This window comes from Arachis hypogaea, chromosome 12, assembly GCF_003086295.3.
Source record: "Arachis hypogaea cultivar Tifrunner chromosome 12, arahy.Tifrunner.gnm2.J5K5, whole genome shotgun sequence".
In the NCBI taxonomy this organism is placed as follows: domain Eukaryota; kingdom Viridiplantae; phylum Streptophyta; class Magnoliopsida; order Fabales; family Fabaceae; genus Arachis; species Arachis hypogaea.
In genome coordinates this window covers 15,351,545-15,423,633 of record NC_092047.1, presented here as the reverse complement: position 1 = coordinate 15,423,633, position 72,089 = coordinate 15,351,545, and the positions used below count along the sequence as shown (strand labels likewise).

General features: G+C 31.3%; 2 protein-coding genes across 2 annotated transcripts; both read right to left on the bottom strand.

Annotated features, from left to right (window-relative positions):
- Positions 1–26,965: 26,965 nt before the first annotated feature.
- Positions 26,966–29,085, bottom strand: LOC112726986 (cytochrome P450 94A2). The gene has a single exon (XM_025776566.3). It carries the CDS (start codon positions 28,840–28,842, stop codon positions 27,301–27,303), a length of 1,542 nt encoding a protein of 513 aa, XP_025632351.1. The 5' UTR covers positions 28,843–29,085; the 3' UTR covers positions 26,966–27,300.
- A 27,115-nt stretch (positions 29,086–56,200) lies between these two features.
- Positions 56,201–60,481, bottom strand: LOC112726985 (probable myosin-binding protein 4). The gene is made up of 4 exons (XM_025776565.3): positions 60,197–60,481; positions 58,324–59,600; positions 56,948–58,247; positions 56,201–56,619 (listed from the first exon to the last, which is right to left on the bottom strand). Coding segments are annotated over exons 2-4 (2,400 nt in total). The 5' UTR covers positions 59,423–59,600; positions 60,197–60,481; the 3' UTR covers positions 56,201–56,618.
- Between the last annotated feature and the right edge of the window lie 11,608 nt (positions 60,482–72,089).

The window sequence follows — 72,089 nt, the reverse complement described above, 5'->3', positions numbered from 1 at the left end:
AACCTCAATCATAGAATCCAACAAAGATTATCTAAAAACATTCTTGCTAAAATAGCATTTAGGCAATAAGGGATATAGCAATGTATAGTAAACAAAGTCAATACTCCAACACTTATGATGAAAAGAGAGAAAATAAAATGAAAACTAAACTAAAACTAACTAATCAACTAACTAACTAACTAATTAACTAACTAACTAACTAACAACCAACTAAAATAAATGGTTATCGATGGTGTTTGGAAGTGTTGGATGAGGGGTAGTAGGAGGAAAGAAGAAAGGAGAAGGAAAGAAATAGAAAAAGGAGAAGAAAAGAAGTGGATGGGAGAAAGGGTATCCACGCGAATGCGCACATGGCGCGGGCGCGCGGGTGGTGGAATAGAGAGAGAGGCGCGGACGCGTACTCTGCGCTCACGCGTAGATGGGGATGTGGGCATGGGCGCGGACACGTACCTTGCGCGTCTGCGTGGATGGCTAGCCAGGTCGGCGGCCTAATGTTGGCCCAGAGTTGGCACAACTCTCTGGTAAAAGTACCAAGAGTGCAGGTGGCCTAATCGACGCGCGCGCGGCATGTGCGCTTGCGCGTGTATTGCGAATTCAGCATGATGGGCGCGTACGCGCCAGGTGCGCGGACGCACGGATGGTGTTGGGCCGGGGGCTCAACATTCGCACAGTGAAGGCCTAACTCTCGGGTTTGCTAGCTGGGAGTGGAACTTCTGCATCTACGTGCGCGCGCCATGTACGCGGACGCGTAAATGGTCGAAAATGCTTGAAGTGCGCGTACGCGCCATGTACGCGTACGCGTGAATGGTGCTCTGTTTTTCAAAAAAAAAAATTTAATGTTTTTGCACCAATCTCAGCATTCTAAACCTCCAAGCATCTACCAAAACACCCTAAAACCTTATTTAACATACTAAACTACCAATTAAACTCAACTATCTAAACAAAACATGAAATTAAACTAATTCTATCAATATGTACAAAAGAGAAAATGAAAGGATTTTACCATGGTGGGTTGTCTCCCACCTAGCACTTTTGTTTATTGTCCTTAAGTTGGACTTATGGGGAGCTCCTCATCAAGGTGGCTTGTGCTTGTATTCATCTTGGAACTCCCACCAATGCTTGGTTCTCCATTGTGCCCCAAGATTCTTCATGGATTGAGCCAAGTCTTGATGGAGTTCTTCACAAGCTTGGGGCTCCCAAAGTTGATCCTCTTCTTGTAATCCGGGATCCCACACTTTATTTTCACACCCGTCTTGAAGTTGATCATCATTATTAATCCATCCGGGTGGTGAACAAGATGAATTCTCTATGAAATGCCCAACAATCCTCCTAGACCCATCTATTTGAGCACTATTCCCACCTTTGTATTCAACTCTTGAAGTATCAACCAAAATGAGCCTTGATTTGCAACGCCAACCACGAAACATCTTTCGCTTACGCTTCATCCCACAAAGGATCCTAAGTTGACCATCCGTTTCAAGCAAGCCATACTCAAGTGGGACAATAAAGCTAATAGAAATGAATTTTACCCACTCAAGTGAAGGAGTAGATGGCCACCTAGGCAAAGATGCTTCCAAAGATCTTGACAAAGCATAACCAACCCCCGTTCTTCTATTTCTAGGGACTTCCACCTCTTCACAAGATTTCTCTAATTCAATCCTTTGTTCATTAATAATCAAACTATCTAAGCCTTTTCCCTTAATCAAACTATAATTGGGAGGGTGAAAGGAGTTTACCTCCACAACCTTTTCAAATGCACCGGGAGAAGGTTCTTCAAGTTCAAAGGATTCTCCACTACTAGGACTTGATGCTTGCTCTTTATTGCCATGGGAACTCAGTTCTTGCTCTATCCCATCCAAGTCTTCATATGGAATATGCCTTGGAAGGTGTGCACTTTCCTCCCTAGCATCAATTTCAATCATCTTGGAGGGGTTTTCTTCAACTCTATGTTCCCATGGAAGCTCCGCATCTCCTAAGTCTTCTACCACTTCTTCCTTGTCTTCAACAATTAAAGCTTCCTCCAATTGTTCCAATACAAAGCAACTTCCTTCATTTTCCACCGGAGTTTCCAATCTCTCCTTCATGCTATGTTCTTCATTTGATTCTCCACATGTAGCCATGGGAGTTCCTTGAGTGTTCAAGCATTGGGAGGCTAATTTATTTGTTACCGCATCCAAGGTGGCCATGAAATTTTGCACATCCCTTTTCATCTCTTCTTGCCCTTGAACAAGAACACCAAGGGTTTCATCCATTAGAGATTGGGGTGGGTGGAAGGGTTCATTAAATTGGGGGGAGGGTTCATAGTAGGAAGGTGGTCCTTCTTGGTAGAGTTGTGGTGGTTCTATGTTTTCCACTCTTTCCACTTGTTGCACAACACACTCCATGGTTGCTTGAAATTGATCCAATGCTTCCTTGAGACGATCCCTTGACTCTTGTTCCTCTTGGATAATATGATTAGGATCATGTGGCTCTTGGATCAATGGATATGAGTATTCTTCCATGGGAGGTTGTGGTGGAAAGTAGTATTCATCTTGTGGTTGAAAATTTTCATATATTGGAGGTGGTTCATCTTGGTAATAATGTGGAGGAGGTGGCTCTTGAAAATGTTGATGTTGGCGTGGTGGTGGCTCTATGTGTGGTTCATATTGCTCATATGGTTGTTGATAGGATGGATATGGATTAGGGTCATATGAAGATGGTTGGTAAGAAGGGGCTTGTGAGTATGGTTGGGAGTTATGTTGAGGGTATGGATTATAGGCATATGGTAGTGGTTCTTGAAAATCACAAGGTGAGTCACCATAGCCATTGGATTGGTATGCATCATAGAATGGCTCTTCTTCATAGTGCATTGGTGGAGGTTGTTGCCATGAAGATTGATCATATGCATATGGCTCCTCCCACCTTTGGTCATCCCATTCTTGATACACATCTTCATTATAGTCCTCATTTCCTACAACATGTTGATAACCAAACTCATAGCCAAGATGAGAATTCATGATAGCAAGAAGAAAATGAAAACAAAATCAAATAAGAAGCAAGAAAATTAAATCCTAAAACTAGCAAGAGCTAACAAAAGCAAACATATTCACACTATTCACATATATACAATAACCAATAACATAACACCATTGCAATTCCCCGGCAACGGCGCCATTTTGATGAACGGATTTTTTGATGGTATAGAATTTCACAAATGAATTCTCGTTGCAAGTATAGTTTCTAAACCAACAATAATCCTTTCATACAAAAGATTGTTTGTCATAAGTAACAAACCCCTAAAATTAATAACCGAAGTATTCAAACCTCGGGTCGTTCTCCCTAGAAATTACAATAAAGTGTCTTGTTATTGGTTATGAGTTATTTTGGGATTTTGGATAAGCAGCATGAAAAGTAAATGGCAATGAAAATAAACTAACAACTATAAAAGGCTCTTGGCAAGGTATGAAAATTAGAAGTCATATCTTAGTTATCCTTCTTAATTGTGATGAGAATTGTTCGTTGCTACCACTTAGTTAACCCTTACTAAATAAAGGAAAGTCAAGTGGATGAATTGACTTGAGCCACAAGTTCTAGCCAACTCCCAAGGAAAGACTAGCTTTAGTGCACTCCAAACTAATTAGTAATCTCTCCAATTATCAATCAACAAGGGAATTAGATAACTCAAGTATCACTAATTACTCTACCTAGGCCAAGAGGAACAAAATCTACACTAAAACTAAAAGAGACATTTCAACAAACACATAAAGTGCAATAGAAGTAAACATTATTAAATGCAAGAATTAAAGGAATCTACAACTACAAAAACAAGAGATCAACAATAGAAAAGCAAAGAAGACACATTTATTATGAATTACCTCTTATTGAATTGGAAGAATGTAGAAGGAACAATACTAGATCTACAACAAAATATAAGAACAACATAAAGGAAATTACAACAAAAGAATAGAAGAAGATTGAATGTAGCAACAAAGAATTGAGAGATAGAAGTGGAAGAAAGCAAAGATTAAAACTTAGATCTAAGAACTAAACCTAATCCTAATCCTAATTCTAGAGAGAAGTGAGAGCTTCTCTCTCTAGAAACTAACTCTCACTACTAAACTAAGCTAAAACTAAACTAATGGTAACTAACTTCTAAAGTATGAAAAGTATCTTCATTCCCCCTTCAATCCTTGACTTAAATAGCATCAGAAATGAGTTGGATTGGGCCCACAAGGCTTTAGAATTCGCTGGCCACGTTTTGCTTTAAGTGAACCAGGTGGCAGCAACGGCGCGTGCGCGTACTATGCACGTACGCGTCACCATGCGCGGTTCAACCATAGCAAATCTTATATCGTTTCGAAGCCCCGGATGTTAGCTTTCCAACCCAACTGGAACCGCATCATTTGGATCTCTGTAGCTCAAGTTATGGCCGATTAAGTGCGAAGAGGTCGGGTTGACAGCTTTTGCGTTTCCTTTATTTCTCCATGAGTTCTCCATTTCTACATGCTTTTCCTACATTCCCTTGGTCCAATCCTCGCCTCCTAAATCTAAATCACTTAGCAAACATATCAAGGCATCTAATGGAATCAAGGAGAATTATATTTAGCTATTTTAAGTCCTAAAAAACATGTTTTCACTCTTAAGCACAATTAAAGGAGAAGTTATAAAACCATGCTATTTCAATGGATAAATGTGGGTAAAAGGGTATAAAATCCCCTAAATCAAGCACAAGATAAACCCTACAAATAGGGTTTATCATTCTTCTCTCATGGCTCTTTGATCTTCTGTTATTTCATGGAGGATTGTGGAGTGCTCTTGGTGTCCCATCCTCAACTGATTCATGTTGGAGCTCAATTCTCCTAGAGAAGTATGTAATTGGTCTGAATAGCCTTAAGAAGGAAAATGTATCCCTTAAGGCATCTCAGGAATTTCTTGTTGAGGCGACTCCACATGCCCGTGCTGTGGTGCATGTGTAGGCTCTCTAACATGCTCCATCTTTCTTTTAATGATGGACTTGTCCTCTTCAATGAGAATGTCTCATTCTATCACAATTCTAGCTGAATTATATAAGTGACAGATAAGGTAGAAAAAAGCCAACCTTGCTAAAGTGGAAGGCTTCTCAGCTATCTTGTACAATTCTTGAGGTATTACCTCATGTACCTCCACCTCATTCCTAAGAATGATGCAATGAATCATGATGGCTCTGTCAATGGTCACTTATGACCGATTACTAGTAAGGATGATAGAGCGTTGGATGAATTCCAACTATCCTCTAGCTACAGGCTTAAGGTCAAGCCTTCTTAGCTGGACAGGCTTACCTTGAGCATCCCTCTTCCACTGAGCTCCTTCCACATAAATATCTGAAAGGACTTGATCCAGCCTCTGATCAAAATTGACTCTTCTAGTGTAGGGATGTGGGATCCACTGGTCTTGAGAGACTAGGGAATTCAAATTCCCTGCCCCCTTGTGGGTGTTGAACGCCTAGCCTCTGCTCCTAGTTGGCGTTCAACGCCATCTTCATGCTCCTCACAGGGCGTTAGATGACGCCCATAGGGGACCTCCTTCCTAGCGTTCAACGCCAGACCTCTGCCTCCTTTGGGGTGTTAAACGCCCAGCCTCTGCCCCTTGGCTAGCGTTCAACGCCAGCAATGCTGCTCTTCTTGGACGTTGAACGCCTAGTTGGGACTCCTTTCTTGGCGTTCAACGCTAACTTTCTTGTCCATTTGGGGTGTTGAACGTCCTTCTTTCCTCCTTGTCTGGCGTTCAATGCCAGCAAGGGGCCTACTCCCGGGTGTTCTATTTTCAGTTTTGACTGTCTCTGTTTTTGTTCTAACTACTACACATGATCACAACTTATAGCAACAAATATGAAAATTAAACTGATATAACTTAAATAAACTAAACAAAAGAAATACTTTAATTATTGATGGGTTGCCTCCCAACAAGCGCTTCTTTAACGTCACTAGCTTAACGGTTAGCTCCTTATGAAGATGAATAGGGGCTCAGAATTTCGTCCCTTACAGTGAACTTCTTGCCTGTGCTCTCATGTATGAGCTCCATGTGCTCTAGAGACAGGATCTTGTTCACAGTATGTGGAATGACCAGGTTGTCAGTGAAGACAACTCTCATGCCAGGTGAGAAGCCTTCGGTGCGAATTTCCTTGTCCCTCCATCCTTTAGGTACCTTCTTCTTAGTACCTTTATTCTCAGTGCTTGATGATGGCTGCACAACACCAAACTTAGAATTGGTGTTTGGGGTCTCTGTATAGCTTTGCACTGAGAGAGAGGGTTGGAACACTAAGTGTTGCACCATTGTCTCTCTTTTGTCAGAGGGAGAGTTAGGGTTAGGTATCTTGAATAAGATACAGTCCTCATGCAATTACAGGACTAGCTCTCCCCTTGCTACATCAATGATGGCATTGGCAGTGGCTAGAAAGGGTCTTCCAAGGATGATGGATTCATCCTTTTCTTCCCCAGTATCCAAGATTATAAAATCCGCAGGGATGTAAAGGTTTTCAACCTTTATTAGAACATCTTCCATTAAACCATATGCCTTTTTCATTGACTTGTCTATCATTTCTAGTGAGATTCTTGCAGCTTGCACCTCAAAGATTTTTAGTCTCTCCATTACAGAGAGTTGCATGAGGTTTATGCTTGACCCTAGGTCACACAGAGCCTTCTCGAAGGTAATCGTGCCTATGGTGCAAGGAATTAGGAAGCGTCTGGGATCCAGCAGCTTCTGAGGTAGTTTCTTCTAAACCAAGGCATCGAGTTCCTTGGTGAGCACTGAAGGTTCTTCCTCCAATGTCTCTGTTCCAAATAACTTGGCATTTAGCTTCATGAGGACTCCTAGGCAATGAACAACTTGCTCTTTCCTAGTTTCCTCTTCCTCATCAAAGGAGGAGTGATCTTCATAATCCATAATTTGTAACAAGGCATTCAATGGAACTTCTATGGTCTCCTCATGAGTCTTAGTTGCCTTCAGTTCTTCAATAGTAAAGTTTTTAGTGGGTGTTGAACACCCAGCTGCCCCATTACTGGCGTTCAATGCCAGATTTTGTGCCACTTTGGGCGTTGAACGCCCAGTAAAGACTCCCTTACTGGCGTTCACTACCAGTAATGACTCTTCTTTGGGCGTTGAACACCCAGTAGGGACTCCCTCACTAGCATTCAACGCCATAGTATCCCCTTCAGATTCGGCCTCAACTTCTACAGTGATGGACTTGCACTCTTCCCTTGGGTTAACTTCAGTGTTACTTGGGAGAGTGTTATGAGGGGTCTCAGGAAAGTTCTGTGAGGTTTTCTCCGGAGTGTTGTGCTTTAACTTATTGTAAATGCCTCCTTAGAATCCTCTCAGGTTCAGGATGAGGGTCAAAGAGAGGTTCTTTATCTATGTTCCTGCTCATAAACAAGAAAAAAAAAAACAAGAAAGAAAGAGAATGGGAGTTTCTATGTCAGAGTATAGAAGGAAACAGATCCTCTCAATTTTTTTAACAATTGAGGGAGTAAAGTGTGATCTCCCACCATTAATTTTATAAGTGGAAACAAAAATAAATATGAAAGAGAGAGCAATGGAGGGTTAGAGATAACACTTTACATTCTCAATTTTTTTTTAACAATTGAAAGGATCCATTTCTGAGTATAGAGAATTCCCTGTAAGATATGAAGAAGGAAAGAAGAATGAAGATAGAGGAATGAGAAGAAGAATTTGAATAGAGAGGATAGAAGAATTCAAATTTTAAGAGATAAAAAAGGGAATTAGAAAAAATATTTTTGTTTTTTATTTTATTTATTCATTGAATTTGAAAAACAAGCAGGAAATTAAAAGCTAATTAACTAAAAAGATTTGAAAATTAGAAGGTGATTTTCGAAAAAGAAGAAAGAAGGATTTGAAATTGAAAAAGTTTTAAATTTAAAAAGAAAGTAAGTTAGGTAAGTTTCAAAATTAAAAGAGAAAGATAAGATGAAGATTTGAAAAGAAAGTGATCTCTTTTAACTTCTTTTCAAAAGATAGAATTTAAATTAAAAAGATTTGAAAATCAAAATTGAAAATATTTAAAAGATTTGAGATTTTAAAAATTAAAAGAAAGATAAGATAGAAAAGAAAGATATGAAAAGATTTGAAAAAATAGTAAAGATTTAAACAGATTTGAAATTAAAATTTAAAAGAAGATAAGATAGAAAAGTTTTAAATTAAAAAGATATGACAAGATTTGAAAAAGATTTAAAAAAGATAAGATTTAAAATTTAAAATTTAACTTTACTAACAAGAAAATATCAAACTTAGAAATTTTTAAATCAAGATAAGAAAGGAAACAAGATTTTCGAAAATTAAAGAAAGATTAAAGGAAGATTTTTTTTCTTTTTTTTTTTTTGAATTAATGAAGAAAGAGAAAAACAACCAAAAGATACTTAACTTAAAATTTTTAGATCAAAGACACTAGTTTTTCGAAAATTAGAAAGAAAAATACCAAAAGACACCAAACTTAAAAATTTTAAGATCAAACAAAGAAAGGAAACAAGAACAACTTGAATACCAAGAAGAACGCTCAAGAACAAATTCAAAAATTTAAAGAAAATAAAGAACACACAAGGGATACCAAACTTAGAAATTGACACGAGACCTAAACAAAAGACAAAGAAAAGATGGATTTTGAAAAGTTTTTGAAAAAGAAAATAAAAGACACGATTAAAGAGAAACTAAACCTTAAAGTACCTAATCTAAGCAACAAGATAGTCCGGTAGTTTGTCAAACTAGAACAATCTCCGGCAACGGCGCCAAAAACTTGGTGCATGAAATTGACTTCGCAAGTTTCGCACAGATAGACCGGCAAGTGCACCGGGTAGTCCAAGTAATACCTCAGGTGAGTTAGGGTCGATCCCACGGAGATTGTCGGATTGAACAAGCAATGGCTATCTTGTAGATCTTAGTCAGGCGGATAGAAAATGTACTTGCTGTGAAAAACGCATAAAAACGGAATAAATAAAGTGTTACTGGATTGGTGTGAAATCAATGATAAAAGAACGGTTGAGGCTTCGGAGATGCTTCCTCCTTCTGGATCAACTTTTCTCACTGTCTACTTCAACTTTTGATGATTCCTTCCATGGTAGGCTGTAAGTGACTAACGCCAGGTCAGTGGTCATTAATCTCCTCTGCTTCAGATCAAATGCCAAGTTAGTGGTCATCCAACCTGAACGGGGGTGAAGCTCTAACAGTCCATTCCCTTGGTGATCCTACTCAAAACGCCACAGACAAGGTCGGATCTTTCGGATCAGAGAATGCTGCTTCACGATTTTAGCCTATACCACAAAGGCCCTAAGCGCCCCGTACCTAGGCTGAACTGATGTCTCCAAGTCTCCAACGAAGTCGTGGATTAGCCGTCTAAGAGATGTATAATCAAGCTTGTAGTTCAGTACTATCCCGTCAAGGACTCGCAAGAACCTGTGTAGAATAGGGATGACAGTCAAGTTACACTCCAAATTTATTAGGATGAAGAACGAAGATACATCTTGGAATGGAATCAAGCATAGATTGAAATAGAATAGTGATATTATTAATCCATGAGAATCAGTAGAGCTCCTAACCTTAACCTAGGAGGTTAGTGGCTCATACTGTACAATAATGTTCGAAAGTAAAAGTGGGGGAAGAAGATCCTAAACAAGGTGATCTTCTCCTATATATACTAACCTAGTAACTAAGAAATATAGAAGTATGATAGAATAGACTAGAGGTGCGAAAATCCACTCTTGGGTCCACTTAGGTTGAGTGCTTGGGCTGAGCTTGGGGTGAAGCCACGAGTTGGTACTCCCTATGGGGCGTTGGACGCCAGCATTGGACTCTTTTTTGGGCGTTGGGCGCCAGCTGCTCCCTTTTGGGCGTCCAATGCCAGGAATGGGGTTGGTAGCTGGCGTTGAATGCCAACTATGGGCCTTCATTTCCAAAGCAAAGTATAGACTATTATATATTGCTGAAGAGCCCTGGATGTTAGATTTCTGTAGCCATTGAGAGCGTGTCATTTGAACTTCTGTAGCTACAAAAATGCCCCTTCGAGTGCATGGAGGCAGAATCTGACAGTATCTGTAGTCCTTTCCCTGTCTCTGAATCAGACTTTTCCAAAGCTCCTCAATTTCAGCCAAAATTTACCTGAAATCATCATAAAACACAACAACTTAAATTAGAATCCAAAAATGTGAATTTTGCTCTAAAACATATGAAAATATAATAAAACTTAAATAAAACATAATAAAAACTATATGAAAATGATACCAAAAAGCGTATAAAATATCTGCTCATCAATTATATATATATATAACTCTTTAGTTTTTTGTATCGAGCTTTTTAATCTTAATATCTCGAGTGTGGCACCATTACTATTTTGTTTTTGCTATCCTTTATTTCAAGGCTTCTAGTTAAACTATCTTTCAAATATATATATACGTATGTACTTTTCGTTTAAAGATTGTAATACCTCACTACCTCTGATTTACAACTATAGCGTAAAGTTTTGTATAGTAGGATGTTATACGTCTTGTCAAACTGCATCTCTTCCTAAGCTCGTTCATCATTGTCTTCTCCAGTTGCACGCTCGTTGTCTCCTCCATTGACGCAGTGGTTATCAAATCCATAGGCGCGGTGGTCGTCTCCTCCATCAACGGCTCAACGCGTTTGTCGTCTCCTCCAGCAGCGCGGTTGTCTCCTCCAGTGGCAATGTTGTCTCCTCCAGCATCACGGTCGTCTCTTCCATCGGCGGCGGTTGTCTCCTCCGGCGGCTCCGTCAGACCACGCACATCCTTCATATCATCTTCAATTCATTAGGTAATTTAACTTTAACTTTTAAATAATAAAGTATCAAAATAAATTAAATATTATTTGTACACAAATACTTATAAATTAAATCATTAAAATACCATAATCATGTTATTGTGTAATAAATTAAGTGAAATGTGTGAAAGATCACCCTAAAAAATTATCTAAATTAAAAGTAGGGGTGGCAACACTACCCGAACCCGCGGGTACCCACCCCGCTCCTATCCGCTCGGGGTGGGTAATTACCCGCCCCCGCACCAAGGCGGGTTTTAACGGGGCGGGTTCTTGGGCGGGGCGGGGCGGAGTCGGGTTTAGGTTAAACCCGCCCCTACCCGCCCCAGTATATATAATATATATGTAAATATATATATTTTTAATATATAATATATGTAACATATATAAAATAATTAGTAAAATAATTAATAATATTATATCATATATACATTTTTACTTTAATTTATATTATGTATGTAAATAGTGGTTATATAATTTTTAAAATTTAATTTTATTTGTTGGATTTAATAATTATAGGGGCGGGTAGGGGCGGGGCGAGTACCCGCAGGGGCGAGTTAGGGTTTAACATTTTACAACCCGCGGGTAGGGTAGGGCGGGTTTGATGCGGGTTTTTTGTAGGGTGGGGCGGGGTCGGGTAGAGCAAAAACCCGCCCCTACCTGCCCCGTTGTCACCCCTAATTAAAAGATAGAATTTATATTGGTCGAGTGGCACTAAAGGTTTGCAACCATTGCATCAATATTATTAATGAACTCAATGAATCTTTGCAGTGATATGGTTTATTTAATTGTAGGAGTGTTCATTTGTTTATTTAATCTGTGGCATTTGAGTCAGTTTTTAGCATAAGTTGTGTTCTTGACCCTTATCACAGTTGTTTGAGTCTCACCACTATAGAGGCTTAAATTTGCACTCAAAATTAGTTGAAACCTACTAAGATTTTGATTGAGCTTGATGAAGGAGATCGCACTATTGATTCAGGTATAATGAATTGGTTTATTTGTCTTTTATTATTCGTTTTTTGTCTTTCATGTTAAACCATTAACATACCATGACATATTTTGTTATTATTGAATTGAATAGAATTTTCTGGAGTTATTAGTGTTGGAGATCTTGAAGTTTAAAGTAGAATGCAACTTTTCAACCATCTTAGATATTCACTAGTACTTGTATTGGTATATAATAATTTACATTGCTTCTTTTAAATTATTTTAACATGTTTTATTATTTTTTCTCATTTGTTATTTTTTAATAGGAATGAATGGTTGCTGATATAGTGTCAATTGAAAAAGACATGTCAATTGGAACTTGCTGTTATAGTATGCTGAATTGCTAATTTAGTGTGTTGTTTCACCAAATGTTGTTTTTATGAATTTTAGTGTGTTATTTTATGAACTTTATGATATATTATTTTTAATTTTTTATGTTGTACTTCAATTTAGAATAATTAAACTTAGATCTTGTGGTTTTTTTTTTTTGTTATTCAAAAAAATTTTTATTGATAATATTTTAGGAGAAATAGGCTTTAAAAGGCGAAAAATAAATTTTCTAGACATTTTTTTATAAAAATAGGGCCTTAAAATAGCTTTCTAAATTATGCGGATATACCTAATATCCGATCCAATCCACAAATATGAGGATCGGATCGGATCCGACCTGAAAAATTGTGAATTTCATATCCGATCCGATTCGTGTGCAGTCTTACAGTCTCCCACAAGTAAAGGAGAATGGTGTCCAGTGGTGCACGAGTGTGGCTCATTCACCAAAGGAGTAGTAGGCGAGGCCGCTGTTAAAAAATAAAACCTTTCGATAACAAATCTATTCAAAATAAAAAATTTATATTTCGAAATAAAAAGATAAAAATTATAATAAACAATTATTTCACATTTTAGAATAATTAACTTTAAAAATTAAACATTTAAAAAATTTATCCAACATCATTGCAACAAATAATATCCAATAAAATAAGTTATCTAGCATATTCAAAATTAAAAATATAAAATTCAATTTAAAAAAATAAAAAAAACATAATAAATATTTAATAAATTAATTAAATTAATTAATTAAAATTTACTAAAAATATATTTCACCACCTAACAAATGCTAATAACATGTCAACTAACCTATTTTATATTACCAAAGCATAATATATTCTACTCATGTATAGCAACACTAAATCTATAAAAGTACCTTAACTATAATTATATGCTTATTTATTTAAAGGAGGAAAACAACAACACTAACCTAAAAGTTGATCGCTCGCTCCCGCGATGTGTCAAGTTACATTCAGGCAGTTGATGTCATCGTCTCGTACATCTGCGCCCACCATAATGTCCAAGTATCTCAAGAATATCAAAAAAAAAGTCTGATAAATGGAGAAATGAAGATTAAAGGGCAATGAGAGTGACATTTGAGGCGTTGTAAACGAGTTCATTATATAAGCGTGTCTAAGCATTATCCCGTTTAAAGTGTAAACAAAATAAAATTGCTTATATCTTGTTTATACTATAAACGAGATAAGTTACATGTCATGATACATGTGCAAACGTTATACGTGAACTACATGATATGTCTTATTTCATTTACAATGTAAATGAAATATAAGTAATCTTATTTCGTTTATACTGTAAATGAGATATGTAAAAAAATGAAAATCGATAAATATGCTACAAATTATTTATATTCGTAAATAAAATATTTAATTTATTTATTTTAAAAGAATTCCTTTACACGTAATAAAATCATAAATCAAGTAAAAACTAGTTTAGAGTTGGGCTTGGTACAAAGATTAGATGTATTATCTTTTATGATCTACCTCTTTTGCTACGTTCTTATTAGTTCATATATACAGCAAAATAATATGTTACACTCCTATCAAAATTTGATAACTAATAAATATTACCTTTCAAAAAAATAAATTTGATAACTAATAAATATTACCTTTCAAAAAAATAATAATAACGGAAATTTTTAAAATTAATTAAAATAATTCTTTATTATTTAAAACAAATAAAAACATCTTTAATTACACAAATTCGCTTTTTTTTTGTTGAGACGACGCAAGTCGCCTAATTACACAAATAATCTACTCACATACTAATTGTTGTAATTTAGTGTAGTATAATACAATTTAAAAAATTTTATTTATTATAATTTAATTTTATATTTAGATTATTTTAAATTATACTTCAATTAGTATAATTTTAGTTTAAGTAATATTATTATGAATACAAAATTAAATTAAAATATTTAAATTACATTGAAATATTTAAATATGGTGTAAAAGAGAGAAATACAGATAAATATAATGTTAAAAAAAGTTAAAAAATTATTTTTTTTTGTTCGAAGACCATGCTTGGCATGCAAATTGCCTACACCACGATCTGCGTTGCAGGCAAAAAACAAAAATGTGTCTAATTAAAGATGTTTTTATTTATTTTTAAAATAAATAATTATTTTAATTCATTTAAAAAATCATATTATCCGTGATTATTTTGAAATGAAAAATGTTAGAATTCAGCACTTTTTATTAATATTAGCTAATACTTTGAGTCAATATCTTATTTTAATAGAATTAGAATTTAAAATTTAGAGTATAAAATTTAAAATTTAATTTTTAGTGTCTAAAATTAGCTAAATAATGATAAAAAAAATTTATTTGGTCATATAACTTACTCTTTTAAAATATAAAACCTCTAAAATTTGGCATCTATTCATTTTAAGTAAACTTATTACGTATAGAGTTTACCAAACCATCTGATTTTTTATGTACTTAAATTTACAAAGAAAAAACTTTTTTTTACATCTTGTTTTTAAAAATAATAAATAAAATAGGAGAGAAAAAGAGAAGATAATTTGGGGAGGATTAATGATGATGGTGAGTATGGTAGGAGATAGTGATAGAGAGACAGAAGATAATGTGAAGGTGGGAGTAGTAATTTAATGCCATATCATCAATTCTGTTAGTCATATAATCATTTTTTGTTAATAGAAACGTGATCGATTATTATTTGGATACTTTTGTCAATTTTTTAAAATTTTTGGAGATTATTTTATTATTTACGAATATTTTTGTCAATGTAAAAAACTTTTAGAACTAATTTAGTGATTAACTCGTGATTCTAACTATACTTGCCAAAGTTTCCAAATTTTAATTATTAATTTATTAATTCTAAAAGTACTTTTTATTTGGAACATAATAATTTTGCAAACACAATATATAATTTTTGTACAATCCAAAACTCTAAATTAGAGTAAACTACTAAAATGATATTCAGAAGTTTAAATTGCTGACAAAAATAACCTTAAAAGATGCTAAACAAATAAATTTTCGAAAGATTTAAAACATGACAGAAGAACTAGATATTAAATACATATTCTAAAAAAAGACTTTAGAGATTATATTTTGATGCAAATTTTTGTAATCATTATTAAAAAAATAACATATTTTCATTCTTAAAATTTGATAATTTTATGCAAGCGATTTTTTTTTTTAAATTATTATGTGAATGACCACTTTTTTTTTTTTTGAAAAATTGAAAGAAAATTTAGAGATCAAATTTTGCTCTAAATTATTTTGTACATCTTCTAAATATTTATTCAAATATTATCACAAAAATTTGAATCAAATGAATAAGTCGTTTGCTAAATACAAAATCTTTGTCACTTACAAAAAAAATATTTATTGCTTATTTTTGTCACATTTTCAAATCATTCAGGGACTGTTTTGCCAATAACATCTTTTATTGATCTTTTTATTAGTAGTTGAATCCTTCGGATACCGAGCTGGTAGTTAATTCTTAGGAATTCTGCTAGGGAGACAATGGGGGTATCTATATAATGTCTACAATGGACTATTTATTTGGCCCATTATGAGTTAAAAATAAAAATCAACCTACATTTTACCCTAATTTCAATAACTATCTAATCCCTAATTAAAATTTTCCTTAATCCCTTTGTTGTTCCCTGACGCCAACCCTTTTCACCCAACCCTCACGGCCCCTAACCATTCCACCGTAGCATCTCCATCAACCCCGACCAAACCCCCGCGACCCACCCTCCAACAGCGCCGACCAAACCCCCCCGGCTCACCCTCCATCCGTGCCGGACCAGACCACCACAGCTCATCCTCCATCAGCCCCGACCAGACCCCGCGTGTCACCCTCCAGCGCGTTCCTCTTCTGTCGCCGGCAACACTCAGGTTGGTCGTCCCTTGTTTCCGTCACGGGTGTCGCTTGGCCTTCACCGGAGTGCCTCTTCGTCGACGGAGTTCCACACCGCAGGAGCCTGGTCGCGGCTTGCGTCAGCGCCAGCACCAAGACCGCTGTTCATGACCGCTGCGTCCTGCATCATCCGTCCTGTGTCGGCCCTTTGAAGCCGTGACAGTTCAACGAGTCGACGTGGTCGTTGTTACGGCCCCCAAACGCCTAACATCGTCAACGAACAACCGAAGGTTAGTGGGTTGATTTTTTTTATGTGATTATAACTTTTTCTGTTGCTACTAGTTTTACATGAAATGAATCTTGTTGAGGTGTTTGATTGTTTATAGTGAAGAAATCAATTTTTGCAATTTCACTGTATTGGAACGTGTATAACAAGTTGTAGATGCATGGTTGATATTGATTTAATCTTAGCGAGGAAAATTTTGCAAAAGTTTAGTTTAAATAGCGTAGTAATTTTCGCTCGCTGTGTGGATCTTTGCATGTAATAACACGTAGATTAGGTGACCATTGTCGTTCTTTAGTTGATAATATTTGAATGGTTATTTTAGCATGTTTTCAGATGGTTGGTTTCTATTCTAGGGATTGGGATTTGCTTTTAAAAAGTTTTTAACTTATTTGAATCATGTGCTTTTTGACGCGTTGTTTGTTTTTAAGCAACTAAGTTTGGTATCTTAATCCTTTGAAGGATATGTTGAAGTAATGTAAATGTATATATGGTCCTCAAGTCGAACTACGTACTCAATCAGTCAATCAATCAAATATAAGATTGCATTTGTCTTTTGTGATACTTCAATATTTTCAAGTTTCTATAATGTTAGATGTATGGTTGATTTTATCGTTGCTCATAATTGATGTTAAACGTGATGTGATACCGTACAAATCGGATGTTGATTTTTATTAGCTTATGGATGGTTGGTTTTCGTATAGTAGATCCTTTGTAGATTTTATTTTATAGATGGCTTATTTGAATCATCATGTGTGAGGGGTGTCTGTTTTTTTTAAGAATGCAAATGTATACATGGCGCCTATAGTGGGATCCGTACTCGAATATCCATTTCTGAATTGACATGAAACGGATGGTTAGTTTAATATCTACCTGGATGGTTAATTTTAACTATAGATACTGTTGTTTGGGTGTGCTAGGTTGTTACGTTGCTTGAATCTAATTTATGTTGCTGCTTGTCTTGTTTCCAATTGGTTTATCAGGTGCATTCATTATTAGAGGACAAAACTGAACCTGTACGGCGCAAGCAACCACGGAACAAGAAAAAGAAAGTGAGATCACCATTCACAGTACCTAGCACGAGGACGTTGATACAACGTGCCGAAGGATTACCAAATGGGTGAAAAATCAAAGGGAGGAAGAAGTAGCGTACTCAAGTTTAAGTACACCATTAGAGTTGCATATTTAGCTTATTTACTGGTTAGAGTCTTGAGAATTTATTTATGATACATTTGGAGGACTTATTTCTGATGGATCCTATTTTTTTCGAAACTTCTGTGAATCTGTTGGTGTACAGTTGTTCAAGCATGACGCACCTACGAGTGACTCAAAATGACCATCTATTTTGTTTATGAAAATAACCATCCAGATACATATTGAACCTAACTTCCGATATATTATGTCTTAGTATAGGGATATCTCTTTCATATTTCAAAGGGAAATGACTTGAATCTGTTAAGTGTTGACATCATGATCACTGTTCTTATCCCAAGATCCAGTCATTCCTTTAGAATGCATGCTACAGTTAACACGAGTTGAATCCCCCAAACCCAACCATCCACATATAGAATAAAAATGACCATCCAATCTCATAGAAATGAACATCCAACATATTTGAGTAAAGATAATCATGTAATTACTATCTAAAACGACTAGCTGTCATATGGAAATTTGTAACAAATTTAATAACCATACTTGTAAGATAAAGAATAACCATCAAGCATTATATACAAATCTGAATTAATCCACATTAAACTGGTTCATTGAAATTAATCAGGTTTAGATTCTTGCAACAACTACAAACAAACCTGAAAACTATATCTTTAGAAAATAAACACACCCCTTTCGTACAACAATAGCATCACACATAACATTTGCGTGTGGAAAAAATACCCTCTTCATATGCACTTGCTAACAAATGAATAACCATCGAAATCCTATATACATGGAGATAAAAATAAACGTACTCAAACCCATGTCCAATAGATTCTAACTATTGCCGAAGGAGCTTAACAAAGACATGAACCTACCAACTTATTGGGGCTGATTTCGGCCAACAGGAGAACCAAAGTTTATATCTTGAGAGGCCTCCGGACAAACCACCTACTAAACAACACAAAAAATGACAACATTTAACTACTTGCATAGTAATATACCAAATAATCGTGTAAGGTCAAATTTTTTAATAAAGATTTTCAGAAGTAGTCTTAAAAATAATAAAACCATTAGCTGAATTTTTTATTCAATATACTACACTAATAACGTTCCAGTGGGGTTATGAAAATCATGCACAGGAACATGGCTAATTGCTCATTGATGAGCAAGGTCTCCAATGACACCAACTCTTATGCTAATACATGCAAGGTGATTCTTTGCTTAAATAAATACATACATTCATATAGGATAGTACAAAATGCAACTAGTTTCAACCAGCATCAAATATATATGACATAATTTATTATCACACACAAATTATTCATACATATAATCATAACAAGAATATAACACAAGCTTAAAATTGGTTGCATCAGAAGTGATTATGTTGCATCTACTTAAGCAGTTAACATAAAATAGAGCCCTCTACTTGCACTAAGTGTAATGAATCAAAATCATATGCAAATAACCATCCGTTATCAATGCTTCAACGTACATTGCTTACCTTATTGGATTGCTCACTCTCTTCTACGCAATGGTTGGGAACGTTGTCATGTGGATTTGATGAATTGTCGTTACCGACGGAAGATGGAACACGACATAGCGGTTCAACGAAATTGCACTCCATTAACGATCTTCCGAGGAGGGGTGATGGACCTATCAAAGGTGACTCCACTTGTGATCCCTCTATCTTGCGAATGACGACGTTGAGAGGAAGAACCACGGTGGCTACAACGGATGGGGTGCACGACTGCGGCAATGCGAGACCGCAGGAGCGACGCAAACAATAGGACGGTGCTGCTAGGCATTCGCATTTGCGCACATCAGTGTTAGCCGGATCTATGTCGGACGGCGGTTGGTGACTGTGGCGATGCGGCACCGGCGAGAACCGAGGAGAAAGGGAGAGAAGGAGGTCACACCGTATAGAGAGAGGAAGATCGGTTTTGTGTTTGTATAACTGACGGCAATCCTAATTTGTTTCAAATTTTAAATTAGAAACTATTCAAAATTAATTAATTGACTATAATTTAATTTTAATTTCAATTTAACCCCATTGTACGCATTGTACACTACATACATTGACTCTTCATACTTTCTCTTAATTCTTTTATGAGAAAGTATGAGAAGCCAATGGAATATTTATACAATGGGTACAATGGAGGTTTAAGGAGTATTAGAAATATAACCATTAGTGTTACTTTTTCCCATCAACTGAAGCTTTTGGGATGAGTGATATCATAATATGGTATTAGAGATTCGATGCTTGGTGAATCCGAAACAATTAAAACCAATTTGACTTGTAATGCTTTTAGTTTCGGAATTTAAGATTTTTATTATATCGGTTATAATATTCAATAGACTTTCGTAGGATTCACCGACTAGTGCTGTTTTTTGATTAATTTTGTAGTTAGATATATGATTATCTGTTTGTGAGTTAGTTTGTATTCCTTTTGCTAGTTTGTTGGAAATGCCTTTGGGACTATTCTATCCTAAATGGTAATGTCGAAAGGGATAGTAGTTTTTATTGGGTGTTTTCTTTTTCTCCCTAATTTCAGATTGGACTTGTATTGAAGCATCTAAAAAGATTATGCTAACGAAGGCACTGCTATTGTGGATGAAGGAGAGGGCTATTATTAGTGAGAGAGAACGAGAGAGTAAAAGGCTACCTCCACACAATCAACCTCTGTCCCTGTCTTATGCATAGCCATTGTCGGCCCTGTCATTGTACCGTTTCTGTCCTCTGGGGCTGCAGCTACTACTATCCAATATTATTGCCTCAACTATGTCTTCTATTGTTTAACAAAATAATTATAATTTAGAATTAAATATTATTTAATTTAAATTAATAAAAATAATTTTAAAGATAAATATTAAAATTTAAAATAATTAGATTTTTATTTTACCTAAAACTTTCACTCAAGCTGCACATAATGGACATTTCCCCTACACACAAATGGAAAAACTGACGGAAAAAGGTTGCTAGAGTTACATGCACACCATCTATTTGTTGTCCACCATATCTTTCTCAATTCAATCAGAGTCATCTATACTTTTTAAAATAAATCTACATGGCTAAAAAGATTGAAACTTTACTTATACGTTATTTAAATCTTCGTCATACGAAAAAAATCAAATATTATTTAAAAATTACGAGGAGTGTTAGGGAGTTAGTAACTTTTGTGATTTGTAATCATTAAGTAGTCATTAATGATATTTTTAATGGTGTGAGATTTCATCCAATAGTGTGGGTTTATTCATTTTTGTTTTGACGGTTACATGTTGGTCAGAATTTAATAAAGTTGCTGGCCCTCTAGACTTTTTCCTTTTTTTTTAATCTAATAAGAGATTATAAATACCTTTTTAGCTATTGTAGTTGTAGCATTGAGTGATTAGAAGTGTCAAAACATTTTTTTTTTGGTTTCATGATAAAACTATGGTATGGACAAATGAGGTTGAGTGAGTCATCTCTTGTTGCATAGAAAATTGGGTAGAAGATTGAGTGAATCATCTCTTGGACCTAACTATAATGTTGTTAAGCCAACCTTTGCCATCAAGAGGGGGCCGTAGAAAGATATCTGCTAGCAGGGGCGGAGCTTAGTTAAGACAAGGGGGCATGGCCCCCCAAACTTTTGTTAAAAAAATTAGTACTACTTTTTCAAAAAATAAAAAATAGTTCAGTTGGCTCAAATACTTTAATTTACTATGACATAAAATATTAAAGTTCAATCTTCATCTCTTGTTTTTATTGCACAATAATTTTTTTAGTTTTAAACATTCAAACCTTGTTGGATTTGGACTAAACTGAGTGTATTTGCATTTCGCATCTCTCTATTCAATAAGCAACACTCCCTTTACCTTTGAATTCAAATATAAAAAATTAGGCATTTTTTATTTATGTAATTTAATATTATTTTATATTTTACTGTTTATTTAATTTAATTTTTTATATGATAAAAAATATTAGAATATTCAATAAATATTGATATTATTGTATTTGTATAAATTGGTAAAAAATTCAATAAATATTATAAATTTTAATATTTATCCTTCTAATTTCTTTTTTACATATTTTACAGGATATATATTCAAATTTTTATATAAAATAATTATGAAAAATCAAAGAATTGATGCATTTTTAAGAGGAAGGCTAATATTCAAGAAGAACATATAATTTTTACAATAGGAAAAGTATAGGTAGACAATGAGAATACTAAACAATGTGAACAATGGATAGATTAGATGTTCATTTCACTAGGTGTGCAGATGATTATTCTAATATTAAGATTTAGGTGGTTAATTTGGAGGTGTAGTGTGTTTTAATTTGATTGGTGGTTGTTCATATTGTTTAAAAAAATTATTGGTTACCTAGCATTACCCTTTACAATATCAACACCTGTGGATAGTTTTTCTACTTTAATGAATCACAAAGAAAGTGAGATACAATCTTCAAAAGTTTAAAGATCTGATAAGTTTGACCTTAATTCTTTAGAACGAGACACTGAAAAACGGCTTTAAATTTGGCAATATCACCCAAATTAGAGAGATGAGGTTAGGCGAGCTTATCTTAAATGGGGTTCATATCAAAAACATCTTAACAATTATCTTCTATCTGGCCCCCCCAAAATTTTATTTCAAGTTCCGCCACTGTCTGCCAGCTTAATATTAAGGAGCAACAGGCAAGAGATATGATGATCAGGGGTCTGTCCATGGAGGTGGAAAATGACAGAAACATTCATTTTTGGGAGGATGCTTGGTTACAAGGTGGCTCTTTAAAAGATTGTTTTTCGAGACTCTTCTCTGTTTCAAATCAACAAGGATCCGTAATAGGAGACTGTGGATTTTGGGATGGGTTAGAGTGCGTATGGAACTTCCAGTGGAGGAGAGAACTCTTCTAATGGGAGTTAGAGTTGCTCAATCAACTTCACGACTGATTACGGATTGTAAGGTTATCGATTGATAGAGAGGATTCAGTTGTATGGAAATTTGATAAAAAAAAAGTATTTTTTCTACTAATTCTTTTGTACAGGTGCTACAGAAAGAGACTCTCTCAGACGACATCATGAGTTACAACTTCACAAGCTCTATTTGGAGAGGCTTGGTTCCTCCAAGAGTATTTGTATGGTTTGTGCTAGTAGGCAGGGTCAACACGAAAGAGAGGCTGAGTAGACTCGACATTATTAATCATCATGACAATATATGTGTGTTGTGTAAAAAGGACATAGAATTTGTACATCATTTATTTTTTGCTTGTGAGTTTACGTGGCAGGCGTGGTGTGCTTGGTTGACGTATACTGATAGAACTTGGGCCATCCCAGGAACCGTTAAAGAGTTCTTTGAGAGTTGGACTGGAGTAACAGGTGGGAAGTCTGAGCAAAAGAAATGGCTGATAGGATTCTGTGCGGTTATTTGGAACATCTGGTTGGAGCGGAATAGCAGAGTTTTCCAGAGAGTAGAGACAAGTGTTGAAGGAGTAAAGATTCTGTCCTTCTTGAATTACAAGAAATGGTATGGAGTTGATCCGTTTGGTTGTTGATGGTAATGCCGGAAATGACAACGGATTACAACTTTTTATTTGTGTTTATGTTTTGTTTTTTGTTGTCCTTTGTTCCTTTCTGCTCCACTTTATTGTGTTGAGCTACCTATGTTCAAAAAAAAAAAAGATTGAGGAGTCTCTTCAATTCAATTCTCAAACTATGATGTGGATAAGTTAATTTGATGAGTTTCTTTCTTATTGCATCAAAAAATTGGATAGAAAATAAAGTGATTCTCTTTGTATCCAATTTCAATCTATTCCTTTTTGTTTTTTATTTTTATTTTAATGTATCTTTCTTATTCAATTTCAATTCATGTCATTTTATTCATCTTTTTTTCCATTTCATTTAATATCAGAGTTCAGATATTAGATTAATCCTTATTAATCTATGTTTGTTCTTCTTATATCCAAAAAAATAAAAAAAAGGTTCAGTATATCTCACGTCCTTTCTTACGTTCTTATCTTTCTTATTTGTATTTAATTAATATCTTGTCGTTCTTGTTGATTTTATATTTAAAAAATATAAGAAAAGTATACAGAAAAAAAATACAAAAAAAAAATTATCTTCTTTATATTTGTCTCTTTTCATATATTATTTTTTCAGCTACAAGATTTGAGGACGAATCTTTTTTAAAGAGGAAGAGAATGATACATGCTTTAAATGTTCGTAATATAAAGAGATTAAATATTATTTAAAAATTATTTAATTTATTTTTATTTTTATTTATTTAGTTACTAGATTAGGTTTTATGTTTGTGAGCTTTAAGATTTTCTCTGTTTTAACCTAATAAGAGGTTATAAATACCTCTTTAGTTATTGTAGTCGCAGTATTAAGTGATTAGATGTTTAAAAATTCTTTTTAATTTCGTGACGAAATTATGATATAGACAAATGAAATTGAGTGAATCATTCTCTTGTTGCATCGAAAAATTAAATAAAAAGTTGAAGAATCTTTTCAATTCAATTCTCTAACGTGGACAAATTAAATTGAGAAGTCTCTATTATTGCATCAAAAAAAATAAAAAATAAATTAATACTCTTTTTATTTAATTTTAATTTACCTCTTTTATTTTTATTTTTATTTTAATATATTTTTTATTCTATTTGAATTCTTATCTTTTTGTTATTTTTTATTTTTTATCATTTAGGGTAACAAAAAAGTACAGTGGTATAGGTAAAAAGTTTCCTATAAATAGACAACTATATTCCGGATCCCAACATGCATAAAAAGGGAAAGTAGTTGGAAGAGAAAGAGAGTACTCCAAGTTGTGGTGACACAGCCTGACAGGCGAGAGTTCAATATCAATGAGATAGAGTAGTACAGGCTTTCTTCTATTTGGCAACAGTTTTCACCTTTTTCTTCAATAACTTGCAATGACGCCATTGGATACATTTTAACTTGTACTGACAGTTTGACACTTGAAATTATTCAACTTATTGAATTAAGTCACGGTCTAACTTTCAATATTCAAGTAAGAAAATAAAAAATATAAAAAAATAAGAAACAAAATTTAATAAAAAAAAATATAAATAGATCTTTGACTTTTTGTTTTGTGGATATTTTTGTCTTTGATCATTAAAAAATACTTTTAAGTTCATCTCCCCTTTAAAAATTAGACAAATTAGTCCCTCTATGCAAATGCCTTCATCAGACCCAACGAAAAAAATCTGACATGGTTCCATTCTGCTTACCTAACATTACGGCTGCCAACGTGACACATTAGTGGAAGGCCAGTTTTTAAAAAGGGACAAAAAAGTCCCTCTGTCTCAAAGCCACTTCTTCTACAAGGTGTTCAAGGCATACACACGGCTCTGGAAGTACCAGCAAGAGAACCGGTTAAAGCTGGTTCAGTGCGGTCTCGAGCGTTGGGAAATCAGCGAGATTGCGAGCTGAATTGGCCAGCTCTACTTCAGCCATTACATGAGGACCAGCGACATCAGGTTCCTCATCGAGGCCTACGTATTCCACGAGGCCATACTCAGCAAAAGGGACTTCGAAGGATCTGAAGGCTCGCCGAGAGATTTGGGAGTCCGGTCCAAGGAGTTGAGGTTTTACGCGCGGTTCTTGCTTGTTTCGATCATTCTGAGCCGCTCCAAGATGGTCAACCACCTCATGGACCGCTTCGTGACTCTCATTGACGATTGCAGAAATAACTTCCGGGTAAATACACTTCCGCTCTTCTCAAAATTCCGGCTAAAAAAATGCTTCTCCTTATGGAAAGTTGTGTTTTCTAGCTTGATTTTGGAATTTGAATGGTTAATTGTTGAAGGGAAGTGAATTAGCGTTCATCCACTAACTTACTTTCTCTCGTTTTTGTTACTAACGTATTTTAGACTAAAACGATAGCTTATAAATTCTATACATGCTTTTTTCTTTCCTGTGATACTCTTTTTAAGTATGAAGGCGCTCTGTTTAGATCAATTACCTATATGGTTATTGCATCATACTTGATTTAGAGTGACTAAAATAGTATGTCGTGTATTTAGAGTGTTCTATAAGGTAGCGTTTGGTAGAGAGACTGAGACTAAGAGACATGGATTGAAATAAATCTCAGTATTCTGTTTGGTGCAAAATGGGAGACAAGAATTGAAACAAGAATGAAACTCTAATTTAATTTGCACAAAGGGTAAAATTGGAATTAATTAATTGAAATGAAAGTATTTTAGATATAAAATGTTATTAAAGTTTCAGCCTCCATCTCTAAAAACTTCAGTCCCTTGTGTCCCTACTTTTTGGAAGTACTGAAATACTAAAATTTTAGAGATAGAGACAGAAATTTTAGTACCAGTCTCTGAACTAACAAACACGATACTGAGTCTCAGTCTCTCAGTTTCTGTCTCAGTATCTCAAAATAAACGCTACCTAATTGTTGTATTCAGTATAATACATAGCTACATGCTTGTATGTTTTATCATCTATAACGTTGTTAGTGTAGGACATGTCGCTAAATCTTTATTGAAGCTATTTGTAGCGGTGCAAAATATATTGAGGGATAGAGCAGATAAGATTAGGCTCTAAAACAAGAAGAATGAAAAATTTGCTTAATTAATATATGCTACTTTGAGATAGAGAAATTTTTTTGTCCATTTTCTAAAACTAACCATCCACTAATGTGCCATGTGGGCAGTCGTAATACCAGGTAAGCAGAATGAGAGTTACGTCTAACTTTTCTGTTGAGTTTGACGGAGACATTTGTACGGAAGGACTAATCCGTCCAACTTTTAAGGAGGTGAGGAACTTAAAAGTATTTTCCAATGGTTAGGGATGAAAATATCTGCGGGACAAAAAGTTACGAACTTATTTATCCTTTTTTCTAAAAAAAATGTTTCAGTACACAAGTATTTATATAAATAACTTATATTTTTATTCTAATCCAAAATTTTCACCCCTATTTATAATCATTCACTTTTATAATTTATTCTAATTTCTTCAGATTGAATATCCAAATATTTAATAACAAATATTTTACCTATTATATTTATTTAAATTCTCTAGATAATTTTAAATTATTTTTTATATTTCTAAACATATATATACTCTTTTAAAATATTATATTTGTATAATTTTTTAGGATCTTTCAAAATCTTATGAAAATTTTTAAAACATTATAAAATTATTTAGAGTTTACTCAAATACTTTAAAATTTTTTAAATTTTTATCCAAATACAGTGAAAATTAATATTTTAAAATTTACTTAGAGACCATAACTTGTCATTCCAAAAAATATACATTAATACTATTCCATTTACTTTTAATAAATAATTTTTTAATTAAATTTAGTTTTAAAACACATATAGCATAATTAAAATAACCAAAATATATTTTTATGTACATATAATAAAAAATCAGTTATTAAAAATTATAAGAGTTGGTCGAATACAACTCGACTTGATCAACCCCACAAAAGTAATAAAAATCTCTTCAAAAGGTTTTTTTAGTTACATAATTAACACATGAAAGTTGAAACTACTAAGGCCAGTTTGGGTAACTAACTTAATTAAGCTCTTTTTGATAAAATAACTTAAACAATAAATGATTCTGTTAAAAGTAATTTATAAATAAGTTATTTTGTGTTTGGATTTTTAACTCTAAAAATACTTATTTTAAAGAAATGTAATGAAAAGTAGAAGTATTATGAGAGAAGTCATTTTTTTTAACTTCTCTATAAGCTCCAAAATAGCTTCTTAAAAAGTTACAATTTGGTTTTGAAAATTGCACCCGACATTAATACTACTACTTTTCATAAGTCAAAAGTTAAAAAAAGCTACTTCTAGAGTTTCAAAGATCAAACTACATATTACAGATGGAGACAATTCAGGCATGTAATTACAGGAAATAAAAATGATACAGAGAATATATTTGCTTGTGTGGTTATCTTCGCTTCTCTATCTTCACTGGGAACCCACCTTTCATCAGCGACGTAAGGTATCCGGTATACTCCGGCACCACCCCTTCCGCCACCGCCGGAACCACCCTAAACTCCCTTAAGATTCCTGCCACCACTCTCTTCATCTGCAAAAACGCCATCTCCTTCCCCAAACACACCCTAGGCCCGGCCTGAAACACTGTGTAACTATACGGATCAACTCCAACAAAAGCCCACTTCCCCTCCCCATCCCGCCTCAACCACCTTTCGGGCCTGAAATCGGCCCAATCCGCGCCCCATATCCTCTCACTCCTTCCCATCGCAAAGATATGGTACGCCAGACGTGTCCCTTTCTTCACAAAAGTACCATCAGGTAAAACGTCGTCGTTTGCAGCCTCTTTCGTATCCACAGGCACCGGCGGGTACAATCTCATGCTCTCGCACAACGCGGCGTGAGTATACACCATGTCCTTTAGCTCCTCGTAAACGGAGGAACCATCTACGTGGTTCTTCTGGATAATTTCACTAACCACCTCTTCCTCCACGTGCGGATGGCTAGCAAGAAGCCAGAAGAACCACGTGAGCGCTGCGGAAGTAGTGTCCCTCCCAGCGAGAATGAAGCTGATGACTATGTCCGTTACAAACGACTCGTCGTTTTGTCCGGAAACCAAGAACCGCGACAATAGATCCACGGATTGCAGCGTTTTCTTCTCTTCAAGCTCTCGCTTCTTCTCCTCTACGATCTTCTTTGCTAAGCCTCTCACCTCCGACACTGCGGTTCGGAGCCTATTTTCGGAACCTATGTTTAGGATTTTCTTTATCTTCCATACCAGCGGCACCGCGGAATTGAACCTCTCGCTGCTGATTCTTGTTGCGTCGTCGAAGGCCTTGGCGAAGGTGGTTGTTGGAAGCGATGGGAGGAGGTATTCCGGATCGTAACCGAAAGCGATCTTGCATATGTTATCGAAGGCGAAGCGTTGGAGGATATCTTGTAAGTCACATGTATTTGTTGCATTAGCGTTGGTATGATTACACGTGGCAGATAAGATTGGGATGAGGCGGTTGGAGAGTTCGGCGTCTACAACGGTTTCGACGAAGTTGCGGAGGGATCTTGTGTTAAACTCGTGGCTGGAGAGCTGGCGCTGGAACTTCCAGTTGTCGCCGTCGGAGTTGAAGATGCCGTCACCGAGGAAGTCGCCGAGGGCGCGGTTAAGGGTGGGACCTTTTTGGTAGGTTGGGAAATTGGACTTGAGGATGTGGTGGACGATGGCGGGGTCGGCGGTGAAGATCTGGCGGGAGCCAAGGGAGCGGCGGAGGGTGAAGGTGGAGGAGGACGGAGAGGAGAGGAGGATGTCGGAGATCCAGTGGATGCGGCGGTGTTTGTTGGCGGCGATGGCGAAGATGGAGCCAATTATAGGGTAGGCTTTAGGAGTATTGGTGTTTGGTGGAACTCTTTTGGGTGTTGAAGATGAAGAGCGTGTTGTTGCTAAGAACCAAGTGAGAATTGCAAGAAATAGAAGGAAGTAAGCTATGGGAAGAAGCTCCATGTTTTCTGGTTTAGAAGGTTCTGCAATTGCTTTCTTATTGGTGTGTTTTCTTTCATGTTTCGCTTGCTGCAATATTTATAGTGTCGTGCGTCAAGAGAATTGGTTTTGTGATTTTCCTTTTTCTTGTAAGGAAATCACATGCATATACTAATTTTTTATTTTTGAACCAAACAAAATTTTATTTTTTGTTCTAGAAAGTCTAAAACATATACTAAAATTCTATAATTGTAAACGAATAACTTTACAAAATACCCAAAATTACCATTCATGACTCATCATGAGTTATGAATATTTTAAGACTTCACTTTATGCATGTAAAAAAAAATTAGATTTCGACTTAGGCATATTGCATTCATAAGATATACGTGAATTAACGAGAAGTTAGTATTATAAATCCTCAACTGATAATACTCTGGTCATGGCTCAAAATTGATATTGATTTAGATAAATATTTGGTGATTAATTAATTTTTTTTATATTTATTTTGTATTTAAGGTAATATTAATCAATTTTTATTATTTTCGCTAAAAATATTTGGTTCTCCATTTATTTATGATATCAACATAATTAAGGATAAGCAATAAAGAGAATATATCATAAATAAAAGTATATAGAAATTACAATCTAATTTCTTCATTTTTCTGTTTTATATCTATTTAATCACAATATAATCGAGATATTAAAAGGTTAAATGACTTTTTTTTAAAATATTTTTATTATATGTAATTCATAAAAAAAAATTTATTTTTAAATTTAAATTCAAGACTCTTTTATTAAATTATTAATTATTTATCATTTCAATTAATTTAATTTTTAATAATTTTATATATATATTTAATAAAAAAATGATTAATTAATAAACACGCTTACCTTTGTGTCTATTAACAAAATTTGTTAATCGCAATGTTTTATTTTTTGCGTTATAAAGTTGTAGATACGTAAATGCTTACGAAGTAGTACTTACGTGTCGGTTTCTCTTAACATGAGAAGCATGATTTTCAGACCATTATTATTATTTGTTACTATTTTGAATTGACTGCTGTTATAGAAAATACATCTTCTCAATTTTTTTAATTAAAAAAATAAAGTGTAGTCTTCTATTATTAATTTTATTAATAAAATAAAAAATACAAAAAGTATTAAAAAATTAAAAATTATATTTTATTTTTTTAATTATTAAGAAAATGAGAAGATCCATTTTTTTCTTAATCAAAGATATGAAATTCGAATCCATAATTTCTTAATTAAGTATGAAAAAATTATGCTATTTGAACTATTACTCATTCGCATGAGAAGAATCCATTTTCGCGGTTATATACTTATATATTCGTATGTCATTAATTACTTGCTCCTACTGTACGAAATCTTATTTTATTAGAACTTTGAAATTATCAAGTTCATTTTTATAAGATTGGTTTATTATGTTATGCAGATTTAATTTATTTGGCTTTAATATATTAGATTCCGCCTAGAAGAAATATTTACTTAAATAATGCTATATAACTAAATATTATAGATAATAAATAAAAATATATAATTAATAATATTATATTTATAAAAAAATATGAATTATTTTTTAATTTAATTAACTTAATTAATTGTTTTTAATTATTTTTTTTATTTAATTATAACAAAAGTTAATTTTAAATTTAATATGAATCAAATCTTAAAAAAATTTATTTTATTATTATATTCATAATTTTATATTTTTTTAAATAAAAATTTTAAAAATTCTATATTTTCATTCTTAAAAAAATTTCAAATCACCTCAAGACATTTTATAAAAAATAAAAATATTTTAAATTTAATTCATCTCTATTTATTGAAAGAGGTTTGTTATACATATAAACATTTTTGACATACAAGTTCATACAAGTTAGTCCAAATCCAATAAAAATAATCCTCAGTTTAGATTGCGTGTAAACACGCGATTTTCCAACTCTTGAATAGCGCAAAAACCATTATGACAACCGGTTCTTCTCCCTCAATTAAAATCGCAACACTCAAAATTTAAACAAAGATCAAAATTTCTCAAAAATTTCTCAAAATCGTCGCAAAAAGTGAAGGAAGTTTTGAAGCTGAATTCGAAAAGAATTATAAGAAAATGAAATAAGAAGATAAAGAAGAAGAAGCAGCATAAGATGAGGAGGAGAAAGAGGAAGAGTTTTAAATTATGTAAAACCTATTAGTACAAAAATACCGAAATTCTTAAATGATACACATAGATATCTTAGTTTTATACCGAAATTTATAATAAATACACAAAAATGTTTCCTTTAATGCTGTATTTTTTTTCTTCTTCTTCTTCTTTTTATTTATTTCTTTCTTTTAGTTGAATGAATGTGTTTGATTTTTTTTGTTTTTATTCTTGTTAAGAGAGTAAAATAAGAAGAAACTTAAGAAAGTAAAACAAGAAGAAAAATATGAATAAGAAAAAAAAAGAAGAAGATAGTGATGATGATGGAAAAAAAAAAGAAGAAAAAGCAGCAGAAGATGAGGAGGAGGAAGAGGAAGAATTTTAAATTATGCAGAACTTATCAGTACAAAAGCACCGAAAATTCTTAAACAATATACATAAATATCTTAGTTTCACATTGAAATTTGCTGCAAATACACAAAAATATTTTCTTTAATACTTCATTTTCTTCTTCTTCTTCTTTTTCTTATTTCTTTCTTTCTTTTAGTTGAATGAATGTAAATTCATCATTTTTCAAGTAATTTTGTAGCATTATGTGTGTTCTTCTTTTTCTTTGTTTAATTTTTTTTATTCTTTTTAAGAGAGTAAAATAAAAAGAAACTTGAGAAGGTAAAACAAGAAGAAAAAGATGAATAAGAAAAAAGAAAAAGAATATGGTGATGGTAATGAAAAAAAGAAGAAGAAGCAACAAAAGATAAGGAAGAAGAAGAGGAAGAGTTTTAAATTATGCAGAACTTATCAGTACAAAAACACGGAAAATTTTTAAATAATACACATAAATATCTTAGTTTTATATTGAAATTGGCTGCAAATACACAAAAATATTTCTTTTAATGCTGCATTTTTTCTTCTTTTTTTTCTTATTTCTTTCTTTCTTTTAGTTGAATGAATGTAAGTTCATCCTCTTCCAAATAATTTTGCAGCATTATGTGTTTTCTCTTCTTTTTTGTTTCATTTTTTTGTTTTTATTCTTGTTAAAAGAGTAAAACAAGAAGAAACTTGAGAAGATAAAACAAGAAGGAAAAGATAAATAAGAAAAAAGAAGAAGAAGATGGTGATGATGATGAAAAAAAAAGAAGCAGCAGTAAAAGATGGAGAGGAGGAAGATGAAGAGTTTTGAATTATGCAGAGTTATCAGTACACATACACCGAAAATTCTTAACAATACACATAAATATATTAATTTTACACCGAAATTTGCTGCAAATACACAAAAATATTTTCTTTAATGCAGAACTCCTACATTACATTCAATTCAAACTATCAATGATGAACAGTAATTTTCACAAACAAAAACAACATTATTCACCTACAGAATCATAAACTACTAATGAAAACATTAACTAGAATTGAACCACACCTCAGCCACTTGATTGGATTCAAAACAATAATCCACTTCGCTCTGGTTCAATTGACAACTGAACTTGAATCATTCATTATCTTCAACAACGAGATAACTGTTCAAAATTGATGATTTCAGAGCTTGATTTTAAAAATGTAGAGAACGAAGGAAATCGTGAAAAATGAAGAAAGAGAAACGCAAAGAACGCAGAGATGGAAGAGAACATAGATCGAAAACGCTGAGAAAATTCAAAAACGGAAACGAAACCCTTTCGAAAAAGGCAGTTATATATTTGCGCGTTGATTGAAAAGTTGGTCAGATAATGACGCATGAGGTAAATTAGGTTAAAGAGACTTGTATTAAAAAATAACTTATATATGAAGAATATTTGTTATTGAAAATAAGAAACGTCTAAAATTATTAGTTTGTGACCTACAAATAAAATAATAAATAATAAATTTACACTAATTTATTGATTATAGATATTATGTATTTAAAATTATAGATGTTATAGTATAAAATTATGGATATTAAATTAAAATATTTTAACAATTTCTACTATACAACTCATATGTTATATATAAATTATTATTATAAAAAATAAAATATAAAAAAATAAGAAATAAATTTTTAAAAATAATTATTAACTCATCATATCAAAATCAATAAATAAATTAAACATACATATCAATATTAAATAAAAAATATTAAAATAATTAAAATCATCATCCATTGGTGCACATAAGAGATAATTTGAAATATACAATAAAAAACATAGTTTAAAGTTTGGTAACATTAATTATAAAATTTTGTTAATTATGAACATTATATATATGAAATTATAAATATTATGAGTAGAAAATTATAGATGTCATTAATATGAAATTATAGATGTTATATTACTTAATTATAGATATTATATGTATAAACAATAGATATTAACTTTGTCAATTGAATAAATTAATTTAAGTATTTGACATTTTTTTTTAAATCCAACTAAAATAAAATTTAAAAACATGTGTGATTAAAAAATCAAAATAAATTATTCCACTTTAAAAAATATGAAACAAATTTTTAAATTATCGAGGATGGTGATTTAAAAATTATACGGTGATTTAAATGTATAATGCCTTTAAAAAATATATTAAAATAATTTAAAATCATGATTTATTGGTACATATATAAAATAATATATAATTTAGAATTGACTAATATTAATAGTAAAAATCTGTTAAATATAAAAATTATGTATATGAATTTATGATGTTACATAATAAATAAGTAATGTGCTTTTATTGTTATAATTTAAATTAAATGCCATAAACATAAATTGTGTATTCAATTAATAAGAACGTAATTTTTTTTGTTGTCCACGGTATTCCTCAACCCGATAGGTCAATGACTAATTCGTTGCGAATCTGAGCTCCATTTAAGGGTTTATCGTTGGCCAATGGGTTGCTACATACACAAGATGGGATTTAAATCCCCAACACTTGATTAAGCGGACGAGTAAGCTGACCACTCGACCAACCCAAGTTGGTTTAATAAGAATGTAAATTGATAAATGTATATGATTATTAGTCTTGCTACATATCCAATTCTTTTTGATAACCAAATCCAACTAAGTTAGCTCAAACCCATTTCATTACACATAGCGTGTACACATGTGCTTCAATAACGCAAACGAAACACCCACTTCACATACGTTTTGCGTGCCGCGCTCAAAGAATATGAAAAACGGTTTCCTATCTTCATGCGTCTCCTCCTCTTTCTTCTACTGGTGCTACTGATATGTTACTGCATTTTGTTTTTATTTCTTCTTCTCCTCCTCTTTTCTATGTTATTGCAGTCACTTATTCTTTTTTATTTTTTCTTCTCTTTTTCTTAATTTTTTTCTCTCAAGAGAGTAAAGTAAGAAGAATTATGAGAAAATGAAATAAGAAGGAGAAGATGAAGAAAAAAAGGATGAAAAAGAAGAAGAAAATGAAACAAAAGATAAAAAATAGAAAGAAGAAGAGTTTTGAATTATGTATATTTTATCAGAATAAATATATAACACCTAAATTTCTTAACAATAACACATATATTTCTTAGTTTTTACACCGAACTTTTGCTACAAAAGCATAAAAATGTCTTTTTTTAATGCTTATTTCTCATTATTCTTTTTATTCTTCTTTCTTTCTTTCTTCCTTTCTTTTTCTATTGCTCTTATTTCTTCTTTTAGGAGCATCGCTTCTCATATTAGATTTGAATGAATATGTGTATTATAATTTTATTTAGTTGAATGAATATAGGTTCCTCTTCTTCCTACTGATTTTGCAACATTATATGTTTCTTCTTATTCTTTGTTTGATTTTTTTCTTGTTTTTATTCTTGTTAAGAGAGTAAAATAAGAAGAATAATGAGAATGTAAACCAAGAAGGAGAAGATGAATAAAAAAAGAAAAAAAAGAAGATGATGATAATGAAGAAGAATGAGGAGGAGAAGGAGTTTTGAGTTATCATTAAGTAATTTCGTGCATTCTGGATTTAAATAAGTTTTAGAATAATCTTTGTAGAATTTTTTAACTTCTTCAAGCGTGTTATAATTCAAAATACACCAAAAATAGGAACAGAATAGATTCATTAAAATAATAATTCAGATTCAGAACTCGTACATTACATTCAAATTCAAACCATCAACTATAAACAATCATTTTCACAAACAAAAACAAAATTAAACAACTACAGAATTATAAACTACTAACGAACTACATTAACTAGATTCGAACCATACTTTAGCCACTTAGTTCGATTCAAAGTAATAATACAATTTGCCCTAGTTCAATTGACAGTTTGAACTTGAAAATAGACCCAAAACATTTTCAAAATACACCAATTTATAATTTCAAATACACTGAAACTGGAAATGAAACAGATTCATCAAAATAATAATTTAGATTCAGAAGTCATACATTACATTCAAATTTAAACCATCAACCATGAACAACAATTTTCACAAACAAAAACAAAATTATTCAACTACAGAATCATAAACTACTAACGAACTACATTAACTAAATTTGAACCATACCTCAGCCACTTGATTTGATTCAAAATAATAATACAATTCGTCTTGGTTCTATTGATAGTCTGAACTTGAAAATACACTGAAAGCATTTCCAAAATACACCAATTTATAATTTCAAATACATCGAAACTGGGAACAGAACAGATTCATCAAAATAATAATTCAGATTCAGAATTCGTACATTACATTCAAATTCAAACCATCAACCATGAACATCAATTTTCACAAACAAAAAAAATTATTCAACTACAGAATCATAATAAACTACTAACGAACTGCATTAACTAGATTCGAACCATACCTAAACTACTTGATTCGATTCGAAACAATAATCCAATTCAATTCGTGCTGGTTCAATTGACATACAGTCTGAACTTGGATCGTTCATTATCTTCAAAAATGAAATGCCTATTCAAAGTTGATTTCACAACTTGATTTCAAAAATTTTGATCCAAATCTTCAAATCAGATAAAAGAACATTGATCTTGAATGAAAAGAACACGGAGAACGAAGAGAATATAAAGAAGGAAGAGAAATATAGAGAACGCAGAGATATGGAAGAGAACGCAGAAATAGAAGAAAACGTAAAGAAATTTCGAAAATAAAAACGAAATCCACATAAAAAAAGGCAGTTATATATATTCACGTGTTAAGTAAAAAATTTGTTAGAGCTAATAGCGCATAAAAATTAATTTTATAACTTTTATAAAACGTGTGACCAGTTATCTTAATCTAAAAATAATTAACTCCTCACTTATCATTATATCAACTTTTTTATTAAAAATCTTAATCCATTTAATTTATACCAACAGAATGAGTTAAGTAATAATGTTTAAAAAGTGTTGGCCTAAAGATAAAGCTGTAGCGTAAATTTTCTAGTCCCATCTTACAAATTAAAGAATCCAAATCCAACAAATTTGATTATACTAGTCTAGTTAGATGTACAAGTCCATCTATCCGACTTGATTTAGATGGCAAGTAAAATCTTATCAAATCTTACTTCAGATGATATTCACAGTTTATTTATTATTTTAATGTGGGATAAATTCTCATATAATAATGAAAAAAAAATTATCCACTATTATAAATGGAGAAATTCAGAACTAATGGCTAAATCATTACCTTTTATAAATATTTTCATTATATTTTTTAACTTAATTCATTTAAATCTGTTTTAAGCTTTTCCTAACTTAACCTTATAGAAGTTTTTTACAGATATTTTTACTGTTATTCAGGCGAGAACATCGAACAATCCACTATTCTTAAAAATAAATTAGATTTTTCATTTAAAATAGTCTAAATTTCACATCTAAGTCTAAATCTACTTTGGTATTAAATATTATCTCAGAACAAAAAGTATTCATAAAAAAAATAAAAATATAGAAAACATTCTAGAGTCTAAATAGTTGAAGAGAAACTTTTAAATATTATGAAAGCAAGACGGTGCTCCTATTTTTGTTAATTAACTTCTTTTTATCAATATTATACTCTTACTAATATTTTTAGTTTAATTTTAAAAATGTAATAAAATAAAAGTTAATTTCAAACTATCAAAATAAATTATATAGAGCAAAAAATATTCATTTGCAAAATTTCATCATTGAAATGGACTTGAAGCTAATCTATCTTGCGTGTATGCTTGGATTGGCTTGGTATTTTACTTCCATTGAAATCGTCAACATGAGTTTTGATTTTTGATGCTGACAAATTAAACTCTCAATTTAGTATCTTGCGAAATTGTCCGATCAATGCAAGCAATTTATTTCGAAACTTAAGCCGCAAAATAATATAGTATATAATGAGATTGACTATGAAAGAAGTACAACTTTGTCAGATTATCATTAATGGTTCTCATTTATATTATAAATAGAATTTAATTTTAGTATACCGTTAATTTTATATTTATATTCTATCATATAATATTATATTATTAAAATAATTATTATTTTTATTAATTGTATGAATAATTATTTAAAAGAATAATTATAATTATATAATTATATAAAATATTTTATACTACCAATATATGAAAACTAAACTTATATATATATATAGATAGATAGGGTTGTTATACATTTAAATATTTTTTTATCTAAGTTCATTCAAGTAGGTTCAACACCAATAAAAACTACTTTTATTAAAAGAGTGTGATTACACACGCAGCTTCTTCTCACGGTCGTTTACGACAGAGCGTCTTCTTCTTCTTCACCTTCTTCTTTGCGTTCCTCCTCTTTTTTCGCGTTCCTTCTTCTTCACGTGTTTTCTCCATATCATCATTCTTTCGTTGTTATTGCTTCTGTATTTTTTTTCTTTTCCTCCTTCTCTTTCTGGTAAAGAAACAGTAGAAGGTGGGGAAGAAGATTTTTAAATTGTGCAGAACAGAAATGAATCGAAATTATACTCAAAATGAACTGAAATTATATTTAGAATGAACCAAAAATTAAATTCAGAATGTAAACTCGTTTCAAAACAAGTACAGAACAAAATAATTCACTCAAAAATGAACCGAAATTATGTTTAGAAATGAATCAAAATTATATTTAGAATGAATCAAAAATTAAATTTAGAATGTAAACTCGTTTCAAAACAAGTACAGACCAAGTACACCTTTATTTAAATCGAAGATGAAACAAAATTATTTAATAATTGCGACACACAAACTCAATTCGAAAACAAGCACACAAACAAAAATTGAATTAGGAACAAAAATTGAGAAAAGGAGGAGGTGGTGGTGGTGGTGGTGGTGATAACGGTAACGAAAGTGAAAAATAATAAAAAAAAAGAGAAAAAGAGGAAGACGTAGCATCAGGGGTGTAAGAAGAAGAAGAAGAATGTATGCGTGAATTTGAAACAAGTGCAGGAAAAGAAGCTTGTGACTCTAAATTACTTAGATAAACTTTTGGATACTAAAATTGTTTGAATGTAGAGAATAATTTATATATATATATTCTAAAAATATTATTTGACAAGTGCAGAATATCCAACAAAAACATTTGTGTATAATAATATAATGAAAAAGCTCTACATCCATGTAATTTTTTCATCCAAGCTATCTAAGTAACTTTAATCAGACGCGCCTCCCCAACCCCTTATGCGTTTGTTATACACGCACCTCATATAACTATAACGTAAACCTTCTGCTGCATGATAAACCTTTCTCAATGTAAACCTTGTTCTCTTCTCGCGTTTTCGTTCTTCTTCTTCTTCTATGCTCTACTCTTCTTCTTCTTCTTCTTCAACCTAATAAAATTTGTCATTCTCTTCTGTTCGCATTTTTCTTCTCTGCTCACATTCTTCATTATTGATCTGCATTGAATTCAACGTAATAAACTCCGTCGTTCTTCTTCTTCTTCTTCGTTTTCTTCTTCGATCTACACTTCTGAATGGAAACAATGAATGATTCAACTTCAAATCAGTTGAATGAGGTTATTACGTTGAGACAGCTACGAAATTAAATGATTGTTGCATGCTATCACAATAATCTTAAACTCTGAACAAAGTAAAAGGAGGCCACCGAATCGAACAACATTCATTTAGTGAATCAAAATCACAAAGGCCACCGAATCGAACAATGTTCATGTGGTGAATAAATGGTGAACAACTTTCAATCAATAAGAATAGTATTTCTCCTCCTCCTTCTTCTTCCAAATTCGCGCACGTAGGTTCTTCTTCTGCTTCTTCTTCTTCTTTCGTTATAATCATCACCAACAACACCAACATTTTTCTTGGTTAAGTGGAGTTGCTCATTTTGATTCACTTGATTGTTAATGTGTTCAGTTGAGTCCTTGTGCATGCAGAAATATTTTTCTTACTGATTGAATGCTTATCACATTTTATTCAGCACATGATTGGTGTTTGGTTCAGTGGTATTGAGCATTTCGGTTCACCTGATTGTTATGTGTTCAGTTGACTTCTTTTGCATGGAAAAATATTATTCTTGATGATCGAATGTTTATAACGTTTTATTCAGCACATAAATGTTGCTCGGGTCAGTGGAGTTGCTCATTTTGACTGACTTGATTGTTAGTGTGTTCAATTGAGTCCTTGTACATGTAGAAATATTTTTCTTGATGATTAAATGTTTGTGACGTTTTATTCAGCACATGAATGATGTTCGGTTCACTGGAGTTGGCCATTTCGGTTCATTTCTGTTCTGCACAATTCAAAACTCTTCCTCCTCACCTTCTACTGCTTCTTCACCAGGGAGAGAAAGATTAAAAGACAAAAAAATACAACAGCAATAACAACAAAAGAATGAAGATATGGAGAAAACACGTGAAGAAGAAGGAACGCGAAAAAGAAGGAGGAGAATGAGGAAGAGGAGGAAGGCGAATCTTTGTTGCTGTTTTCGTTCGTTTCTGGTTGTTCTTTGCCAAATCTTGTCGCGTTTCTTCTCCAGTAGTGGTTTTTGCAGAGATCGTGACTGAAGTTTGAGTGATTTTGAGAGAGATTCGAAGAAAATGAGCAGTTTCGTATTGAGAAAGAAGTAACTTTTTTTCATAATGAGTGCGAAGTAACGAAGTATTTTTGGGCACGTATTTTCGCTCATCATTAATATGTGTGACACTATTTAGGTTTGAGTCAACTTGATTATATGGTTACATGGATGTGTAGCATGCTTGATAATATAATATAATTAATAAAGGTAATACGTGACTCAACTTAAATTGCATTTTTATTTGTCAAATATTAATATAAAATTACTATTTGGATACTAAGAGTTAGCGTGACTACTCTATTTGTTATTATTTAATTTTTTAAAATAATAATGCAAAAATATTTAGGTATTGTTTTAAATGTAAGATGTTTTCAATCCTTAGCTTTTGAGGAAGTTGAAAAAAGCGGGGTTCAGATAAAACAATACAGGGGTATGACCGGAATCACAAAATGATAGCTTTTGTACGTGTTCCAACTCCTTTAATTTATTAGCCTTAAAAAATATTAAGGCCGAAAGTCGAATAAGATTAGGGGTGAAAATGAGAATCCAACCGATCAAAATGTAATTGGTTCGATTTGGTTTGAATTTGTAATTTTTTATATATGTATTCGAATCAAATCAAACCGATTAAGAATGAATTGGTTTGGTTCGGGTAATTGGGTACCCGATGATTTTAAAATTCATAAAAAAAAATTAAATTTTTATCTTAAAAATTCAACAAGTACAATAAACATGAAATATCAATAGAAATAATCTAAACATGTTAAACACCAAATACATTAAAAATTAAACTCATTAAAATCCAAACATATTAATAATGAATAATCATTGTCTAATAGAAAAGTCATATATATTTTTTTATTTAATTAATATATGATCTAGTTCGCAGATTGGTTCGGATTCCGCACCCCAAAACTGATACCCGAACCAATCACTAACAAAAGTCATTGGTTTGGTTCGGGTTTGACCCGATTACCCGTTGATTTCAGAACCAATTTAATTGGTTCGATTCGAATTTAGATGGGTAGTCGGGTACCCGCGCTCACCCCTAAATAAGATAGAGTAGGATTTAGATTTGATTTTAATTTAATTTATAGATTGAAAATATTTTTAAAATGAGTAAATTTTTAAAGTAGTTTTTGAGATTAACATTACACTAAAATCATTTATTTTATTTATAGATTAAGAATCTCTCGATCTTAATTTAATTTATTCTATTAAAATTTCAATATAAATTTCAATATGAATTTATCCAATTTTACCTACAATAAAACTATTTTTTTCAATTAACTATAATATTTAATCATTCATATTTCATAAAAACACTAATAAAACAAAAATATAAATACAAAATTAAGTTTAAATTAAATTTAAAAGCAATAAAGTTATAATAAAATTTATGTTAAAATTACAAATAACATATACTTCACTATAAATTTATAGAAAGAAGAATACGTGGGTTTGAATTCTCATCTATTATATTTCACGATACATGCATATATAATACTTTTTAATTATATATTGTAATATATTAGGATGGGGTAGTAGGTTGGGTAGAATTTATTTTAAATTCGCATTCGATTTTATTTGTAGATTAATCTGTTTTACTCTTAATTTGATTCATTATAAATTAAATTGTCAATTTTATCCGATTGAATTATCCGATTGAATTAGATCAAATTAAATATCCATAAATAGAATTAGTATTGTCAATCCTAATTATTAATTAAGTCTAATGGAGCAAAACTAATTAATGACATAGAATTTACTTCACTTTTCTTTTTTTTTCAAAAATGATAAATATAAAAAATATGATAATATTTAAATGATGACAAAAAATCAGTGTAACAATTTAAAATTATTTCATTTAGTATTTATTAATTATTAATAATTATATAATTTTAGATATAATAAGTGTATAAGTATAAATATTATATACATAAAATTATGTAAGTTAAATAATTTTGGTTATAAATATGCATGCGTGCAAGTCAGCTACAGACTAGCATATACACGAAATGAAAAATTAGCAAACTAATTTTTGGTATATATATATATATATATATATATATAAAAACAAATGTTGTGATATTCTTTAAATTTAAGAATAGACAAAAAATGAATAAATAGTAAATAAAACTTATATGTAGATTTAATTACAATAGAGTTGAGGTGTATAAATAATGGAATTAATTTTTATATACAAATAATATTATTTAATAAAACATTTTCAATAGAAAATTAGTATACTGATTCAATTAATTCAAAGTTCTTACATATTGATATCGTAAAAAACCTGATATAACTTATAATTCTAAAATATATTTCTATGATTTTTTTGGGATCATTAATATAAAATTAAACTTAAAGTCGTTTGACTAATTTAACAATTTTTTTTATCTATACCCGTATTTATTAAATATAGTATTCCTGCTTATATAATAAGTATTTAATATTTTAAAAATACTAATCTATGTTTACAAGAATTGTCATTAGTTTCTCTTGTGTGGGAAAAATGGAATTAGTTTCTTGCTTAGCCATTTCGTGTCAGCAATTTTTGTCTGCATTTTCAATAACCTTTGTTTTCTACTCTGTGAAATTTTCATTTCGAGTGTGGTGTGGCTAATTAAAGTGGCCCTCATGGCCACATGCATATTTCTAAAAATATTTTTCTTGGAGCATATTTTAATAAGTAATATTTTTACATATTTATTTTTTTAGTAAAATGATATATAATTAGATCTTTAAAGTTTTTTATTTTGGATTAATTAACCTCTAAAAAAATAAAATATTAATTTAATCTTTTATGACAACTAATGATAGATTTGTTATGTTCTTATATCGATTTATCATGTAAAATTTAACGGCAGTATTTATGTGTATTGTTAATTACTATAGTGTATCTATTTATGAAAAATTGTTATGTAAATAATAATTTTTGAAGCGAAACTTCACCTGTTTTAATAGGATTCGTAATAAAATAGAGAACAGTTAATAAATATTATATGAAAACTCAAAAGACAATGAATGCTTCATTATTTAAAATTACATCGTTTCTATGCTCATATGACACTAACAGAATGTGCATCACTATAGATAATGAAATACATGAATAATTTCGTTTTATTTCACATTATTTATTGATAGAAAAACATACATATCTACTATTTACTATCGTAAAAAATTTAATTAATACTATTTTTTAAAGACTAATTAATCCTAAATTAAAATTTTAAAAAATGTAATTCTCACTCTACTCTTATTTCTTCAAGAGAAACCCTTCACAGCTCCATCTACCAATCAATTATGTTTGTTGAGAAATTCTTATATATGTCGACAGGTTATTTACTTTTTTCTTTCATTTATTGTTTGACATATTATATATTACACATAAATGGGAGGGAGATAGACAAATATTTTCACATTAAATTCACATTATCAGCATATCATGTGTCAAATAATAAATAGTATAGAATTAAATGAGCTTTAAGAGTATACGAATTTCTCTTGTTTGCATAAAGCCATAAACCGCTTTATCCTCTTGAAAATTTTACAAAAACTAATTTAAGACTATATTCTTGACATTTTGGTACATGTAAAAGAAAAATACATATATACTAAAAAATTATTAGAATTTATTATTTTTTATCATCACTTAGTTATTAATTTAATTTTTTTAATATAATTTTTTTAGTTTAGTAATTTAACAACATATTTTATCTTATACTTTTAAATATTAATAATTAACTAATAACAAAAAATAATAAATTCTGATGATTTTTTAATATTTTTTAATTTAAAATTTAGAGTAAATATTTAGATTGATTTAAAAAAAAATTACAGATAAGATACTTTGATTCTTTTAACAAATTTGTATTATTTACAAATTTTTAAGATTATTTTAATTTGATTAGACAAATTAATTCTTTGTAATTTTGAAAAAATACTAATTATATTATAATAAAGTTTAAGACTTATTTATATAATATATATTAGAAGTTTAATTGAAGAAAACATAAAAATTAATTTTTATGATAAAAATAATTCTCAAAAATTGCTAGAACATATAAATTTATTAAAAATTTAAAATATGTTAAAATTTATTTAAATATTTATTCTAAAATCTAACCTATTGCACCTATATATGTAGACCAATAACACTATTATTGAGTGACTATGTATACGAGGTTGGGGAGCCCATGACGACTCATCAGGAGAGCAACCTCAATGTGGGACCTGGCTAGCAGCTTTTCACGTAGCTAAGGGCTAACTTCCAATTCTCCTATGCAATTTATTAGGTGGTTCCTTGAATATAATAAGTTAATAACTTTCTTGCTACATAAGGAGGGATAATTGATGTTTTTACTTTTTTTTTCCTATTGCCATTTTTTTAAGAATAAAATGGCAAAATTGTTAGAGTACTACTCCTTTAAATTAAGTTGGGTTAGTCGAATGATTAGTTTACTTGTCCGCTTAAATAAATGTCGAGAATTTGAATCTCATCTTACGTATACAATAATTCATTGAAAAAAAAAAACTCTGAAATAAAATTTCAATATGCAAATGTTTCGCTTGATTTTGTTCTTTCAACCTCAACAAGAAGTGTTGACCAAACTTATATCAACGATCTCAATTCAAAGGATAGAGACGACAATTCTTTTTTGTGAGTTGTTCTTAGAATTTAGAAATTGTGTCCAAAAGAAGTGTAGAACATAATAATTATAGAACACAAGAAGTAAAAAAAATAAGTAAAAAAAAAATAAAAAATTACAAGTGTAAGTTTAGTAAAACTAATTATAAAAAAGAAAATAAAAAGAAAACTAAATAATAAAAAGGAGAAAAATACTCCTACGTAATAGCCATCAAACTTTGATGGTGGAAAGAGAGAAAGAATAGTAATCTCATGTTATGGGTGATTTACGTAACAGATATTTGCTTATAAATTGAAAATTTTTTTGAGTTGTTTTCTCCTATATATGTAGAGAGAAGTGTGTTTTCTGTTTGTCAAGAGAGTGTTATTGTAATCTCCTTATGATAGAGAGAAGTTGTAATTCTCAAAGAAAGTTATTTTATACAAATTTTTTATTTTTCATCTCTATATTTTGCTGTATTATTTGTCTAGTATCTAACAGTGGTATCAGAGTCAAAGGTTGCTGATTAATATTTTTTCTTCCACTGCGAGTTACCATAAAAAAATGGCAGCAAAATATGAGATTCCAAAATTTAGTGGGAGTAATTTTTTCTTATGGAAAGTGAAAATAAAAGCAATTAGGAGAAAAGACAATTGCGTGGCAGCAATTGAAGGTAGATCCACTGGGATTACAAATGAAAAATAGAAGGAGATGGATGATAACGCCGTAGCAAATTTACACTTGGCACTCGGTGATTCAGTGTTGTCAAGTATAGCAGAGAAAAGGGCAGCAAAAGAAATTTGGGATGCTCTCACCAAATTATATGAAGTCAAGTCACTTCACAATAAGATATTCTTGAAGAGAAGACGTTATACTCTTCGAATGAGTGAATGTATATCGGCAATAGATCATATCAACAATCTAAATATGCTATTTTCCCAACTCTCATCGTTGGATTACAACATAGTAGAAAACGAACGTGCAGAACTTCTACTTTAAAGTCTACTAGATTCATATGATCAGCTCATAATTAACTTAACTAATAATGTTTTGATAGACTATCTTTCTTTTGATGGTATGGTTGCTACGATTCTTGAAGAAAAATCCAGGCGCAAGAATAAGGAAGATAGATTAGAGAGCTCAAAGCAAGCAGAGGCGCTGTTGATGACGAGAGAAAGATCAATGGAGCGTGGTTCCAGTGGGAGCAAAAGTAGACCGAAGTCACAAGAAAAGAAGCAATTCAAATGCTACAATTGTGGCAAGAGATGGAACTTCAAGAAAGATTGTCGGAATAAGAAAAGTATAAAGAAGGTTCCAGAAAGATTAAGTTCTCAAGGATGTGAGTACCTCTGATGATGGAGAAATCCTATATGGCGAAGCAATAATTGGTTCTAAAGGTAGAAAATAGCTCACTGATGTCTGGATTATTGATTCAGGAGCAACCTGGCACATGACTCCTCATCGTGATTAGTTTTGTACATATGAACCTATCTTAGAAGAATCTGTGTTTATGGAAAACAATCATGCCTTAGAAATTGTTGAAATATTACTGTCAAAATAAAAATGTTTGATGGTTCTATTCATTCACTTCAAGGGGTAAGACATGTAAAGGGCTTGAAGAAGAATTTGTTGTTGATTGGGCAACTAGATGAACTTGGTTGCAAAACCCATATTGAAGGTGGGATCTTGAAAGTTGTTAAAGGTGATCTTGTGGTAATAAAAGCAAAAAAGATTGTTGCAAATCTATACATGCTTATGGGAGATACTTTGCAAGAGGCAGAGGCATCAGTTTCTTCAGCAAGCTAAGAAGAAACAATGATGATATGACATCACAAACTGAGCCACGTGTCAGAACGAGACTTGCAGACTCTTGTAGAACGTAATATCATTCCCAGGCTCAAATCGGTAAACTTACCTTTTTGTAAAAACTGCGTTACAAGCAAGAAATATAGATTGACGTTTGGTATATCAACTACTCAGAGCAAGCACAAATTGGAGTTGATTTATTCTGATGTGTGGGAATCGCCGAAAATGTCCCCAGGAGAAACAAAATATCTTGTATCATTTATTGATGATTACTCTAGGAGGCTATAGGTGTACCCAATCAAGAAGAAGTCGGACGTGTTTGCGATGTTTAAAGAGTTCAAAGCAAAGTTAAAACTTGAATCTAGAAAGAAGATCAAGTGTTTAAGGACAGATCATGGAGGAGAATATGTTGATGGTGATTTTCTAACATTTTGCAAGCAAACAGCCATTCAATGGCAATTCACAGTTGCATATACGCCTCAGCAGAATGGTGTAGCAGAGCGAATAAATAGGACTTTCCTAGAAAGCGTACGAGCTATGTTGCAAACTGCAGGTTTAGCCAAGTCTTTTTAGGTAGAAGCTGTTAAAACCGCCTGTTATGTGATAAATCGATCACCATCAATTGCAATTGGGTTAAAGACATTAATGGAGATGTGACAAGGTAAGCCACCTAATTATTCTTCTTTACATATATTTGGTTGTCTTGTGTACATGATGTACAATTTTCAGGAAAGAACAAAGCTGGATCCAAAATCTAGAAAATGTATATTCTTGGGTCATGCTGACGGAGTTAAGGGGCATTGCCTGTGGGATCCCACTGCCCGCAAGGTAGTTGTCAGCAGAGATGTGATATTTGCAGAAGATGAATTACAAAGAAAACAAAAAAATGATAGCATTGTTAAAGAAATAACCACTATTCAAATAGATGAAAAATGCAAAGAATGTGATCTCTCTGAAGCAGAACCAGAGCACGAAGAACAAGAAGTAGAGACCAATGACATAGAAGTTCGTCGATCCACTTGACAAAGAAAAACACCATCATGGCACTCAAATTATGTTTTGATAAGCCATGATGCATATTGTCTTATGACAGAAGATGGAGAGCCAACAACTTTTATGGAGGCTATGTGCAATCCAAACGCTTCTATGTGAATGACAACAATGCAAGAAGAAATTGAGGCATTACATAGGAACTATACCTGGAAACTTGTTGAAGTTATAGCAGGTCAGAAAGCCATTGGTAACAATGGGTTTACAAGATCAAACGAGTTAGTAATGATCAGGTGGAACGATATTGTGCAAGATTGGTTGTCAAGGGATATGCTCAGAAAGAAGGTGTTGACTTCAATGAAATATTTTCTCCAGTGGTGAGACTAACTACTATCAGAATAGTTTTGACTATGTGTGTTGTATTTGATTTACATCTAGAGCAATTAGATGTAAAGAATGCCTTTTTTTCATGGAGAACTTGAAGAAGAGATATATATGCTCCAACCAGAAGGTTTTGAAGAACAAGAAAAAGAAAACTTGGTTTGCAAGTTAACTAAATCTTTGTACGGTCTAAAGCAGGCGCTAAGGTGTTGGTACAAGAGATTTGATTCTTTCATTATTAGCCTTGGATACAATAGACTTAGTTCAGATCATTGTACCTATTACAAGAGGTCTGGTGATAATGATTTCATAATTCTGTTGTTGTATATGGATGACATGTTGGTGGTAAGTCCCAATAAAGATCAAATCCAAGAATTGAAGGCACAGTTGGCTAAGGAGTTTGATATGAAAGACTTAGGACTAGCAAACAAGATTTTAGAGATGCAAAAGGAATAGGAATATTTGGCTATCGCAAAAGAATTATTTGAAAAAGATCTTGCAACGCTTCAATATGTAGAATGTAAGCCAATTTCAACCCCACTTTCTATAAATTTTAAATTATCTTTAAGTATATGCCCTAGTAGTGAAGCAAAGAGGATGAAAATGTCTTGAGTACAGTATGCATCAGCGGTGGGAAGCCTTATGTATGCCATGATCTGTACAAGGCCAGATATTGCTCAAGCAGTTGTGGTGGTAAGTCGATTTATGGCAAATCCGGGTAAAGAGCATTGGAATGTTGTTAAGAGGATTCTGAGATACATTAAAGGGACCTCAAATGTTGCATTATGTTTTGTAAGATTAGAATTTATTGTCAATGGATATGTCAATTCAGACTTTGTAGACGATCTTGATAAACGAAAATCTACTACAGGCTATGTGTTTACACTTGCAGGAGGAATTGTGAGCTGGCTATCTAAATTATAGACTGTTGTAGTTCTATCTACTACAGAAACTGAATATATGGTAGTTACACAAGCATGCAAGGAAGCTATTTGGATCCAAAGGTTAATGGAGGAACTCAGGCACAAACAACAGAAGATTTTTGTATATTTTGACAGTCAGAGTGTCTTGCACATTGTAAGGAATCCTGCCTTTCATTCAAGAATAAAATACATTGGAGTATAATATCACTTTGTTCGGGAAGTAGTAGAGGAAGGAAGTGTTGATATGCAGAAGATTCACACTAAAAATAACCTAGTAGATGCCATGACAAAAACCAATCAACACTGAAAATTTTGAATGGAGTAGATCTTCATATAGCCTATCGAATATATGAGCTATGAATTTTTTGAAAATTTACCAAAATTAGTTTTAAGTGAGAAATTGTAAGTTTAGTAAAGCTACTTATAGAAAAGAAAAAGAAAAGAAAACTAAATAATGAGAAGAAAAATACTCCTACATAACAGCCATCAAACTTTGATACTGGAGAGATAAAGAATAGTAACCTCATGTTATGGGTGTTTTACGTAACAGAGGTTCACTTATAAATTGAAAACTTTCTCATTTAGTTTTCAATTCAATTTCATCCAACAAGTTAAGTCATCCAGAGAGAAAAACATAGGTTTCTTTAAGTAGTTTTCTCCTGTATATATAAAAGAGAAGTGTGTTCTCCTTTTGTCAAGAGAGAGTGTTATTATAATCTCCTTGTGATAGAAAGAAGTTGTAATTCTCAAACAAAGCTATTTTATACAAATTTTTAATTTTTCATCTCTATATTTTGTTGTGTCATTTGTCTGGTATCTAACAACAAGATTGTATTAAGGGTTAAGTACAATTTTGGTCTCTAAGGTATAAGTTGAAAATTTTTTCGTCCCAATTTTTTTTTTTTTGCATAAAAAATTGTCCCTAAGATTTAAAACCAAGTTTTAAAATCGTCTTTTTTATTTAAATATTAAAATTTTGTACCAAATTATCTATAACAAAAAATTATAAAATAAAAAAAAAATAAGAGAAAGAGAGTGTTTCTACTCTTGCGAATGGAGAAGGGAAGAAGAAGAATGGGGAAGGGAAGAAGAAGAAAAAACTGTCCACGATTCACCTTTGTCTCCGCTTCCACCGCCACCTCCGTACAATTTTGGTCCATAAGGTAAGGATGATTTTAAAATCAAGTTAAACTTTAGGAATGATTTCGTATGCAAAAAAAAGTTCGGGACGAAACAAATTTTTGACTTATACCTTAGAGACCAAAATCGTACTTAACCATTATATTAAAATGTATATAAATTAACAAGTTCTTGAATAAAAATGACAAAATTTAAATACCAGAAATGAAAGACAAAATTGAAATTACTAAACAAGAAAAAAAAGATGGAGTCTCGCGAAACTTATATAGACTCGTGACTCATGTTTCTAGGCGTTAATATGACTAAAAATTTTAAGAGTGAGTGAGTGTATGAATAAATAGAAGTTCTATTAACTTATTGAAACTAATCTTATTTATAAAAAAAAAAATTCTAAACTAATTGATATAATCTTAGACTTTAAATAAACTTACATTTTAAATAATTTTAAGCCTCAAGTAAATTTAGATTTCAAATAGTCTTAAACTTTAAGATGATTTTGGATCTTAAGTAAAACTTGATCAACAAATCTAATTCAATTTTATTTTCTTCAACTATAATGTATTTTATATACATATGATCTTTAAATTTAATTATTAAATTTTTTAATGTCCACTATTATTATCAAATTTTTGTACAACAACAACAAATATATTCTTAAGCTGTTGAATTGAGAAATAACGTCGTAACAAACAAAGAGCACTACTCTTTTCGGTTTAAAATATTTGTCGTTTTTGAATTTTAATAATATATATATTGAAAGTTAAAATTAATGAATATCATTTTGAAATGGAAAGAAAATTTTATTAGCAACGAACACCCACCTACTAGATGGGCTACTCCGGAATGATTGAGTACAAAATTAGAGATATATAACGGAGCCTCAAACTTTTTTTTTTCTTCCTCCTCCCGTCCCATTAGATTTATATTAGGGAGTTACTCAGATAAAGACATCTAAAACGTCTTTTTTTAAAGATATTTTTTAGTAATTAAAATTTAACACATATAATTAATTAAATTGTATTATTTTTGTCAAAATTAAGTCAAATAAATTAATTTAACCAAAAAATAGTGAATCAAATATTAAACTGGTCTAAATTAATACTATTTTTTTTTATAAAAAATGATTATAATACCCTTATTATAGAAAATAACTAAAATACTTCTATTATATATATATATATATATATATATATATATATATATATATATATTAATTTTGAGAATTCTAAATTCTAGTCATTTACTTCTTGTTATCATAGGATTAGGATTTAGAGTTTTAAAAATTAATATAAATATATATATATAATAGAAGTATTTTAGTTATTTTCTATAATAAAGGTATTATAATCATTTTCTATAAAAAAAAATTTAGACCGGTTCAAGATTTGATTCACTATCTTTTCGATCAAATTAATTTATCTGGCATAATTTTGACAAAAATAACACGATTTAATCGATTATATATATACTAAATTTTAATTACTATAAAACATCTTTAAAAATAGACGTTTTAAACGTCTTTATCTGAGTGACTCCCTTTATATTATTATCATCTAACGAGAAATTTGCCATTTTATTAGTTCTTTTTCTTGTTTAGACTTTAATTAAACTTTTTTATTAAATTACTATGATTTTGTTTGATTTTTTTGTCAATCTCAATACGTCAAATCAAATTTGTATTAAAATCTCACTTCAAAAGAAGATACGATCTTTTTTTTAAGAGTAAACTCAACTCAAAATTTATTTAATATATGTATCGAACAATTATTTATATATAAAATATTGAATATAAATTGGATTAAATAATGTAAACAACAACAATAAAAAAAATACAAAATAAATGAAACTTTAAATGGATAAGAAAAATAAAATTGAAATTGAAAAGGAGTAAATTTCTTGAGGAAAAGAAATTAAAGTAAAAAGCTTGAAGTAAAGAAATAAAAATAAAATACGTAAAGAAAAAATAAAAATAAAACAAATTAAAATTTATTATTCATTAAGATAAAAAAGTTATTATTCATTACAATGGGTTATGAATTACATTTATATTTTATATGATCTTATTAATATTAATTTTTTTATTTATTAATATTTTATAAAATAAAAAATTATATATATACATAATAAAAATATTATTGTAATTTTATTTGTGTAATAGTTTTTAAATTGAGACGGTTTATAACTCCTACAAATAAAAAAAAAAATTAGTTTAAGTAGTTTGTAGGAGTTGAAAAATCTCCCACAACCTCAATCAAGACCGCCATAAAATAGTGTAAGTAGATGCATGCCTTTGAAAATCAATGCAATATACTGAAAATCGCCACAAATTACAAAGGACAAAAAATCCCGCAATTTAAATGGACACTAACTCCATCAGTTTATAAAACCACCGTTACGCAATTTACAAGGGTTAAAAACTCTCGCAAAATAAAAAAAAATCCGCAAATTAATGCTTTTTTGTAGTATCAAAAACAATAATAAGGTGAGATTCTAAATAAATTCTTTCTAACATTATAAGTCGATGATTACTGCAATTAATAAAATATTGTTAACTGATCATACAATGGTACAACGAATTAGTTTCATTTTTCTATAAAGGAATTTCATAAGAAGAAAAGGAGGTACGTTTTTTTTTAATCTAAAAAAATGTCACACGAAATTCACATATGTCGTCTTGAATGTTGGAATTTTTTGTAAGTATCTTTATATTCACTTTATAAAAAAAGATATACCATAATATTGTAAGAGATAAACTATACCTAAAAAATACATCTACTTAAGAATAATATGTATTTTTATTTATATAAAAACTTAAAAATAAATATAATAAATTGATAATTCTCTTACAAAAGCTTTTAATGAACTCTGTATTTGTTACTCTATATGGAAAACTTAAAAAAAAAATTAATTTATAAACTTCTATCTTATTTTCCTTCCCAATATAGGATAAGTGTGCTATGGTAAATCCTATACATAGTAACCATTATAAACTCCACTCCGAGAAATTGAGACACGTGAAGAAGATAAGTGCCGCAAATTTTATTGCCGACTAAACAAGGCCCCATGAATTTCCACACATTTCCAATTATTCAGTCGCTTTCAGGTATTTATACAAGTATAATCCAATGCAGCAGACAAGGCTGAATTTTAGACATTTTAATTTACAAGGCTATTATAACTCGGAAATTATTTCTAAAATGATGCATGTATGTGTGTAATGCAAGATGATGATAGTAGAGTCATGAATTGTACAATTATCGGCCCACAGAAATCAGTGGCTGCTATTCCTTTTCATAGAAGTTGGTGGGTTTGATTTTTTTTAAAGAGGTTAAAACATTATTAGAATATTTTATTTTTAGTTATTATTTAATTATTAATATTTAAAAATATGAAATAAAATATATTATTAAATTATTAAATTAAAAAATAAAATAAAATAATTGTATTAATAATTAAATAATAATAACAAATAATAAATTTTAATAAATTTTTAATATTTTTCTATTTTTAGATACTGACGTATGTATAGTGATGTATGTGCACAATTTTATGCACAAATTAAAAACAAAAGAAATAGAATTTTTTAATTTTTGTTTATTAAAAATTAAAAAAAAATTAAAATATTTTTGAATTAAAATCAAGGTTTTCAATTTCTATTTTTAAAAATAAAAAATTTAAAATTAAAATTAGATCCTCCAATTTTATTTTTTTCCTACCAGTCCCTATATTTTGTAAAAAAATAAAAAAGACAATATACTTAAAACATTATATTTTAACCTGACCCATATTAAAATTTTTTAGACATTATAAATGGGATTTTTTATAAATAAATAATTTAATTATTTTATTTACCAAAATATATAATTTATAGCATATTTACCAATTTATAATACATTAATTTATCTTATACAGGAAATAATTATAAATGAGATACATAGAATTTGAAAAATACACATATCTCATTTACAATATAAACGAGATACATTCATAAAACGAGATATATTTATAATTATCTCGTTTATACTATAAACGAAATATGTGTATTATTATTATTAAAAAAAATTACGATTAAAATAATATACATATCTCATTTACAGTGCAAACAAAATAATTATAAATGTATTTTATTTACACGATAAATAATATATGTGTACTTTTTAAATTCTATATATCTCATTTATAATTATTTTATTTATACTATAAACGAGATAAATTATTTTGATATAAATTAATAAATATGCTACAAATTATATATTTTGATAAATAAAATAATTAAATTATTTATAAAAAAATCCTTATAAATGCCATTTTTTATTTTTAGTATTAAATATAATGGATAAAAAATGAAAAAAAATAAACAAGACACATTATGGCCTCGTGTCATAACCCTCCAAAGTGCATGACACTATTGATATCCGCTCTCTCCGAATTTGCACGTTTTTCTAAAATTTTTCTTCTTAATGTTGATTGAAATTTGAAAAACCAGTACACAAGTCACACTATAAAAAGCTCACTAATCGTTATCCTTTTCTTTTTCTTTCCTTATTCTTAATTTTTTTTTTTAACTAAAGATAGGAAATCCAACCCGTAATTTCTTAAATAAATATAAAAAAATTATGTCATTTAAGTTATAACTCATTAGCTTTTTCATTTTTATTATTGCTAGTTTGGTAATTGGTTTTTGTATACATAAACGCTCCACACACACCCAATAGTAATCAAGAGTTCAACCTTCAACACTCAACACTATTACATATTCATGTAGGTATAAACAAAAACCCCCACCACACACACAGTAGTCAACACTATACATAATTATTCAATTCGCTCTTTATTTATATATGACACCTCAAAAAGATAGGCACAAAAGGAGGAGAGGGGGGGGGGGGGGGCTCAAATTAATCGTTAACAATTTTTTTATCCAACGTATTAGCTTTAAATAAGAAGATTGATAAATTAATTTATGATGTTTTATAATATTAGGAAAAGTTTGTTTCTAACAAAATAAATAAATCTGTCTCTTATTAATTTTCTAAAATTTTAATTAATTTAATCCTGCAACAATAATATTTTCTAAAAATTAGAAACTAATTTATATTATCATTTTTAAGAAATATTAGAGGATAATTTGTTTAATATTGTCAAGAATCAAGTTGTTATTTTTTTATTAGAGATTAATTTATCTTATACAAAAATTATTAAGATCAGAATTAATCTTGAATATCCCTTAGAAAAAGAAAAAAAAAAACACTATAGTTTGGAAAGTTGAAGTGCTCATGTGTTGTTCATGAGTATTGATGCTCTATTGGAATCGTTTACCGAATTAATCTTGAGCACTGGAGATTTGTTATAAGAGTGTTTTTGGAATAAATGGATAAGGACAAGCCATTAACAGTATATTGAAATCTGCAATATTTATCCGTATTTGATCAGTAATTTACAAATATAATTTGATCTGCAAAATGATTGGATTTGATCGATCCACACTCTAATTGGATCGGATCTCAGATATCATATCTATAACCGTAAATTCAATCTATATATCTACGAATCCGCACCAAACATAAATACTATATGTTGTATTTATGTTTAATTTCAATTAATATTTATTATTTATATATATTGTATTATTTTATTTTTGTTATTTAAAAAAAACTGGTTTAATAATATTTTAAGAATAAACATGTTTAAAAAAAGTAAAAAAAAAAAGAGTTTAGGGTGAAAATAGAATTTTTCTTATAGAAATAAGCTTTTTAATATATTTTTTTATTTTGCGGATATATTTGATATCAAATTCGATCCAATCCATATATGTGCGGATCGAATATGATTGAACCTGAACATAAAAAATTACAGATATTAGATCCAATAAGTTTAATGCGGATTGGATCGGATCGAGATTTTTGGCCATATCTAATCCGATCCGCAAATATCCCAAACCATTATTGTGCTTGTCTTATGAGTTATGACGCATCTTTCTTACCAAGAACCAACAACAAAAACTATGGTCATCTCCATTATTTAAGAGGAGTTAGTTAAGTTAGTTAAGCACATCATCATAGAGGTAGGTTAGTTTTTTATTAGTTCTGTTAGAAGTTGCACTCTCTGACATGTGAAGTTAGTTAGAGATTATCTCAACTTGTAACTTCGAATATTACTCTTGTTTTTTTAGGTATTTAGTTCTTATGAAGTACTACAATCTTATTTAATTTAGGAAACACTAGAAGACCAACATTTTTAGTATTAAAAAGTAGAGAATTGACTAGTATTAGTTCGAATGTAAAACAAAAATAAGACAAAAAGTATTAATATCTATCATTTTTCTTTAATTTTAACCATGCCGGATCTTACTCTTGTCAAGACACTATATGTCGCAAATATATTCCAAGGGTAACAACCCCATGAAAAGTAGCAGCGTTACTACAGAATTGGGGACATAACTTCTCTATAACCAATAAATATTTGGTGAATTTTAAAAATGTTGAAACATAGGAGTTAGGTAACAATTGTTTTCCATCGTATAACTTATAAAGACACAAAAACTTACTCATGAACCTTATAAAATAAACCGGGACTAAACTCGAAACTCTAACCCAAGTTAACATAAGTACATAACAACACAAAGGGCCAGAAAAAAAAAAGGAAAAAGAAAAAAAGACCACCCATAATTAAAGAAGGATAAGACAAAGTTTACTAATCCTATTGTACAATCTGTGTAGAATGCCTGTGCTGCAATATGCAGGCAAATCAAAGAGAAAAGTATACTTTTTTGGTTCTATCATCTTTGCCCATTGTATGGGTATAGACTACAAAGCTTATTTATTTATTATGCTGATTCTCCACGATTATCCAGCATACATCTGCAATATGCAAAAATTGTTAAAAATGAAGAAATTGATTACATTTAGGATATCAAACAATACAATCAAAATTAAGGCTATAGATTACAAGGCACTAGTTTTACTTATAAATTAAGCATCATCATTTGAATCCATTTATACGAAGATTCTATCATTATATTCATGCCAAATCATGCAGCAGGTTTAAAAAAAAATTTAAAGTCTATATTAACATCAGAGCTAATTGAGAAGAATCTCAGTCAGTTTGTACTTCATATCATTCATGTTGAGATGAACATGGATAATGCTTGACAAAGTATCATACAAAAATTTCTGTTTAGATGCTTACCATCTTGATCTAATCCCAATTTTCCTTATGTCGCGCAATTGAATAGCTAAATCTTGAATAAATTGCTTTCCGTCATCTCCGCTTCGAAGAGAATTAAATATATGCTCAAGAAGATTATGATTAAATTCGATTGCTTCCAACCTTTCACTAAGGTCTGATATTTCATTTTCCAGAGCATCCAATTCGACTTCTTTCCTGGAATGATTGTTCCCATTACTATGAGAACAATCATCACTATCTAAAGAAGCTGAGCCATCCTTATCGGTATGATTTCCATTAGACATATTATTAACATTTTTCTGCATGGATGAATCAATTTCTTCTTCACCATTAGAAGATCCTTGTTGATCCAGTTTTTTTCCTTCAATCTTTTCGGAGGAAACCTCATTACCATAAAGTTCTTTAAGCCTATTTTGCAAGCTTTTCAAGCGATTCAAAATGCATTGCTTTTCCTCTTCAAAGTCTAAAGGTGAGGAGGTTGCACCAATGGGATCTTCATCACGGATTTTGGATACCTTGGTCAGCTTTGAACCGGAAGTGGTTACAGCATTTGTGATATCTGTGGCAGTTTTTTGTTCTGCAACATTTTCTACCTTCAAATTAGAAATTTGGACCATAGGCTCCTCTGGCCAGTTCTCCCTATAAAATTCCAGCTCTGCTTCTAAATCTTGTAGCTCTTTTTCCTTTTCCGTCAGTAGATCGTTAACTTTGTCCAATTCATCTCTATCATATTCTGCTTGCTCTTCCATCATTCTTAGATATTGCAGAGCTTCCATTTGCAGTGCTGCCTTCTCCTCCTGCAACCTGGTAATCATATTCATTGTTTGATTTGTGGCAATGGCAGAAGCATTTCTTTCTTCCTCCAGTTCCTTTTGCAAGGCCTCCAAGCATTTTTTGTCATACTCAATTTGTCGCTTCAATTGATCAATAATAGACTCCCCTTCAATTTCATTAACTTTGCTTCCATCCAGATATTCAAAATCAGATCCTACCGAGGATGAACTTGAAGGTGGCTTAACTTCATTTGAATCCGAGGCCTCAACGTGTCTCTCGGTGGACTGGACATGGTTCGCTAAAACCTCTGAGTTATCAGACCCACCAGCTGTGACGTTTTCTTTGGTGGAGACAGGAGACTGACTCATGTTGTTTGAGTTCTCTTGACTATGGCTTAAAGGAGAAGAATCACTTACCACTTTATCAGTTTCCACAGATGCTTTTTGTGTTGTATCAATCTTCTTTGTGTCTTTCCTATCCTCTTCGGTTGCAAGCTCCACACCACTTGATTTTGTAACATCTTCAGCTGGAAACATTTAAGAAATCAAATGTTAGATTAAATTTTCAATTGAAAAAACAGACACACAAGGAGAAAAGTTTACGTTTATTTAGTGATGCTCCAATGCCATCCAAAGTCATAAGCTCGGATATGGAAGTGGGAAGAGAATTCTGAGAAGGAGAAGTTGTTTTCACACCATCAGATTCTCTACGAGGAATTTTCTCTGCGTTAGGTGATGATGGAACATCGTCTAGTGAGATGAGCTCAGGCAGCTCGGAACTAGATTGATTTTCTGGCTTCAAATTAATTTCTTCCGGGACATCATGGTGCTTGCTAATCTTAGGTTCCTCAGATGAATCCGGACGTGACGGCATGGCTTTGGGGGAACTAATATTGGGATTTGGAAGATTCAAACCTCTTAGAACATGTCTTGGGGGAACTACTGGTTTAAATCGAGATGTATTGCCAGGTAATACACTAGCTACATCATCATCAGAAAATGGAAAATCAGACTCAGAATCAGAATACATTTTCGGCTCATTGTACACCATACGAGATGGTTGACGATGAGAACGCTTATCTTCTGATCCTGAAGATTGGCCCTTTGTTTTCTTCGAATTATCCCGGTGATTTGAACGGCTTTGCCTTGGCACTTGTGGCAAAGGAATGTATGGTGGCTTAATAAAAGTTCTCTTAGGTGATTTCAGTTGGATAGATCTCAGGGCATTTTGCTCTGACTTGCAAAGCTTGTAGCAGCCAGCACACGTACTCGGCCCCTTAGCGCCATTTAGCGAGTCTTTGGATAGAGACGGGCTTTGGGAACTAGAACCACCATTAACCATTCCCAATTTACCAACCAACAACTTGTGAGATTTCATGTTCGGTTTAGTGCTGGTAGTGCATGACAGAAGACAATCATCACACATTCTTTTTCCATCTGCAATCTTCCCATGAGCATGATATGAAGCCAGAGATGCTAGTTCGGATCTGTGGTCGCCGCAAAACAGGTTCTGATAGAACTCCTGCTTATCTTTACCAAAGAAACGATCCAGCCTAGTGCATAGCAAACAAGGGAATTGCAAATGGCAATACCTTGCAAACCTTGCAAGGAAATATGATAGCGCGGATTCGAAAAACAGCAGAAAGATCAAGAACCACTCACAAACTGCAGATGTAAGAAGGGTTGCTCCATGCACCCCCATTGTTCTGCCGAATGAAGTTCTGCTTCCACTAACTGCTGCCAACTCCGCTGCACGAATTTCTCTACAAATCCAATAGATTCATAGAGAAGATATGCGTTCCTCAGATACAGCCACCCAACTCAACCCAAAATTTATGAATCTATGTTATCATAAATCTCAAGGAGCTAGGGCTAGAAGGCTACATATAAACAAAGAAGCAAAAAATGGCCATCATGAGAAGTTAATCAAATTAAGATAAATGCATTAAATTGACACAAACATTTAACAATCAACAAGTTTTTCAGACATGATCATAATCACAGACAGCACAATCACAACAACAAATCAACAATAACAATAACATTAATTAAATTGAGCAACAACAAAAATCCCCAAAACTCCTCAGATAATGACACCAACAATCAAAACAAACAAATAAATAGGAACAAAAATGCAGGTTGAATTAAAAGAAAATAAATGATGAAAATGAAATGCACTCTTCCTCTTCCAACTGATTAATCATTACCTATTTAATAATTGGGGAATAGCCACAAGCACAAACGGTTGAACGAATTCAAACCAAACCCAACCATCACACATTATATCAACTAGCAACCGAAAATTAAATTATCATCATAAATATATAAAATAATTGTGAAACACAACAAAAAAAATAAATTCAAGAGGGAAAATTCTGCACCGAAGATTATGATTGCTATGCAAAATAATTACAAAAATTAACAGGATGAAATAAAAAATCATATACGAAATTGAAAACGGAGAAAAGTGTTTTACCTGTTTCTGCAACTTCAGGAGAAGGAGGGAGATGAGGAATAGAGGCAATTTCTGATCATATATGGAAAAGAATATGTATATCTTTTTTCGTTTGGGAAAAAATAGAATAAAATAAATAAATAATTAATAAAAAATAGAAAATACGGGGATGAAGAATAAGGCGCGGAGTGACATGCATGTCCCGCGCCGGTGGATCGAGTAACCGTTGAAAACAACGGCATTTGATTTGTTTGTTAGCAAATGAAAGAAAAAGAGATAAATAAGTAATTGTATAATGAAATATCTAATCAATAATTTATCTCTTACAACATGCTATATAGACAAATAATAATATTTGGCAAATTTGGCTAATCAAAATAAAGTTTGATGATACATAGAAATGCACATTGACCACGCTTCGTGACTTTATATTGACATATAAATATATATAATCAAATAGAAGCATAAATGATTCGCTTAAAATAGTCAAATAAAAAAAATAGTTCAGTTATACATTTAAGTGTTTTTGGCAATTAAATCTAATAAAATTGACCAAAACTCAACAAAAATTATTTTTATTATACCAACGTGTACACACGTCTATTTCAATAACGCAAATCCTTTTTTGTCTTCGTCTTTACGTTTGCGTTCTTCCTTCTTTTTCTTGATTTTCCTCCTTCTTCGTCTTCGCATTTCTCCTCCTCCTTCTTCTTCGTGTTCTTCTTTCTTCTTCTTTGTCTTCCTCCTTCTTCTTTTTCGCGTTCATTCTTCTTATTTGCGTATTTTCTCTCGATCGTCATTCTTTTATTGCTGCTATTGTTGCTGCATTTTTTCTTTTCTTCATTTTAATTGAGGTTAATTTGGATCCAGAAATAAATTTAATGTGTTTTTGTTGATGATTAATTCTTTTTGACTACTTGTTCAAAATTGAATTAATTTCGATTCATTTGTGAATTAATTGAGATTCACTTGATGCTGCTGATAAGTATTGACCAAATTTTTTATTCCTTAAGTAATTTCGATTCATTTCTTAGTTTAATTCAAGTTCATTTGGATCCAGAAATAAATTGTATGTGTTTTTGTTGATGATTGAGTCTTTTTTACTATTTGTTCAAAAATGAACTAATTTCGATTCATTTGTGTTAATTGAGGTTCACCTGATACTGCTGATAAGTATTGACCAAATTTTTTATTCCTTAAGTAATTTCAGTTCATTTCTTAGTTTATTTGAGGTTCATTTGGATCCAGAAATGAATTCGATGTGTTTTGTTGATAATTGAGTCTTTTTGACTGCTTGTTCAAAACTTAACTAATTGAATGGAATGGAGTGAAATCTAATGCAATTGAATAAAGTGATAATGAATAATTTCATTCTTCTTTGCTAAGAATTTGGTCAATACTTATCAGTAACATCAAGTGAATCTCAATTAACACACAAATGAATCGAAATTAGTTCATATTTGAACAAACAGTTAAAAAGACTCAATCATTAACAAAAATACATCAAATTCATTTTGGATCCAAATTAATCTCAATTAAACTAAGAAATGAATCAAAATTTCCTAAAAAATAAAAAATTTGATCAATACTTATCAGCAGCATTAAGTGAACCTCAATTAACACACAAATGAACCGAAATAAACTAAAAAATAAACCGAAATTATATAATGATGGCATCAGAGAAATCAAAACTAATAAAAATGTTAGCAAAATTTGGTTTTATTGATGATGATGATAACGAAAACGAAAAAGAAAAAGAAAAAGAAAAAGACGCAACATTAGGGAGAAAAAGAAGAAGGAGAAGGAGAAGAAAAAGAAGAAGAACTTGCGTGTGCAAATTTGGAAGAAGAAGAAGAAAGAGGAGGAGGAGAAGAAGAAGGGAAGAAGAAGAACCTGCGTGTGTAAATTTGGAAAAAAAAAAGAAGAAGAAGGAAACAGAGAAAGAGAAGGAAACGGAGAAGGAGAAGGGGTCACGTGATTCAAAAAGTTGTTATAACAACTTGATTAGATTTGGTTAAGTATTTTGCTTGGATGTAGAGTTTTATTCGAAAAAAATATAAGAAGAGAAAGTACAATTATTTAAGGGAATTAGCGTTAGGGATAAGATATAGTTGGAGCGGAAACGAACCAAATAATTTTATGTGAACAAAATAAGTCAAGAGAGAGTAACACTAATATTTTAACGTGAAAATTTTTTCTTCAGGGCAAAAAACTATGGGCCAACACTCCGAAAAATATCCACTGTATTAAAGATAATTGGTGGATGTTACAATACTCCTATATTGTTTGGAGTTTTAAAATCTCTTTACATTATTAGTGTGATAATATGCATTGGCACAGTATTCTAAAAAGTAATTAATGGAGCTCTTATTGTACCTTGATAATATCATTAAATAATTAATGCCAAAAAATTATATTCTTTTAAAAAAGTTAATATTTAAAAAATTAATACTAACTTAAAATTATGCTTTTAAATAAAAATATAAAATAATCATAAAATATTAATCTTTCATCTTTATTTATTTATTAAGTAACATTTTTTTTAATTTTAGTGTTTTATTAGTGTTAATTTTTTTACTGAAACAAAATAAAAAAATTATTGTTTTTCATAATAATTTTTTTATTTTTATCTTTTAAGATTTATTTTATTTTAGAATTTCATAAATTCATTACAGTACGATTTAGATCGTACTGGTATATTTTTATTTTTAAAAATCTAATTTTATTTACATAATTTAAAATTTTAAATTATAAAATTTTAAATTAAAATTTAAATAAATATAATTTGATTAATAGATTAATTTAATTTGATAAAAATAAACGTATTCGTATTATTATACTTAATATGATTAATTATATTTATTCGATTTTAAAAAAGTAACTATTTAAAATTGTTAATTATAAATTAAAAATTTAATATACTCGTATTGTTTTTAATATGACTATGTTTACAATACTCTCTAATAGTTTGGTGAATCGACAGTCTATAAAGTCGTTAATTATTTAATCAATACTCCATATATTTTTATTTTTAAATATTTTTAAATTAATTTTTTGCAGTTAAAATTTTTATTATTTTCTTTATATTTATTTTACCTCTTCTGCTTTAAATTAAAAAATCCTTTATATTTTAAAATTTTACTTTCTAACTCGTTTAAGTAATCTAATCTTAAAAGAACATTTTAATATTTAAACTTAATATTAAATAATATGTTTGATTCTATTAATTAAATTCAAATTCACATTCCCATGTTGTTTCTTTTAGTTACTAAAAAAAATTCAAATTTAAATTTTTATTTTTTAATTTAATAAAACAACTTTAATTATTTAAAGAATATTTTTATCATTTAAAATTATATGAAAAGTGCATGTTAGTCTTTTAAAATTAAATTTAAATTTTTAACATTATAAATTTATTAAATGATATCAATTCAAATTAGAATTAGATTTTTAAATAAAAGAAAAAAATTTCTACTACGAAAAATAATATGAATAAAAAAAAATGAATGATAATTGAAGTGAAATTAGAGTTAGATAAAAGTTATATATTTTATTATTGGATTGGTTGTTCGAGCTTGTAAGTAGGTCCTTAATTTTTATAAGGATATTTTTGTCTTTATAAAATTATCTATAAGAGTATTTGATAAATTAAAATTTAAAATTATATTTTTTAATTCATTTAAACAAATTTAATTCTAAAATAATTTTTATTATTTAAATCTCAAGTTTTTTTATGCATTTAATCTATACCAAAAAGATAATTTTGCCTTTTTATTACTATTTAAATAAATATTTTATAATTTTTAAATTAATCTTTAAAAAAGATAATTTTATCTTTTTAAATTTAAATATAATTTTTTTAGTTTTGTTCTTTTTAAAATTAAATTAAATTTTTAATTCAAATTAAATAACTTTAATCTTAAAAAATATTTTAGTCTTTTAAAATTCATATCAAAAAATATATTTGACTTTTCAGTTTTTTAAATTTTTTATAATAATGTTATAATAATTTTTTATTATAATAATATTATAATAATTTAATATAAGTAATATTAATCGAAAAATATAACGGGCTTAAAATGGCCCAAATTAAAATAATAGTCTTAATTTAAACAAATTTTAAATAAAAAGGAAAAAAAAAATAGGTATAAATGTTAACTTTTGTTTAACTCTTTAAAAAGGGTTTTAATACTCCAAAACTTCAAGGAGCATTAAATCAGGCGCCACCCTAAGATAATTACAATATAGTGAACCGCAGTAAAATACTCTCTTACTATAATTATTAGTATCTAGTGAGCACTAGAGAGTATAATCAAATTCTAATGTGTATCATTCACAACACACTGAATTTTCTCACACACTTTCTATAATATTACACTCACTGATACAAGAAAACTCACTCAAAACTAAAAATAAAAACACACGAAGCCTTGAAGAAGAATGCTTCATTGCTTGTGTTTTGTGTTTGATGCAAAAGAAGAGTTCATTGTGCTCTATTTATAGTCGAAGTCAATGAACTACAACCACTCCTTCCTTCCATTATTTTATTACTAATCTCTTCAATAATAAAAGACTACTCCACTTCAGATGCTCCAACCACTTTGCTTCGGTGGATTGATAATGCAAGTCATTATTAACAATTCTCCACCTTGACTTGCATTGTCATTTGTCTTTAATTTCTGCAAATATTAACCAAGTTCACGCAATGCTTAAGCTTGTCAATCAACAACGGTTTGGTTATCACGTCGGCTGGATTTTCAGTTATAGCTATTGATGAGTCCATATTTGATGATGAATTTTGATTTAATTTGGATGGATTTCATCATATAAACTCACACTTAATCACCAAAATAGCATACTTTTGTGTTTGATCCCTAAATTGAACATAAATGTAAAAGCATGCATTTTTTGCTCAAATTGAATAATTTAATTCCACTTTTATTCCATTCGATGCCGTGATATGTTTGTTGAGTGCTTTCAGATCATAGAGGCATGAATGACTTGGTAAAAGTGGAAGAGAAGCATGCAATTGGAAAAAAACATGAAGAAAACAAAGAATAAAAACATTTCAGAGTGTGTCCATGCACACTTTCTGTGCCTACGCACAAGGGTCAAAATCAACACCTGTACCCACGCACAGAATGAAAATCAGTAAGTGTGCGTACGCACAAGTACCAGTGCATAACTTTATTAATGAAGCACGTGGCTCGCGATTTTGGAGCTATTTTGGCCTAATTTTTGGAGTGCTGAAGCCTTTTGGAAGTGCTATATCAAAGGGGAATGAAGACATATCAAGGCATTAGGTTTTTATTAGGTTTTCATTAGTTTTAGGAAGCTTCCATAGTTAATTAAGAGTAGGAGTAATGTAGTATAGAATTTCTCTCTTAGGGTTTATTTAACTTTCATTGTAATATTTTATAGTCAAGTTTTTTGTGGATTTTGCTCAACTCTTTTGTGAGTACTCTTTAATTTCTCTTTAATTACATCACTTTTGCTTTTACGTCCTTTTGGTTCAAGTTAGTTGTTAATATTTGCAATTTTAGTTTTTTGAAGTTTTGATTGATGAATTTAATGTTTTATGCTTTATATATGCTTGTTTGATTGTCTATTGTTGATATTGTGAATAGTTGGTTATAGTTTCCTATTTTCCTTTACAATTTCTCATGTTTTGCTTTTATGCCCACCAAGTGTTTGTGAAAATGCCACTTGGTAATTTTGAGTAGATTTTCACACCTTGACTTAGGATTTGAGTTCCTAGAATACTAGAGTCATAATGTCCGACACCGTATCGCTATTTTTTTTGAAAACCGGAAATAAATACTTTACCTTAAAAAAAACAAATAAGCATAGATTCATATACAAGACTTCTTACACAATAGCTTATAATGTAATACACATATAAAACATACAATTCCTATCCCTCTTATAAATATTGTAACAACAAAGACGAGGGAAGAAAAATAATCTAATCAATACAATATCTTATAAACCAAAACGCAGTATAGCCCTTCGTAATGCTCCTTCATCCGATTCCTGAAAAGGTAAAGTTGTAGGGAGTGAGAACCTAACCACACGGTCTCACAATGGAGTTTCAGAATTGTCATAAGAAGATATTTAATAAGAAAACTATTTTCAAGTTCACTGATTATCATTGCCTTATGAATCCTTTTAAAAACCAATAGCTAATGGTTCAAAACATTTTCAAAGAAACAATGTTTAATCTTTCAAAAATCCAAAATCTTTCTTTTCTTATAAGAAAATCTCAATCAGAAACCAACCACGCAATCAATCAACACAATCATTAATTCAGCACCAAAGTTCATTCTCAAATGTAGCACACCAGGACAAACACAGACAAGATAGACAAGGAAAGCACAGGTTTAGGTAGCAGTTACAGCAAATAGTTCAGGTAGCAGTTAAGAACAATTTAACAATTAGGCACACCAAAACACGTTCAAACCCAAGAAAAGCATACAAATGCATATGATGCATGCCTGTCCTATGGCTAATGAGCTCATCTGTCGATTATCCAGCCAACCCGACAAGTCCGAAAACCTTAGACTGTCCCCCGACGTGCATCCTCATGAGTATATATATATATATATATACCATTCTCGGGAATTTATAAGTGCCCGATCACCCTTACGTCATAGGATCAACAGAGTATCGAGTTTCAACCTGGTACACATGGTGGCAAGCCACGGTACTTTACCCAGGGAACTCGTGTCTCAGATAATTTCAAATTTATAAGCCATATGGATAATTCATTCAACATTCATCAACATCTAAGTCATTCTCAATATCATCATCATTCGTCAATCCATATCTCATTTTCAAATTTATTCGAAAATCATATTTCAAAGTCAATCCTCATCATCCTTCTTCCCATTTCGTTCATCAATAATCCCAATTCAAAACACAATTCTTTCTTTGATAAATAAATCAATCTTAAAACATATAATGTTTAAAACCAAATCTTTTCAGATAATACTTTAAGCGAAACTTTCAATTTTATAAAATTTCGCCAGTATCTCCTCTAAAACTCGGACACTGCCACCCTTTTCGGGTCCCATCCAAACATTTCTCAAACCTTTTCTCAACCATTTTCAAATCTCAATCATTTTCCAAAATTCAACTAGTTCCAATATCAAATTATTTTCAAATCGAACCAATTCCAATAATAAAACTCTTTTTAAAATCAAACCAGCTCAAATATTAAATCATTTATAAAATCAGACTAACTCAAAAATCAAACCGCTTCGAGAATCAATTTATTTTCATATCTCAAATCATTTCCAAAAATTGACTCATTTACATTACCAAATAAATTCCAAAACTAAGAAAATTCACTTTTCATAATAATCAAGTAAATAACATTTCAAACCAATTTCTTATCAACAACCGTACACCACTCACGCAATCAAGCAACCAATAATTCAGTCTAACAAACCATCACATCCACAAGACAAATATAATCACAGAAACATATCTTTTTGCATCAATATCTATTTATAACAACTCTGTAATATAAAATATATTTTAAGAAAAATCTCTACCTCGATAAATCGAAACACATAGCCCAAATGCCTCGCAGAGTTCCTTTCGCCTCAACCCAAATTAACGGCAGCCAAAACCTCGGCTCTGCTTGCTCTCTCAAAAGTAGAAACAGCTTCAAACGCCACAAACAAACTCAGATTCTAACTCCTAAAACCATTAACATCGCAAATACTTTATTACACGGAACAAAACACTAACGCAGGAAATTTTGACACAGAAATACTTACTGAACTAGTGAAACAAAGCAGCCGCGAACTCCGAGCACGACATGCAAGCATCGATGTACAACCCTATGACAGACAATGCCACAACACCTCAGCGTAAAATAACAGAATACTAAATGAAAGGCTTTTCGAAACAAAAACGCTTACCGCAACAAAGGAAGAGCGACTAAACCGAGTAGCAGCAGTTCCAATGGTGGTCCCGGCAACACCCACGCCACACCCGATGGACCAGAATGGCGGCAACAACGGTGCAGAAGTTCAGAACAACAAGCAGTTGCGGCGGACGACTGAAATAAACATGCAGTGACAATAAAGGTTCCCGAAATCCAAAAGAACAGAAACCAAACTTTAAAACCCTTACCGACAGTGCATTCTCCGGCGGCGGCATCAGGGTCTCAAGCGACAGAAGCGGTGGTGGATGGCGCGGGTCTCCTTTCTCTCCTCTGCTCTCGTGCTTTCTCTCTCTCACTCTTTGGACCCGATGGCTTCCCTCTCGACGACACGGCGGTGGCAGACACGGCTGGAGGATGCGACGATCGCGGCTGGCTTCACGTTGGACGGCGGCGATGGGAATGGCGAGCAGCGGTGGCGAAGATGTGGCGGCTCCAAGCCCGTGACCTCCCCTCACTCGCCAGCCATCTCTCTGCGCGATGTCAACGGCGACGGCGACGTGGTGAGGATGAACGGCGACGGGAAACAGAAGCGGCAGCTTCCTGGACAGCGGCGGCGGCGCAAGCAGCAGGACGCAATGGCAGCGGCGGTCCGCGATGATGGTAGGACCTCCTCCACCGGCCTCCCCTCTCTCAGATCTCCCTTCCCTGTTTTCGTCTTCTTTCTTTTCTGAAGTTGTTGCTGTGTGTGTGAAGAAGAGTGTGGTGCGTTGTGTGTGTGTGTGAGTGAGGAGAGTGGCGGCAGGTGTGGGTGAGGTGAGTGTGTGGTTAGAAATTAGGGTTAGGGATAGTTTAGTAATTTTGAATAAAATTAGGGGTAATAATAAAGTAATTGAAAATTTATTTTAATCCAATAACAATATTTATAAAAATACTATCTAATTATCAAATTACAATTTATTTTCGAATAAATACTCAAATACAAGAATTAGAGATAATATAATTAATTTTTTTATTCATAAAAATTAAAGTATCAAATTATAAAAATATCAATTATTTAGATTAAATTATATAAAATTCTTATTATTTTATAACTACCAACTTTATAATTTAAATATGAAATATAATTCAATAATTATAAAATGGGATAAGAATCTTAATTTATTTCAAATTCAATTGATGAAGATTTGCTTTAATTATCTTTAATAAAGTAATTTCTGAAATTAAAGCTACAAATACATAATTGAATTTAAAATTAGTTTATAATAAACCTTTTCAAAAGTTCTGGGTCTTATACTAACTCTAGGTCAAACGTACTTATAGTAGCTAATAGGACTCGAATAGAGATATGCTTTGCAATAGGAGAGAATACTTCGTTGAAGTCGATACCCTCCTTCTGAGTAAAGCCTTTTGCAAACCCATTTGCAGTCCAGAAATTCCTTCTTTTCTTTTGAAAACCCATTTGCATCCAATTACTCTTTTTCCCTTTGGAAGTTGTACTAGCTCCTATGTCTGATTTTTATGAAGAGACTCAATTTTCTCTTTCATTACGGATAGCCACTACTTTGACTCCATGTTGTGAATTACTTCATGATAGGAGTTTGGTTCATTTCCTACCACGTCATCTGTCATAGCCAATGCAAAAGCTATAAGATGTGCCTTTACTGAGTCAAATACACAAGAAGTTGAATCTTATATCTTTTTGGCTTATGAACTTGTTGCTTCTCTCTACTAGTAGCAATACTATATGGTTCTACTTTTCTGGTTTCTTCACCAGTAACTCTATCATCGAATTCATCTGCTTGTTCTTCTTCAGGTTAAGTAGTCCCTAGAGTGCTAGGCAGAATTTTTTCTTCTTCTTGCTTCATCTTTCTATTGTCAACTTCTAGCTCTACCTGCTTCTGGACACCATGATCTATTTCTGCGTTATCTATTTTAAATTTCTGCTTTTAATTTATCATTGATGCCTCATCAAAAATGACATCTCTGCTAACAATGATTTTTGAGAAAACTGTCTTTTCTGTACACCACAATCTATAGCTTTTCACCCCTCGTACATACCTTAGAAATATGCATTTTCTTGCCCTCGCCTCAAGTGTACCATAACTCACATGGGCATATGCAGGGCAACCAAATATCTTCAAATCAAAATAATTAACGGGTCGACTAGACCATACCTCTTGTGAAATTTTCAGATCAATTGCAGTTGATGGAGATCGATTAATCAAGTACACAGCTGTATTGATGGCCTTAGCCCAAAATGATTTAGGAAGACCAACATTGATTCGCATGCATCATGCACGCTCTAAAAGTGTTCTATTCATTTGTTCTGCAACTCTGTTTTGTTGTTTTGTTCCTGGTATAGTATGGTGCCTCACTATACCATTATCTCTACAGAACTCTATAAATTCTTGACTGCAAAATTTTTTGCCATTGTCAGTTCTCAATCGCTTGACTAATTGCCCGGTTGGCTTCTCAACCATGAATTTCCATTGCTTGAATCTTTCAAACACTTCATCTTTATTCTTTAGGAAATAGACCCAAACTTTTCTGGAATAATCATCAATTGGTGTGAGAAAATAGCAAGCTCTACCTAGAGAATTGACAGGGATAGGACCCCACACATCTAAATAGATGTAGTCCAATATCCCCTTGCTATTATGCTTTTCAGTGCTAAACTTTACTCGTTTCTGTTTTTCAAAGATAGAGTTTTACAGAAACCAAGATTGTAATTCTTCGAGCCTTTTAACAAGCCTTTGTTAGCAAGTATGGACATTCTTTTCTTACTCATGTGCCATAATCATGTAGCATTATTATCATTCTTTTTAGAGAATAGAACAACAGCACTTTTGCTTACTGTGCTTTTTTGCAATATGTAGATCTCTCAGTGTAACTTTTCTTTCATCACCACCATCGAACCTTTGAATACCTTCAAGAAATTTTCCTTGCCTATGAATTTGTAACCATTTTTAACTATGGCGCTCAACGAGATTAGATTTCTCTCCAATTCTGGTACGTGCCATGCATGGAGCAATATACTGGTACTATTATCTAATTTGATTCTGGCTTGTCCTTTACCTACCATTGGAATTAATCTGTTGTCTCCTAGTCGGACACTTACATCCCTATTTGTGTAGGAAATGAAAATATCTTTCCTAGGTGTCATGTGAAATGTTGCACTAGAATTCAAGATCCACTCGTCTCCGTAGTTACCAGTGAATACAGTTAGAGTAGAACCAGTATCACTATCTTCAGAACCATCAATTATTATGTTGGCAGAATTTTTTTATTTCTCCTTTTTTTCATGGGTAATTTCTTCTAATGCATCCTGATTAGTGACAATGGAAGCATTTTATAGATTTGTGCTTTTGAGACTTTGACTTCGATCTACTCTTGCTTGAGCTTGTAGACTCCCTTTCTTGACTACGACCACTCGTTATGAACAACCTAGCAGCAGGATTGTCTGCGGTGGATTCGGATACTAACTTCTAATGCTCCTTTTTCAATAGTGCATCTTTAACATTTTTCACTATGATTTCAGATCTACCATATAATATGGTATCACAGAAATGATCATATGATGGAGGTAGTGACGTCAACAAGATCATGGCTTGATCAACATCTTCGACATTTATTCCAACTGCAGCAACATCAAATATCATCCGATTAAAGTCATCTATGTAGACTCTCATAGACTTATTTCTTGAATATTTAAATGTATACAACCTCTTCCTTTGGTACAGTTTGTTGGACAAGGTCTTGACAAAAAAATTTTTATCCAAGGCCTTCTACAATGAATCAGCAGTTTTTTCACCTATTACCTCTTGTAACACGTTGTCTGCCTGTTATAAATGTATTGTACTTCTCGCTTTTGCCATGTATATGTCTTTTTATCATCAGACAATATTTTTAGCAATTTTGTTATTCTATTCAATGCCTTCATTATGCCTTGCTGATCTAGCAAAGCTTGCACCTTTTTTTCCATAACTGGAAGTCATTGGAATTGTCAAATTTTTCCACTTC

Coding starts and splice junctions, on each gene's coding strand:
- LOC112726986 (XM_025776566.3), bottom strand. CDS start 28,842: ATGGAGCTTCTTCCCATAGCTTACTTCCTTCTATTTCTTGCAATTCTC.
- LOC112726985 (XM_025776565.3), bottom strand. CDS start 59,422: ATGGGGGTGCATGGAGCAACCCTTCTTACATCTGCAGTTTGTGAGTGG. Junction 58,248..58,323: donor TGGAGCATCACTAAATAAAC/GTAAACTTTTCT, acceptor AAATGTTTCCAG/CTGAAGATGTTACAAAATCA.